Below are 71,149 nucleotides of genomic sequence, written 5' to 3' on the forward strand. Positions count from 1 at the left end.
GTGCGTAAAGCAAACCTGGCATGCTTACCTCTCACGTCCGCATCGCTCTAGCCCGGCAACCGTTTCTAAACCCCCACTAGCCTAGCTCAAGGCCGTATATAGGCCTAGCTGAGAAGGCAGGGTTTGTTTCCACGCCATGCGTGTCCACGATCTCATGTCACGACATTAACAACTCGTTGTGAGAGGAGCTCAGTCAGCCGGTCCGACCGGTGGCAACACTCGCCTCTGGCCCGCCGCTCGGGGCCGGTCCCACCCGGAGACTCTGCAACATTGCAGCGGCGTCTCGCACGCTGCGGACCTCTCTCCGGCGGTGTACAAACGCCAGTCATTGTTGCAGCCGAGGAGCGGCCGCGCCGCGCGACGGTGCCGAGGACGGGCGGTGCATGTATGATGGATCCACCGGGTTGGATCGGACTTACGGAGATGTTAGCTGTCGAGAGTCTGTGTCTGACAGTCGAAGCTGTGCTTGATGCTGCTAGGCTATCCCTCGGAACACAAAGTGCGACGTCTGCATCATGAGCTGACCGACTGACTGACATTCTCCTCAGCAGGCTCGAAATAGGTACCATTCTTCGACGTTGCGCCATTGCAGACACTAGCCTGCGATTGTCCTGCCCTGCCTGCTTCACAAGTGCTGTCATGGTGAAACTTACCAGCAAACTCGTCATGGAGGCCCTGTGTACCAATATTCAGCTAAAACGAGACACCCCGCAGTTTCCCGCCAAAATGTTGGCGGGCCGCTTCAGTGCATCAAGAAGGCCCTGCACAGTGTGCACCAGTTTTCAGCCAAATCGAGAACCCCGCAATGTGCTGCTGTGAGGCTGTCGGTCGTTGCTGAATTGACAGACATGCAAAGCACAGCGGCTCGGTCGCTCCCATCGCGCCGCGCCGCGGACATGTGGCCGCCAGCCGCGCCGCCGCGCGCTGCCGCTCTCGGCCGGCCTCGGAGGCACCGAGCGCGGGCCCAGGCCGGGGTCGGCTCCGACCGCCACCTGCGCCGGCCCTCAGCGGCAGATGGCAGGCAGCCGGCCGGCCTTTCACCGCCCCCGACCGTGACGTCACCTGCAACGAGCCGGCGCGTCGATTGGTCGCCGCCGCCGCTTGCCCAACCGGCGGCGGCGGCGGCGGCGCGTCGTTGCGCCACTATTGCCGCCTTTCCCAACGCGCGTCTCTCGCCGGCGCGGCATACCTACAGAGCGCGATGATGTCAGCGGCGCTGTTTGGAAAGGCTTCCTCGCCACGCGGCGGGGGTCGGCCGGCGGCGCCGCCCCGGGCTCCCGCCCAGCCGATAGGACATCCACCACCTGCCGTACTGATACACTCACTACTCAGGCCAGCAGCTCGGCTACTCACTAGCACGGACGGACGGAGCGAACCATCGCCAAATGTAGGCGGACTTCCTGTAGCCTGTGAAACCATGAACTGAATAGCAAGCAGAGGCGGCGGAATAGGGGGTGCAGAGCGTGCACTTCAACAGCCATCTAAAGAGACGAATACAAACATTCGGTTGCCCGGTTCTTCCCCAAATCCAAGCAAAGGGCACTTCCTTTGTGATAAAATGTATTTCTTTCAAAAGCGGATGACAGACCCCGTACCACAGCGTTGGACGATCACAGCAGCGGTGTCCCTATTTCCTATAAGGATCCATTGAGTATTGACCATTCCCAGCACCTGAGGGGCCAACCGGCCTCTTACGGTACCGTCAGTAATCAGCATCTACGAGTCTAAGGCCCGTTTCTGCAAGATCACTTTACTAATACGTTTCTGAGGGCCTTCACATATATTTTTTTCAGAACGACATGCCGGCCTCGCCCCACGCTGATTTCTGCAGGTCCCACCGGTCCCACACCACTCACACACGCCTAGAAAAGGGTACCCACTACATCAAACTATTTGACCTCCGGCTCCGGCTGCAACGGAATCAGAGGGCCAAGTCGATCTCTAAGGGTGTAAGCCCCGAGGACCCACGCCATCTTCTAATGACCCCGTTTCTGGCCTGTGACAAACTGCTGAGGACCCAATACGGATTTCGTATGTAGGGACCCTTGTTGACTACCGTCTACTGAAGGCCCGAAATCGTGTTATGAGGGTAGCCGGTAACAAATCGGCTTATGAGAAACCTTCTCAGGTCTAAGAGCCCGAGACGAAGAACTCTAAGCGGCATGTGGATTGTAGAATGTGCATCCCTGAGGTTTCATACCGGCGTAGGGCCCATGATTACATTCGAAGGCATAGAGCAGGCTCCCACTGGCCTGAGTCCTCGCGGCACTGCCGACACTGATCCTTCGACGTCTGACGGGCCTCCGTGGGCCGTGGCCCGTGGGTCTCCTCGCCCTCGCCAGACCGTAGTCTTTAGCGCGGACAGCCAGCGAGTTGGTACGACCTCCCTGGCAATTGCCTGCTAGGCACTTATCACTTTTAAAGTTCATTTAAAAATTAAAATCAAGTGACCATAAGTTCGTAAGTTCACATAAATGCAGCATATCGCACATCATTCGACTCGGCTGATCAAGACATACACAATGACAACATTCTGAATCTCTAGCTTTACCGTGTGCTAAGTGGTAAGGAAAAACGTAGTTTGACCCCATAAGACCTCAGTTGGCCCGGTCCAAACGTTCTTGGAAACAAACAACTCACAAACTTAGTCACATATTGATATAAACTGAGGTAGTGCAACATAAAAACGTTGAAATTTTGCAAATATCTCTCATATTTGCACTACTGGAGCCAGTCTCGAAAAAACCCTTCCCTTTAAGTCGTCATGACCTATAAATGACGTCAGATCAACCGAATAAGGAAAAACGGCATGCATGGCACTGGGTGAGCTTAGCACATCCTGCAAGTTTAAATCAAATCGATGCACATTACACAGCTCTAGGTTTCATAGAAAAATAAGCGTAGTTTCAGTGCTATGACGTTGCACCGGCTAGCGTGACCTGGTGACCTGACCTAGATGATCGGGTCTGGAAATTGTCGACGCGTCAAAAGAATGCTCCATAGGATTTGCCCAAATCTGACGGAGCCACGCGTCGCCGTTTTGAAGCTATCTACATTCTACAAAAACCTTACATTTTGCATCCCCCGCCCCCCGCCGGGCGAAAGTTAAGTTCTTAAGTCCCACACTGGCTAATGAGGGCAAACACAAACACTCACGCTATGCTCAGAAACAATCAACGGCCTTTGGGGTTCTACACACTTTATTCTGCATAGAAAGGAGACAGCTCGCAGACAATTTATGGCCTGCAGCTTTTGAAATTCTAGTATCCTTCCTCTTGCGTTTCGATTTGAAAGAAGGGGCGCATCGCGACCCTTTTTAGATATTGGAGAACATTTGCGTCTTGCGGTGACGTACCGATCCCTCCCGCCCGGACGCGGGAGGGATCACGCAAAAAATAAACCCCTGAGGCACCTTTGCCCTAGAGAAAATGTTGCAACTGCCACCCACAGCACACACAAAAAATCGCAATTCGCCGCCACGGCAATTGGGACTATGGAGCAGAATGCTGTCGGTGAAATTACGAAGGCACAAGTTTGTGCACTTGCTGTGTGCTTTGCATATATGGAGGTACCTAGTCCTACCTACTTACTACTTAGACATGCAACCTTGAGAGACAAGGAAACGAGCTCAGATGCCAATTTGCAAGGGATAAAGGCCTAGGTACTTACCGACATATATGTCGGTACAAATAGGCAGTATGACCCATGGCCTATAGGCCATGGGTCATACTGCCTATTTGTACCTAAATATAGCGTGATTTAGGCATGAGGCAGTTTTGGATATTTCTCGTAATCTAGCATCAAGACAGGCTGGTACATTTTTCCCGGATCCGGAGCAGCAAGGATGGGTCTTACAAATGCATTCGAAGCCGGCTACGGAGCCGGATTATTCATCCGGAGCCGGAGCCGTTCAAATTGTTAACGGCTACGTCTCCCAGTCGCCCAGCCCTTGCCCAGCCCTATGCATCCCAATTTGATCCAGACATGTGCATGGATCTGGAATCTGATCCCATGGATCTTGATCTTAGATCGAATGGAATCAAAGATCCAGCTTTCTCATTTGCCGTGAGATCAGTTCGGATTATAGCATAGACCAGAATATAATTATACACCACTATATGTATACATAGTGGTCTATGATCATAGCTATGATCACTTTTTGTCAAGAGATCCAGCAAGGTCATAGATCCTTAATTTTTTGTCGACAAGAAATGTTCCAGTGACATTTGTGACAATTCTGAATTCACAATAGTCCTGTTTTTGGGATCTAATATGATCACACATCACAGTCAAACTCAATAACACAGTTTTGGGACATGATCATTGATCAGGCCATGAAATAGCCTGTAATGAAATACGGTTGAAGTGATTACGATTGGTGATGGGATCCACTCCGATCAAAGCTCCGTAATCTGCACTCTGGGTTTGTCGTAAGATCCTATGAGCTCATGGATCCAGGATCCAGGATACCCTGGATACCTACATAATCTTCCACGTGTGATTCAATGGGATCAGAGATCCTAGCTCGTCGTATGCTTCGAGATCCACTGAGATCACAAATCCATCACTCGATCCACGCACATCCACATGTTTGATCAGCACGATTTAGCCTCACCCTGCCGTTTTAAAAAGCCCGAATTTGGTCTGATGATAACAGCGGCGCATGCTCACATCATTCGACAGTCGAAACGCTGTTCAGCCCGAGGCAAAAACCCAACAATCACAGACCACAGTCATTTCATCATTCAACATGCGTCCACCATGCGTAACTCACCTGCTAGCTGCTGAGTGCTGCGTGTGTCAGTGTCATGGTGCAATGCCACACACTCCTCTCCGAACCGCCACCAGCGCCGCGCCCCCTCCTCTCCACTTTCGGCCAAGCCACCAACGGAGTTCTATACCCTTGCCAGCAGTTCTCTATATACCGTGCTTGCCAGCATGGCCAGCGCCGGCGAGCGCCACACCGCCCCAGACGCCGCCCAAGCGCCGCCCGGCGCCCGCTTGGCGCCCGCCACGAAAACAACGGAAACCGCGCCGCCGCCGAACGCAGTCACGTGACGGCATCGCTCAAGGTCGCGCCGACTCTGACTCTGGATGCGCGCGCTCGCGCGGGAACCATGCGGGCGCCGAGTCCCGACCAAAGTAACGGAAGACGGAGCGGGAAACCTCGGAAGGCGGAAACGGTATGAGAAGCGAGATGGCCATCTCGCGAGCTAGATACGAGCATGGTGGAAGCCAGAGCCGTCCAATTTTATCACCCTCACTCTGACTCGGGCCCCGACGCTACCGCAAATATTGAATTTTCAACCCGGCATCGAACCTATTTTATTTATATACCTACACTGTGAACCCAGTATCGAACCGTTCCTAACATGTCTGCGATTACATGATAAGAGGAAATGCGTTTTACAAACGGATTACAATGTTGAGAGAATTGCAATCTCTGTTCAAGATATGCATTAATGCTTATTTTTCATTGATTTTTCAGTGTATTTGACTTTTTTAAGGAACACGGAAGATGAAAGTTTGCAACGAGTCGATTCAGTAGGTACCATGCTTTTACAGGTACCGCTATACGTATTACCATGGATTACCTACTACCTGGATCGGCAACTCCGCGGAATTCCCATTGTATTGCGCGACCGCCCGAAAGTGCTGCCACCTATCGAGCAGACTGATCCCTGCTAAGGACAGCCCGCCGCCGCCGCCCAGTCAGACAGCGGCCGATACCAGCAAAGTCCGAAAATGACCGGCAAGTTACATGGCCTGAACCAGCCGCGGCTAAGTTTGGCATAGGCCAACAGTGTCGGGTTCCGGAAGAGCGGTCCAGGGCGGTTCCATAGACTATGTATCGTTTTGGAAAGAATGGTGTGGTGGGTCGTTTACCGAGCGCGACTGGCCGATTTTACCTCAGCACGTCGTATTGTTAGCTCTCATGGCCAGGCCAGGCGCCTTCTGCCAGCTGCCTGAAAATACCTTCGATCAAACGACTTTGTCTATCACTCGGGTTGCCCCTGATCAGCTTGAGCATTCCATCTCAGTCGTCGGTAGACCGCAGAGGAAATGTGCCGTCCGCCGTGAAACATCCAAATCATTGCTACAGCCATTTTGACTGACTTATAAAGATCAAGACAAATGCTGTCATATCGATTAACGAATATCTGCACCACTGACAATTTCTATCAAGAAGCATTCCAGGATTATAAGCTTACCATACACCGTTTCGTTAAAAAACTGTTTCCATATTGAACTTGTATTTGCCGTCGCATGAGCGAATTGCCTACTGAGTACAGGCTGAAACCGATTCTTTCCGCAGTCAGAAATCATGTGCGAGACCGAGAGCCTATTCAAATAAACCCCGGTCGCACTCGCATCCATAACACGCACCTCCTTGCGTGCGATTGATGCTATTGCAACTTAATGGATTTGAATAGGTTCTCGTGTGCGATTTCCTGACTGTGGAAATAGTCTGTCTCGGCCTGAAGTTCAGAATTTAACACAGGTTCAATGACAACTAAGGTGAACGATGACACACAATGTATACAATGCATATTATTGCATAGACTGATAGGTAGGTTTCGAGAAACGACGTGCCACATGCCTACTAAACGGTGTCGTAGCACCAAGCTGGTTTCCAATTCACACCTACCACCAGAGTATATCGGGAATAAATGCAAACACGATGCACACGAACGCATTATCCGCTCAATGGGTATGCCCGTAGTGGGTATGTTAGTCAGTTACAAACGCTGTGATACCTTAAACATTTTCGGCCGAGCCAGTTCACAGTTCAAACCCCGGCTGCCTGCTGCCGTCACGTCACACGTGTCCGCAGTGGGCGTGCACCTGCGAGTGCGTGCATCATAATTCACATCACAAATCACAGGATGCCAATTCAAGTCAGCACACCGTGGAAACTGAACCCATCTCTTTGATCTGAAACGAAGAGTGAGAGAGGGAAATTAGATACCTGAGCATACCGTAATGAAATGGAGAGTGAGGGCATTCCAAGGCAAACTGTTTCCCCACAACATCACAAAAAGTATTTTACATTGCGATGATGTTGGCAAAAAATAAAATAAATAATACCTTGACAAGATACTCCCAAACAAAAGTACCCAAAAGCTTAACACCTTATCTGCTAGGCTTACATAGTTTAAAATGGCTTTATCTTACTTAAATCTATCTGCTATCTACACACAGTTTGGCTAGCACTCGTTCTAAAAAGGTGATTGTTATATATCATTCAATAGAGGGAAACTCACAAACTTCTTCGTACTACTCTGGACCTTTTGGCTTTGAGAAAAGAAGGAAGCTGATGTCAGGGACCAGGGTCGGCACTCTTTTGTCATTTGTGGTTGACAATGGCACTGGCTGCCATTAGGCTTTCTTTTTACTGTCAAATGGTTCAGTTTTTCAGGCTGAGAACATGATTTATTTAAATGAGTTTTTTTATTCAATATCACTCAACTATTTATGAAATCAGGGCATTGGCAAGCAGGTTATAAAAATTAGCTGAAATGACATGATGCCAGTCAACTGCTCCTGAAGTGTGTTGCACTCTAGTCAGCCGTTCAGAGAAATACGTAGGAAACTGATATGGGTGAGCAGTGAGTCTGAACAGTGAGCAGTTGACCAATTTATAGGTAGGTATTGGCACTACACAATATAAAACAGAAACCATTTTCAATAGTTGAACAAATATTGAGTTAAAAAATAATGGCACACTAACTGATTTTGCTAAACTAAAAACTTAACAAAAACTTAAGCAATTCGCAACTAACAATGCATCATCCACCACCTATCATGCGCTGCCAAGACCGAAATTGTATGATCACAAGCAAAACCATGGCTATATCAGCGGCATGTATAAGCTTGAGATATGATGTGTCAAACATATAACAAACATATAAAAACATAAAATTAAACATATAAATAAGTGATTAACCATTCAATTACGGAAATTATACGATTTTTAACGACATATGGCGAGAAGCAATGTGCGCCAGTATCGTCAACAGCCGCTCTTTACAGTCATATTTTAGGCCACTCAGACCCTCCAACCACAAAAAAACCTTACCAATCTTACCTTGCCATCTTCCTCCATCTTCTGAAACCTTCCAATCTGCTCCAAAGGGGCTTAACTTTTCAAAAAACAAGGCAAACGATCCTACGACGCGACGCCGACCATTGTTTTGAATAGCACCCGCTCCCCCGCGTCCTTAGCGCTCGACACCACTGCCACCTAGCGGTGGTCACAAACATCGAGGAGTTGCCGATCCCAGGTACTACTTCATCCATGGTATTACGTAGGTATACGTAGGCACCGACACTCATTAGTTATAGTAAGCCCGCTACTCCATAAAGCTTCTTGTCAACGCAAAAACAGCAAACGTTTTGAAGGGCGTCTATGCCGTCTAACCGTCTAGAGGCCGTTCAAGTTCTGTCGGGCTGGGCATGCTTAATTCTACATGTATGTATTAATGCAGAATACAAAAAGACATTTGCATGAATTCATTTTCAGAGTTGATATAGGGTGATGTTTTATTGACCTACGGCCACCTAGGAAGCCCTCAGCGGCGTATTTAGAAAATCGCGAAGGGGGGGGCCAAGGGTTTGGAGGGCGCCACCTCACCCAAGGAGGGCGCCATACGGTCGCGAGATAAAAAATCACTCAACGGGGGGGGGGGGGGGGTTGGGAGGCGTTTTTTACCATGCCACCAGTTTTTTTTTTGCGTAACCTCGTATAGGTCGTGCTGCATTGATTTTGCATCGTGTGTATTCTTTATACTCCAGGTCACAAAAGGTCAAGTGGTCTTGAAATGCTGCGCCGAAGGCGCGCGAAATTTTTGAAAACAACCTTTTCCTCCGCTTTTTAGGCACGCCTTTTATACGATCACTGTTCAAAGCTCCTCTCGCTCTTTTACCAAATTTGAAGGTATAAAAAATACCTAAGGTTTGGTCGGGCCGCTGCCACACAAACTGTATAGAAAGCTTGGCTCATGGGTGTCGATGTATAAAAGTTTATTGGCGGTGGCATATCTACGCACCAGATCACCGTATCGGATTGATACCGGAGCGCGAGATGCGTATACATCATCCAAATTACCTCAGACCAGCCTTCATAGCCTTCTCACAGGTGCATACAGTGTACCCACATAACCAGTTTCAATCACCGAAACTTCAGATGCCTGCTGTTGCGGCCGAACCTGTTGACAATACTTAATCTTAATACATATAGATGCCATGATGCACGTAAAGTAGGATCAATCCGTTAAGACCAAAGACGTGTTTTATGCATCGTAGAGCGTAGATAGTTTTGGTAGGTATAGGTACTTCATTCATTGTGCTGAATGCACGTTCATTTGTGGCCGTTTTCACAGGCAAGACATCAACTATGTGCAATAGAACGACTAAGTTGAAGAACATGCCAAAGGAGTAAATAAATGATAGGAGGGCAGCGATCAACGGATGTTGCCAATAGGTAGAAGGGCTGCGATCCACAGGAGGGCGCTAATAGGTAGAAGAGCCCCGATCAACATCCCGAGTTTCGACAGTAGGGCACCGATAGGTAGGAAGTTGGCGAGCAGCAGGAGGGCGCCAATGGATAAAAGGGCAGCGATCAACAGGAGGGCACCAATAGGTAGGAGGGCCCCGATCAACAATCAACAGGAGGGCGCCACCAGGTAAGAGGGTGGCGAGGAACAGGAGAGCACCAATAGGAGGGTGGCGATCAACAAGAGGTCGTCAATAGGTGGGAGGGCGGTCATCAACTGCAAGTCGCCAATGAGCGGAAGGGTGACGATTAAAATGGGGGTGGCAATGGTGAGGAGGGCGCCTTTGCTCAAGAGGATGACACGAACAGGACGGCGTCTGTGCGGAGGGCGCTGGTCAACAGGAAGGTGCCAGTAGATAGGAGGGCGGTGATCAACAGGAGGGTGCCAGTGGTTAGGAGGGCGGCGATCAACACGAGTGCGCCAATAGGAGAAGGGCCCCGATTAGCATTCAACAGGAAGGACTAGGGAACCAATAGGTAGGAGGGCGGCACTGAACAAGAGGGTGCCAAAAGGGAGAAAGGCGGCCTTCAAAATTTCACATGAGGGCGCAATAGGTAGAAGAGCGCCAATAATTATGAGGACGCCGATCAGCAGAAGGGCGGCAATGTGTAGCAGGGTGGCGACCTACAGGAGGGCGCCTTCGGGTGAGAGGGCGCTTATTTACAGGACAGCGGCTTACATAGGCGACCACCGTTACGCTTAGAGAGCTACAGCCTACAAATGTGGTTGGAGGGCGCCCGAGGGAGCCCTCCAACCGTATTTGGAGGGCGTATTTGGAATGGGCGTCCTCCGAGGGCGCCCTCCATCCGTATTTTCCCTGTAAACACATTCGCGATTGGAGGGCGCCCTCCAGTCGCGATTGTTTTTCGATTCGATTATATCACAATTGCATTTGCGATTGGAGGGCGCCTTCGGCGCCCTCCAATCGCAAAGGGCGCCTTCGGCGCCCAAGGGAGGGGCCATGGCCCAGTGGCCCCCCCCCTGCCTACGCCCCTGGAAGCCCTAGACATTTCGGTAAATAGCCAGCCGGCGGCCCTCTGTCAACATATTTGCAGATGATTATGTACCTATATAATACCACTTGATACAGAATTATATACCATTCGCACTTTTTATGAAACTAATTACAAGATTCTACTGGTGCTGAGAGTGTTGTGTGAACTGGAAAGCAAATACAGGAGCATAAATATAGATGCCATATATGAAATATGTGCTAAGGCTTGGTGTGTTAGCTCATTAGCACATTCAGAAAGGTAATTTGTGGGAGACGGGCAGCTTTCCCCAAAAGTCGTCAAAACTGTTCCACTGTTCCTCAAAGTTTTTGATCCCACAATTCGCTTCTTTATGCTCTGCCGAGCAGTTAACCCTCGCCGGCACAGGCCATTTTGAGTCCTTCGACGGCACAAGGGGGGGGGGGTTGGTACGACCCCCCCTCGCGTTTGGCCCCTGATCGAGCTAGAGCTTCGCGGAAAAAACGAGCGTGTTGCCCGTCACGAGAGGAAGCCGATGATACCCAATTTTAAGGTCCTAGGTCATCGGGTGACCTTCCAGGTCAGGTCAATGACCCGAAAACCGGGAAAATCGGGACCTGTTAGAAAGTCGTAAAGTGTGGCTGCTATGTGGTTTTCCGGGGTGCTGATCACGAATATCGTGTTAGTTTTGATCATAGATGATGTCTTTAAGCATTTAGACCAGGTCAGTGTTCTAAAATTGGATTTTGGATGGGTGTGCTGACGGAGAAAAAATAATCGTAGGATGAGAAAAAAGGAAATAAATAACCAAAGTGTATTTGCAAAATGGTATAATGCCAATTTGTATGCCAACTGATAAACCAGGATTTCATGTCAGAATCTTGACAGGTTGTGAAACAAAAATGTGGGTGCATCAACCTGTCAAGTGACATGTAAACTGGCTGTTGGAAATACATGAAACTTTTTTCAGAGAGGAAGCTAAGTCGGTCATTCGTATTTTAGGGATGAAAGTATTTTCCCCTAATTTGCCACCAAAAAGTCTGAAAAATGGAACACTGGACCAGGTCGGGTCAGGTCAGGTCAGGTCAGGTCAGGTCAACCGGTAGGGGTTGTGACGGGTATTCGTAATACGTGTCAACCGCCTCGGACAGCTTCGTAACATGTAACGAAGGCACCAAAACTACTTCGTAAATGTTCAAATGGTTGCTAAATTCGAATTCAGCTCCAAAAACTAGCCTAGAAACATGTAAAACTCGAAAAAGTGAACCGAGGTCACCCGAGGTCACCAAAGGTAAATGACCTGACCTGACCTTCACGTGACCTTGACACGCACCCTAATGCATGGGAGCAACATCAAATCACATGTTTGAACGTTTGAAACCACGAAAAGCTTGCAAACGCGCGGCTAATGCGAGCCGACATGCGCCGAACCGCGATTTCGGCCAAACATGGTCACAGAAAAGAGGTCACAGGTCAAAGGTCATTAGGGTCAGGGTCATGAAATTTTCAGGGTAGGTGTAAAATTGATCAATGCGAGGGTACTGAAAGTTTCGTCGCGATCGGCCGCTTTTTACGCGAGTTATTCGCGAAAAACCTTAGGGGGGGTTGCATCAACCCCCCCCCCCTGTGCCGGCGAGGGTTAAGCAGTTAAAAGGCAAACTTCTTCCGTTAAAATTTTCATGGTTTTCTTTCTATATAAGGAAAACTATAAATCAGTTAAGTCAAATTTTGGACGCACCCTATCCCTCTAATCTATCCTAAGTCCACACAAATTCTTCGCCTCCTTCCTGGTCCCAGGGTAGAAGGTCGCCTTCCGAATCGAGTAGCTGCAATCGGAGTATGCTTCTGTGCGACACGCAGTGATCGTTTACCAGGCTGTGTGAATTTATTATCCCTCCAGACAGTCTCTGCAGTCTCGGCGGTGCACCAGGGTGGGCGGTGGCCGCTTACACCAATCTCTTTCCCAATTCCTATATAAGTCATCCTTCCGACTCTCAAATGATCGACGGGAAATAATAGATCGATTCGGTCTAACCCAAACAGTTCAATATATATATATATATATATATATATATATATATATATATATATATATATATATATATATATATATATATATATATATATATATATATATATATATATATATATATATATATATATATATATATATATATATATATATATATATATATATATATATATATATATATATATATGTGTGTGTGTGTGTGGGTGTGTGGGTGTGTGGAAGCTTTCTTCATCTAAGCAGGTATACATACATATGTATGTATGTATGTATGTATTACAATCATGGACAATCCACACGGGGCGTGGCGATTACAGTCCAGAGTCTGAGACGGGTTGGAACAAAAACATGCAGGGGCAGTAGAACACAGGCATAACGATTTAATCACTGGACACTCACTCTCTATATACATACGGACAATTCAAGTCAACGCGCCACACACGGCTGCGGGTACCCCCTCCCCCTGACATGAGTCAGCGTCGGGCGGTCGCGAACGCCGGACAGACTGCAGCAGCGGCGTATTTAGAAAATCGCGAAGGGGGGGGCCAAGGGTTTGGAGGGCGCCACCTCACCCAAGGAGGGCGCCATACGGTCGCGAGATAAAAAATCACTCAACGGGGGGGGGGGGGTTGGGAGGCGTTTTTTACCATGCCACCAGTTTTTTTTTTGCGTAACCTCGTATAGGTCGTGCTGCATTGATTTTGCATCGTGTGTATTCTTTATACTCCAGGTCACAAAAGGTCAAGTGGTCTTGAAATGCTGCGCCGAAGGCGCGCGAAATTTTTGAAAACAACCTTTTCCTCCGCTTTTTAGGCACGCCTTTTATACGATCACTGTTCAAAGCTCCTCTCGCTCTTTTACCAAATTTGAAGGTATAAAAAATACCTAAGGTTTGGTCGGGCCGCTGCCACACAAACTGTATAGAAAGCTTGGCTCATGGGTGTCGATGTATAAAAGTTTATTGGCGGTGGCATATCTACGCACCAGATCACCGTATCGGATTGATACCGGAGCGCGAGATGCGTATACATCATCCAAATTACCTCAGACCAGCCTTCATAGCCTTCTCACAGGTGCATACAGTGTACCCACATAACCAGTTTCAATCACCGAAACTTCAGATGCCTGCTGTTGCGGCCGAACCTGTTGACAATACTTAATCTTAATACATATAGATGCCATGATGCACGTAAAGTAGGATCAATCCGTTAAGACCAAAGACGTGTTTTATGCATCGTAGAGCGTAGATAGTTTTGGTAGGTATAGGTACTTCATTCATTGTGCTGAATGCACGTTCATTTGTGGCCGTTTTCACAGGCAAGACATCAACTATGTGCAATAGAACGACTAAGTTGAAGAACATGCCAAAGGAGTAAATAAATGATAGGAGGGCAGCGATCAACGGATGTTGCCAATAGGTAGAAGGGCTGCGATCCACAGGAGGGCGCTAATAGGTAGAAGAGCCCCGATCAACATCCCGAGTTTCGACAGTAGGGCACCGATAGGTAGGAAGTTGGCGAGCAGCAGGAGGGCGCCAATGGATAAAAGGGCAGCGATCAACAGGAGGGCACCAATAGGTAGGAGGGCCCCGATCAACAATCAACAGGAGGGCGCCACCAGGTAAGAGGGTGGCGAGGAACAGGAGAGCACCAATAGGAGGGTGGCGATCAACAAGAGGTCGTCAATAGGTGGGAGGGCGGTCATCAACTGCAAGTCGCCAATGAGCGGAAGGGTGACGATTAAAATGGGGGTGGCAATGGTGAGGAGGGCGCCTTTGCTCAAGAGGATGACACGAACAGGACGGCGTCTGTGCGGAGGGCGCTGGTCAACAGGAAGGTGCCAGTAGATAGGAGGGCGGTGATCAACAGGAGGGTGCCAGTGGTTAGGAGGGCGGCGATCAACACGAGTGCGCCAATAGGAGAAGGGCCCCGATTAGCATTCAACAGGAAGGACTAGGGAACCAATAGGTAGGAGGGCGGCACTGAACAAGAGGGTGCCAAAAGGGAGAAAGGCGGCCTTCAAAATTTCACATGAGGGCGCAATAGGTAGAAGAGCGCCAATAATTATGAGGACGCCGATCAGCAGAAGGGCGGCAATGTGTAGCAGGGTGGCGACCTACAGGAGGGCGCCTTCGGGTGAGAGGGCGCTTATTTACAGGACAGCGGCTTACATAGGCGACCACCGTTACGCTTAGAGAGCTACAGCCTACAAATGTGGTTGGAGGGCGCCCGAGGGAGCCCTCCAACCGTATTTGGAGGGCGTATTTGGAATGGGCGTCCTCCGAGGGCGCCCTCCATCCGTATTTTCCCTGTAAACACATTCGCGATTGGAGGGCGCCCTCCAGTCGCGATTGTTTTTCGATTCGATTATATCACAATTGCATTTGCGATTGGAGGGCGCCTTCGGCGCCCTCCAATCGCAAAGGGCGCCTTCGGCGCCCAAGGGGGGGGCCATGGCCCAGTGGCCCCCCCCCCTGCCTACGCCCCTGGACTGCAGCCTTGGCCGCACGGGCGAATTGGGCGGGGCGCTGTTCGATGACACCGGGAGGCAGACTGTTGAGTAGCGCCGCGGCCCGGTAGCCGAACCGTCGCTTGCCTGTCTCGAGCCGCGAGCGTGGGAGGTGGAGAAAGTGGTCTTGCCGGGTGGACCTCTTTCGCGCGTCACTGTTATAACCCGCGCCCCGTAGGGCTACCGGCGGACCCTACCACCCGTAGGGGGGGGGGGGCCGTTTCGGCCCCCCCTAAGATCTCGGAAAGTTACCGGCCGATTTTCAAAATTCAAACGGCGTTCGATAGCCCCACCCGGGAACTACCTTGTGACCAAATTTCATTGACCTAGGTCAAACCGATGACGTCACAGGTCAGGTCAAAGGTCAGATTTTCACCGTTCACAGGCAATTCAAGAAATGTGCTGTGAAAGCGAGTAAATTGGTAATTTATTGAAAACCATCGATGGTACATTGTTCGTCAAACACATACTTTGCTATCTGAGGTCACTGATACCAGGTCAGGTCACAGCGAGGTCAGGTCACCGGGGGTCACAATATGAATGTGTCGTGTGATACATGTTTTATGGTCCATTTTACATGACAAATGCGATTATGTGGGTTAGGCAGCCTTTGGGGCCAGCCTAGGTCACGTTTTTGTGAAGGTCAGGTCAAGGTCAGGTCAAATTAGGTGAAATTTCAAAGTTGATATTTTTGCATAAAATGGGTATCGATTCGATGCAGCTCGTCACGTGGAGTCTAATGGTGGTCTTCGTTTTGCTCTACGAGTTCTAGAATTGCCAAAAATTGAGTTTGAAAATTTGACGTCATCATTTTTGAACAGTTTTTTTCGCTATAACTTGGCCAAAAAACGAGGTATCGATCTGAAATTTGGTATATAGATAGAAGACGATAGGCACTATCACATATATTCCGGTTTTTTCGAAACTCAAAAAACTTTTTGGATTTTTTGGCGAATATATCCAAAAAAATGCTTTTTTGATTTTTGGGGGTCAAAACTCAAAAATTTCAAAAATTCGAGATAGCAGTTTTGTAGCCCTGTACATTCTACACCTTTTATGTCTTGATCATTTTTCTGTATCTTCAAAGCTGTAGTCCTGACAGGTCTTCTCGCGAAGGTCTTTTTTCGGTCGAAAATGACAGAACATGACGTCACTCTGACGTCATTTGTGGCCAACCTATCATAGCCTCAGGAAAAATTTTTGGTCAAAATGTGTAAAATTGATGCCCGGAGGGGTCCTGAAAGTTTGGTGGCGATATCTCCAGCCGTTTAGGAGATATCGACCGAAAAGGACAGGGGGGGGCCGTTTCGGCCCCCCCCCCCCTACGGGGCGCGGGATAAGTGAACATGGTAGCTAGTTCCAGGGGGGTTCGCTCCCGTGCCTTCAGCATTACGAAAAATGGCAACAGCCCGTGAGCAGCATCAACGCTCACGTACATGTTCAAGGAAAACGACATGTAATGGACTGCTAACGACGGCCCTCTCCACCAATCAGCGCTCGGCATCTCGAGCGCTGATTGGCTGGTAGCAAACGCGTCATATGTGGGTCTCATTTTTTTGCGATCAGTGAACGCGTTATTTAATACACAGTGGCCAATGGAGAATGGCACGCGGAACTGAAGGCATAGACCAATGGCTACGCCTGGACTGGAAAGTCAGCTGATTAGACGTAACCGCCGCATTTCTGCGCCTTATTCGTAGGCATTTCGTCTCGGTAAGGAGACGCAGACGCGGAGAGGACGCGGAGACGCTTACTTTGACGCGATGGCTGCTGGCCGAGATAGTAGTATGTGGTGTGGCGCAATAAATTGTGCGAATTCGAAGAGCAAATGTCCGGAGCTATCTTTCCACCGTTTCCCCGAGGATCCTGTGAGGTAAATATTGCACTTTTCTCTCAAAGTGGTATGTCACTGCAGATAAATTGCGATGACCGAATAGGTAATTAGGTATATTCTAAATTTGATTGTCATATTTCTATGCTACCTAGCACATACAAATTTATCTAGCATCTAGCACCGATACAGTTTTCTGGCATTGGCCCAGGGGGCATAACTAAAAGGGAAGTTAGGAATAAATAAAATAAATTGATACTGATATTTCGGTCACCCACGATGTCGATGTTGAGCTGTCAGATTGCCAGGGCTACTGTTTTTTTTGTGGGTAGAAAATAATGTTCTTTTTTCCATTCCTCAGGTCGAAGCAGTGGGTCATCAACTCAAGACGGCAGGACCTTGAAGGGCTGAGTGTTCAGTACCTGAATAAGAACGTTCGTTTCTGCGGTCGTCATTTTGAGCAAGAGATGTTCCACGCTGGCACTAAACGACTGAAGAAGCATGCGGTACCATCCATCTTTGATGTGCCCAACCCACCTCCACCGGTGTCGACCAAAAGGCCGTTGACTCGGAGGCATGCGCAAGCACCTCCAACCAAAAAACGAGGTAATTTAGTTATGCCTTGTCATGGCTTTGTTTCAGCTCAAATTAGGTCTAAAAACTTCTAATTAACAAGTAATGGTTATCCAGTGTTAAATCTTATGTTACAATATTTGATATTCATTATCCTATGATTTACAAACTGGTTCCTAGTTTGAACTATTCCTGTTTTGAGATGCTTGAAAATAATATGAAAATGAGTTTGCATAAGTTTTAGCCATATAAAATCCTTGGTAATTTACCAAGAATGCTACATTGGCTAATGATGGTTCAAAATCTTTTGAACATCTATTTGAAACTTTCAGCATAAAGTATTGACCACCATCAGCAGGATTACTCTTACAGCTCAGTTTTTTCTTTCGCAGGCGTCCAAACTCAGCCAGCGGCAGGAGGATCTGATGCTGAGGCCGACCTCATCGCCATTGTGTCTGTAGACGACGAAGAAGCTGCTACTGATGGAGGTGAAGAGACAGAAGTAAACAAAGAAAATCAGCAAGAAGCGAGGAGCCTGGAAGCTACTCAGAAGCGCATCAATCGGCTGAAGTCCAAAAACCATCGCCAAAAGCAGCAAATCAGTAGGCTTCTGCAGGACAAGCAGAAGGCACCTGAGGATGAAATGGCTACTGGGCTCATCTCCAAGGAGGCCCACACCTTCTTCAACCTGCAGAGAAGAACAGCTGGAGTGGCCCCTCAAGGACGGCGTTACAGCGATGATGAGATGGCACAGGCACTTGCGATCTACTTCCAAGGTCCAAGGGCTTACCGCTTTCTCCAGAAGCAGTTTGTTCTCCCCAGCACTCGCATCCTGAGAAACAACATGGCAAAGATCAGGCTGAAACCTGGCTTCCACACTGCTGTACTTGCAGTGCTGCAGGAGAGGTTTCGCGGAGCAAGTGAAGCTGACAAGATGTGCGTCATCAGCTTTGATGAAATGACTGTTCGTCCAAACCTCACCTACCTGAGAGGGGATGACATGATGGAGGGCTATGAAGACCTGGGGTCCTTGGGCCGGTCCTCGGCAGTGGCAACCCATGCTCTTGTGTTCATGGTGCGCGGTGTCACTGGTCGGTGGAAGCAGAGCGTGGGCTACTTCTTATCCAATGGACCGGTGAAAGCGGTGAACTTGAAGAGCCTGCTCTTGGACTGTATCTCGAAGCTGAAGGAAGCTGGCATGAAGGTGGTGGCCAGTGTCTGTGACATGGGCGCCACCAATCAGCAAACCTACAGGATGCTGGGTATGACGGATGGGAGCCACAGCTTCCTCCACGACGGTGTGCGAGTGGTGGCGCTCTTTGATGTGCCACACCTTTTCAAGTGTGTTAGAAACACGATGATCAACTATGACATCACTGTGGACGGGAGAACGGCGAAGTGGAGTCACATCGTCGCTCTCTTTGAAGCCGACCGCAGCAGATCGCTGCGAGCTGTCCCGAAGTTAAAGTCTGTGCATCTACGTCCCGATGCCTTCAAAAAAATGTCAGTCAGCATTGCAACTCAGGTGCTGAGCCGCTCAGTTGCTGCAGGCCTGAGTCTATACGCAGATTTCGGTAAGTTGGGGAAATGCCTATATTGACTTTTTATTGCAGTTTTTTTTCAGCATTTTTGCGCCCTGAGGTGGCTCTGTTCAACCTACCATCAATATTGTTCTATCTAACTTTTACTATTTGTTTTGATACCTTTTAAAATATCTAACATTGTCATTTGTTTCAACATAAATACTTGTTTTTACTTGTTTTATACATAAATTATTGTTTTATGTGCTCTTACTACCACATTGTTTTTGTTTCATTTAAATTTGTTGTAACAAAGGCCAGCTGAAATGGATTGCAATTAACCATTGTCACATCATTTTTTTCAGATCTCCTACCCAAGGAGAGCCACGACACTGCGGCAGTCCTTCTGAGGCTGAACGACCTGTTCGATGTCCTGAACTCACGGAACCAGCTGGAGAAGTGCGCAAACAAGAGGGCCATCTCCCAAAGAAAGCTGGCAACAGAGGAGCATCATCTTCAGCTTCTGCGAGAGGCTGATGACTGGCTGGGACGCTGGATCGTCGGAGACGGGACAGTGAGAATCGACTCACTTGCTGGGCTCCGACAGACGATTCGTGGTGTGCAGACCCTGTGGGGCCACTGCAAGCAGGTGGGATGCAGCGTGCTCTGCACTCGGCGGCTGAACCAGGACGCCCTCGAGAACCTGTTCGGCACGATCCGTCAGCGGGGTGGTCAGCATGACCACCCCGACCCAGTTCCGGCACTGCTACAAGCACGCCGTGCTGAACGGGTTGATGACGGCGCCTGGCACCGCGAACTGCGAGGCGGACGGGGACAGTCTCGTCGCAGCTCTCGGCGTAATGACCCGGAGCTCAGAACGCCATGCCACCGACCCTGCGTCGGCGTCTACCAGTGGGGATGAGACTGAGGTCGGGGGCATTACAATGCTCGACGCAGTTACTGAGAACTGCATCTGCTATGTGGCGGGATACCTCCATCGTAAGGCGCATAGAGGGTGTGCGGTGTGCCAGGACGTCCTCGTGAAAGACACAAACATTGCCACTATGGCTTCAGAGACCCTGACCGCGCTCAAGTCCCACACCAGCCTGACGTGTCTGGACGTAGGCAGCTTGAACCTCCCAACACCGGCGTTCCTGGAATTCGTCAAGCTGTGCTATGTTACTTTTTCAGTGCGGGCTAGGTCACTAGTGCTATCATCTGGGATATCGAAGTCGCTGGTGGAGGTAATTCTCGCCTCCAGGCAGGCCGCGACACTGAGGGCGGACATGTGTCATCCGCTTCTGCTGCGGACCATGGCGGCCACGTACACGCGGCTCATGCTGCACTCACTGGCCCAGCGCCTTACTAGAGAGGGTGTCACACGCGGTCAGGGCAGAAAGTCTCGCAAACTCGCCAAGGTGCGCTAGGTGACGTGTGATCGCATTAGAAATGTTCAAACAAATTTGTCGACGTGTCTTTGGGATGCGTTAGAAGTGTTTGTACACATGTTTGTGATGCGAGATGTGCTTGTATATATGTCTGTGCCAAGTTGGTGGATGTCCTATTTGGATGTTGACATGTGGACGTTTTTATTAGGCGTTGGGTATGGCGCCACGCATTGCTTGAAATGCACTCGATGTATGTACGGAAAATTTGTAGACGTGTGTTTTGGATGCATTAGAAGTGTTTGTACACACGTTTGTGATGTGAGATGTGCTTGTATATATGTTTGTGCCTTGTTTGTGGATGTCCTATTTGTATTGGTATGCTGCCATGAGACTAGTGAGGACGTTTTTATCGGGCGTTGGTTGGGTACGGCGTCACGCATTGTTTGAAATGCACTCGATGTGTTTTTCTGACATCTTTATCTTTTTTTTTTGTCTGACACAATTTCTATTTAATAACTTATTAACCAAGCACCGAATTACCTCTTCAGAGTAATGAGTAAGCTCATTCAGCTCATTTAAAGTGCAACGGACGGAGACTGTTTCAGGTTCACAGTGATTGTCGGTGAGATTTGACAGAGTTCAATACGCTCTCGGCCATTGCAGGTTGCATAACTGCATTCCACACTCTCTGTAGTATCCAATGCAGAAAGACCGAGGCCGCTAGCCCTCCTACGTCCAAAGTTACACCTTGATTAGTTCGCTCATGTCCCGACGCGCCGTGCTTGTGCGTGGGCGCCCGGCCGCCCCCTCCTTACCGAGCCCGATTTCCGAATAACAACCCGCGGTTACGCGCCGAACAATGGCGCGCGCCCGAGGGGTGTTCATGGGCACCGCACACTGCTGCGTGCGGTGTGTGCGGTACGTCCAGCAGGCGTGGGGGTAGGGGATGGGTAGGCGGCTCTGACGTCACGGCTGCGTGCGGTGGACGGTCCGCTGTGGCCAGTCCCGACCGGCCACAGCGGTCGCTGTGTGCGGTGACGCAAGGCTGACGTAGGGACGCAGTGGGCGGAGCTTGGAGGCTGTGTGCGGTCCGACCGCGGTCCGTGAACAGCCCTCCGGAGTTTCCAGTCCAGGCGAAGCCTTTAGTCCATGCTGAAGGTCAGTCTTTTATTGCTTCGTACATGCGAATGGGGGTATTTGAGTGGCATTTGACACCATTTTCGAAATCTACAGTGAATTTCTGATCGACTCATGTATATATTTTTATGAATTTGACAGTATTAGTGCTACATAGTCGGTGTTTTATGTTGGTGTTGTTTCTCTCGACCTTTGTCTTGGACTCTTATCCTATCTTTTCTCGAAAATGCTTGCCATAACCAGGTCTTAACTGTATCTGTATAAAGGGAATATGTGTTGAATATGAGGAGAAGGTAGTAATGACCATTCTGCCTATCAAACTGCCAGAAGGTGTGCTTGTAAGGTGATTGAAACTGCAGTACGGGTTGCAGATGTGGGTTTGACATTAGCATTGTTGTTGTAACCCCACTTGCTGTAATAAAATGGCAACATGGGGTTATGTACCCACTATTGCACAGCCTGGTATCAAGCTGGTTGATATGTGGAGGATAATGAAAGCATAAAAACTTTTCTCTAGTGAATAGGAGCGTTGCGTCTTGTGACTTATGTCAAGTCATTTTAAATGAAATGATTGTGATTGTAACTTTTACTTCAATTATTATTATTGCTAGTTTTGACCTTTTTAATCATCAAGTTTTATGTGTACCAATTTCATATGCCAGTGTAATGTCTGTGCGGCTTTGTGCAGTGAGCGTGTCTTGAAACAAACCAATTTATTTTGTACCTTTTTTTACTTCAACAAATGTATGTCAAAGGACAAAAATGTCATGTCTATTATCATTGACACTACTACAGCTAACTTTGCCTATATTCCTATCTTTCAGAGGCATTCATCTGCTTTCCAGTGCAGTACCTAGGAGGCTGCAACTGAAACTCGCACAAAGGCAACCAAGTGTCACTTCATCAGCCTACAGTAACAGCCCATCTGTAATCAAGATATGGGTGAAGTGGCATAGAAGAACAACCAGTAAACATGAAAAGATGTATTTTGTTTTGAACTATTTCTTAGCATAACTGAACAGCAAAGTGCACACTTACTGCTTTTTATGTTTGCCCTGTGTGCACTGTGCAGTTTTGAATTATTTTAACTATGAAATGCTTTTGCTAACTACTCTCTTTACATAAGCTTCCTTTGTCATGCCTGTGTAATTTTGAGTTTACATGCATGATGTAGGCATGTTAGCATGTATTTCCCTTGGCTTCATAAAACTACTTCCAAGCATTTGTTATGGACATTGGTGCCACCTATATATGATGCTTCAGATGTGTCCAGTAGTTGATGTAGGGAGAAGAGTAGTAGGACAGCTGATAGGCTGATAGCTATTACCAAAAATATGTGCTTGTCTGCACTTCGGGCTGTTCCATCATATGCAACCTCTATTTACTTCCTTGCGTTAGAAACACCCCATCTTTTGTTTCTTTCCTGTGCGCCCATTGTTTCCGTGGTGCTATAAACGTCAAGTTTGAAGTTGGTATCCAAGTGAGCAAAATTTGCATTATTTCAGGCCGTCTTGAATCATTCGTCTTGAATTATATCCCTAACTGACATCCTGTTATTTGTCCTGCAATGTCTGTGCCTGTGTCCACTGTCCGCCCTTACCTCCGGCTCCAGCCTCCAACCAGGCCTGCTGAGCTCTGTCGCCGGCGCGGTGTGTCGCAACGTGCTGTTTCTCCACTCCACCCGACAGCTGCTAGGAATCATCCTGTGCCATGCGCCATGCGACACAGCAATTGTAAGCTGCAGGTCACATTCGGAATGATTGGCTCCGCGTATGTGCATCCGGCCGGGTGCTAGTCGATATCAGGGACGTGGGTCGGACTGTTGTGGCGGCGTGCACTGTACTGGTTGAAGTTGTTGTATTTCTGTTAGTGAAAAGCATTAATACATAACCGTGGCCGCAGTCCAATGTTATTGTGGATTTCAGAGGGAGTGGCCAGTCAGGAGGGCCCCATGTGGGTATAGATCCAGTGTCCAGTGGGATTGGCTAAGATTTCCGGCGATTGATAAACGCTTCTATGATAGTAAACCTATTGAGTTATGAGGGGAGGTCACGTGAGGGACCTGACCTTACTAAACTCTTGTGAAAACACGACACATACGAACGGTAAGAAACCGACAGCACTTCTTTCTGCCAAGTGTCATCTTTCTGTGAAGGATTTCTTGGCACTGAGTGTCCAGAAATTGCGTTGCTTTTGGACTGTGTAGAGGCTCACGAGCAATAACATAGGTCAACAACCTGACGTACCTTAAATATGCGACTTGTACCAGAAGATCCAGCTTGATCAAAAGATTGTACATGTCAAATTTCAGCTCTTTAGTTCAAAAGAATTTTGAGTTATCGTAAAAACCGTCAGTGTGGCACCGTATCGCCTCCCCGCGCGGTCGGAAGGTAAAAGTTCGCCGGCTTTAACTAAACAAATAGTCGTCGTATCGCAAATTCATTGACGGCGTTCGAAGCGTCGTTCAATTTACTTTCGAAACATATCCTAACATTAACATTTATCTGCCTAGCGCAATCTCCAACAAGCAAAAGTTCCGTGCATGCATCCTCATACAGTGTTAGCGGCCGCCGGCCGCCGGCCGCTGACCCACATTCGCGTCATCAGGGAATGCCGCAACTAATTTATTGTTTCCAACTTTTTTCCCGGAGCGTTCTACCTGGTTTATATAGCCTTGGCTAGTTCTTCGGGCTCGCCGTTCCTTATTATTTTCTGAGCAGTTACGAGGGTTTGAATATCGGCCATAGCTTTCGGAGGTATCCATCCAAGCGAGTCGCGGAGGCCAGAGACGTGGTCGAATTTACGGCGGCCGAAGATGACCCGTGCTGCGAAGTTCATAATTTTTTGGAGCCGGTCAAAGTTTTTCCGGGAGCCATTTCCGTAGACAGTGAGGCAGTACTGGACGCGCGAGATGACAAGTGCCGTCACGATCGTTTTGAGGATGCCGTCTGGGAGACAGTGTCGTGCGTGGGAGAGGCCGATCAGTACGCCCATGCAACGACGGCTCAGCTCGGCTACGTGTGCCTCCCAGGTGAGTGCGCCGTCGAATACAACACCCAGGTTTCCCACCTGAGTACACGGCTGGAGCTCAGCGTCACGGAATGAGATTTTGAAGCGAGGCAGTTTACGTAGATTTTGTCGACTACCGAATACCATGAGTTGAGTTTTAGAAGCGTTGACTTTCAGGGCGTGTGCGCAGAACCAGGCGTTAAGTGACGCGAGTGATGCCTCCATGCGCGAGATGAGGCTCCTAATGTCGTCGCGTGGGCCGCTCACCAATATCTGGGTGTCGTCGGCGTACTGATAGGCGGTGGCATCTCCAGCAAATAGGGAAAGGTCATTCGAGAATATTGTGAAAAGCAGGGGACCCAGCGCCGATCCCTGGAAAACGCCCACGGTGTTTGGGAGCGGTCGGGAGGTCATCTTACGGCCGGTTTTGTCTTTCAGGGACACGCTCTGCGTGTGACCATGGAGATAAGCAGAAAACCAGGAGGTCTCAATGCCGTACATTTCAAGTTTTTTGACAAGGAGTTCATGATTGATGACGTCGAAACATTTGCTGAGATCTATGAGGCACAGCATTGAGATCTCACCCCTATCGGTGGCGGCAAGGATGCTATCTGTGACTGACAGCAGTGCAGTCTCAGTGGAGTGCCGAGGGCGGAATCCGTGTTGGGTAGACGAAAGAAGGTGGTTTTGGGAGAGGTAGTGATAGAGCTGCCGATGGATTACACGCTCGATGATTTTCATGATAACGGGAACTAGGGAGATCGGTCTGAAATTGCTGGGGTCAGATGGGTTGCCAGACTTGAAGATGGGTTGGACGATAGAGTGTTTCCAGGAGTTAGGTATGTCGGAACGGGTGATTGAGGTGTTTATGATGTGCAAAATAATGTCGCCAATGGTTTGGAAGCAAGTTTTTAACATCCGGATACATATAGCGTCGGTGCCACGCGCGGCGGAGTTTCGCATGCTGAACACTGTGTGTCCGAGTTCCCCGAGAGTGATGGCTCTCGGCTTAAAATAGCATGCGCCGACTCGGGGGAGACGTACGTTTAGGTCAGTATTGATGTTCTGGGTGCTCAATTCGGTGGCGATCCGGGGCCCGACAGAAACGAAGAAGGAGTTCAGGTCGTCGGGAGATAGGTCGGGCTGAATATTTGGACCATCTTTCTTTCCAGCGATCACTGATTTGATGCATTGCCAAACTTTGTTGACCCCACGCTCGCTGATCTCGTTTTGGAGGTCGTGACGGCGGTCTCGGCGCAAGGCTGCACGGACCGAGCGGTTGAGCGTCTTGTACTCGGGAGACTCGCGGCCTAGCCGGCGTAACGCGGAGCGACGCCGGGACATAATCGCGCGGGTAGCGGCAGATACAATAGGTACAAGAAGCCAGAAAGAGGCCCCTCGGATGGAAATGTATCAATTCATACACGTATAAAAGTGCAAAAGTTTTCTGTTTTTCTAGTGTCAGCTATCTTTTTCGTGCTATCCCTATCCCTTCTTTGCACTAGTGCAAAGAAAGGCAACGATGTTGATTAATTCGTTGGAGGTGAGCTATGGCGTTGGATGTGAGCGTTGGATGTGGCGTTGGAGGTGAGCGTTGGATATGAGCTATTTTTGGACTTATTTTAATATCATTTCATTGTATCATGAGCATAAGGTCATTTTCTACCATCATAATATGATGTTGATTAATGGCATGAAGGATCTAACTATCATCTACATTACGAGATAGATTAAAGTCGCTGAAATTATTTTCTCTAAAATACAGAAGGCTCAGAGGAGACTTATCGATGCTATCAAATTTGTAAATGGCCAAACTACAGGATACCTACCTAAAGGACATGTTTGATATCAGTTTAGAGGGCAGAAGCAGGGGCCATCATAAGCTTGCCATAAAACGAAACAGGACAAAGCGCCGTGTTGGGTGGAGGGGGTGGGGGCGTTTTTACGCCCCCCCCCCTCAGTTTTTTTCCGCGAATATCTCCAAAACGGCGGCACGCAGCGCCGCCGTTTTTGGTACACCTGTTCAAACATCTTTCCCACACATGTGAAAATTTCAGACCCGGGTTGTTAACCCTCGCCCATGTAGGGGGGGGGGGGGGTTGGTGCAACGCCCCCTGAGGTTTTTCTTAGCTACACGCCGAACCGTTTCAGATAGCCTGCTCAAATTTTCAGTACCTTCTGGGGCATCCTTTGCGCAACTTTTGTTTTTTTTTTTGTCAAGGTCATGTCAGGTCACGGAGTTATGACGTCATAAAGGGAACAACCTCCGGCCAGATTTACGCTAAATTGGAGATTGCTTCACATTGGTATAAATGCCGACTGACCTGACACACTGATGGATTGTTTTAGAATCACAACTGGCTGATTTGACATTGGCACAATGTCTGTTGACATTTTGAAGGTCACTTAAGGTCAAGGTAAGTTCAGTGACCTCGGTTGACCTGTAATGACTTCTTGCACTTGTATGCCTTTTCGGGGTATTTTGATGCCCTGAATTCGAATTTGCTATCCATTTCAGGCATCGTCGGTTGTTTCTGCCACCTTCGCCCCCTGCATGGGCGAAGGTGGCAAAACACCGTTTACGGGCGAGGGTTAAAGGTCAGGTCACCAGGTCACGTCAGTCGTCAAGTGACCTTACCTCAGAAAAATTTCAAAGGCTCGCTTTAGCTATACCGACTGAACGATCACTCTGAAACTTTCAGCGATTGTTAAAGGAAAAGGGCCACCTTCGTGAAATATGAAGATATCGTTGTTTTTCATTTTGACATTATTATTTTTCATTTTCTTTTTAAAGCTGGTGCCAGAAGTGCACAATTCGCGAAAAAGTATTTAAAACTATTTAACATATTGGTACTATGTTGATACTCTCTACGGCACCTACTGTATGATGGCATAGCGATGACGTCACACTCAAGCCAATCAGCGTTCAGAAGACAGACTCGTCGGATTGTGTCAGATAAGCTGATTGGTTAAAGCTGAGCTGGTTGGAGCTGATTGGTAAAAAACAAAGCCTCGCCGCGGGTGGCTGTATTGTCGGATAAGAACGCATTCCTGGGATAAGGACGCATTCCTGGCGTATTTTCTTTTAAAATTGCCGATAACTACGAAGGGAGGCCGAAATCGGCCGTAAGGAGGTAGACAGATTGGTTTTCGGACACGGGCTACAAGATGGCTATCTCAGTTTCAATCCCCATGTTAAAGATGGCCCTTTTCCTTTAAGAGTAACAGTATGTTATGTTTAAAAGTTTATCTCGGATTTTTAGGTATATCTGTGATCTAAGGTCAAGTCAATTTTTCGACCTCTCCATTTTACATCTGTGACCTTAGAGGCACCTGTGACCCCTCTGTGTGCGTAAGCTCATCTCAGGTCATGAACGGTCACCAGCAGTTTTATTTTTTTTTTGCTATAACTTTTGTATTGTGCTAGAACGGTGAAAACACGTCACATGTGTCCAGCTCGACGATACGGATCAACTGATATGTAACATGACCCTTTCCGGTCGGGTTTCATATGGGAGGAAATTGAAATGCGAATGAATCTTTTGGACGAATGTCGTTCAAAACCCTCTCAAACATTGGTTCATAGGTAAACATGACACACTGAATCGGAAAAATGCACCTGTGAGTTGTGACCCCTCTGTGTGCCCGTAAGGTCATCTCAGGTCATGGACGGTCACCAGCAGTTTTTTTGGCTATAACTTTTGATAGAGACGTGCTAGAACGGTGAAAACACGTCAGATGTGTTTAGCTCGACGATTAGGATCAACTGATATGCAACATGACCCTTTCCGGTCAGGTCATGACCTTGACCTGAGGTCAAAATTTCAAAATGACCTTTCAAGGTCAACGTATAGTTCATTCGACGCGTATCGACGAGAGGAACGAACACAGTCCAATGCTACATCATGGATGAAAGAATCTGAAGGCTGAAAGGTTCTCCTTCATCCATGGCTACATAACATGACGAGATTCATGGCACCCATGTCGCTCTTAGCGGTGAGCGCCGGCGTATGTCACTGTCAGGACAGTGACATACGCCGTATAGGTCATTATACGTATAGGTCATTATTTCTTCGTCGAATATCAAAGCTTATTTTTTGTTGATGCTGTTATGGGGCGATTGATCACGAAATAAATCTTTTTCTACAAATTTTGACAGCTTTTTAAGATGCACCAGTATCAGCTGATCGATTGTTGTGACTGTGTTTTACTACAAATCTGGCGCACAACAAACCACTTGCAGCCTGCCCGCTGTATTGCTGTGTGGGATTTGCTGGATCAGGATGGAGGCCTTGGGATGGAGGATTTTGAGTAGACTTTGGACTCGTATTAGTATTTAGTTAATTTTAATTACAGGACATTTGTTGGAGAAAGAGTTATTTGCTCCAGGGATTTGAAAAGTCTTCTTATTTGTATCCTTCACTGTCACGTCTTCTTTATTTCGTATTGTTTGTTCAGTTATTGTTCAAACTCGCACGAGCTTTGTAGTTACGAAGCTGAGGAGTCAACCGCTTTTTTATAAGATACGTTTGTTTCTCAGCAAACATGGTAAGAAGAATTATTATCTCATCTATTTTGGGCCATTAATGTCTGTGACTTGCCTTCTTTCTAGCCTGCTTGTGATTTAATACAAGTCTGCGGATAACTCCCATGTCAATGTATGCTCATCTGAGGATCTCAATATTGGATGTCTTAAAGTAATTTGAATTGCCTATGTATGAGCTGTTTATCTGTGGAATTACTGCAAACTACATCATTTATTATTGTTTCAAAGTTGTATTTAATCAAATAAATTTAATTGATTTGAATCATTCAATTAAAAAAAAAATAAAGCTGTAGGTACGTACCTACTTTGACTACCATTGATGTTCCACCACTCCCTACCCATCGGTCTCCTATGGCTCAGCACTGGCTGCTGCCAGTGTCGCCTGCCCTCAGCACTGCTCAGCACTGCCTGCCAGTGCCAGTGCTGCCAGTGTTGCCATTGGCATGCGGCCAGTGCTGAGCCATGGGAGCCTGATGGGTAGGGAGTGGTGGAACATCAGTCTGCCCCCGAGTGTACCTACCTACTTTATTTCAATTTGGGTATTAGTAAGCCTGGCATCCCAGGAAGATGCCAGATTGGGATGATGGAACTATATAGACCAAAACAAACCTATCCTGACCTGACCTAACCTTTCTTACAACCTACAAACCTACAACCTACAAACCTAGAAACCTACAACCTACCGTCATTCGGGGTGACTATGATAATGCCCCGGGTGACTATGATAGCCCACAGGAAAACCACAGAACCACAGGAAAAGGGGGCAAAGGATCTCTGCTCTTGCAGGGATGGTAGTACAGGCACAGCACCTCAAGCCATCAGGGTCTGGGACACAAGAAAAGGACAAAGCAAGGGACAAAACCAAAGAAGCGAAGCTTCGCTGAGCAAGACAAAGAAAACGAGTCAGCAGAGGAGCCAGACTCAGGGGAGGAGGAAAAGTGTAGTATCTGTGAGAGGTGGAACCCCCCTGGAGCCACAGGGGACAAGAACATCAAGTGGGAAGGGTGTGAAAACTGCCAGAAATGGTACCATGTGTCATGCATTCAAAGTGAAATGAACGATGCTACCGCAGTCGTGGAAGAGTACTGTTATTGTACCTGGTGAGAAGGAAAACCACACAAGACGTGAAGATGTGACCATTTGTGACATGTTTGGCTCCTTGCCAGTTGTGCTTGCCCACAAAAGTTACAGTTTGACATTTTTAAAGTGTTATTTTTAAGTGTTTTGTGACCACATGCGTCCGAAAGTGGGTGAATTGTGATCACTTTATGTTTTGAAGAAAAAAGACATCAAGTTTGCATTGCTGCAAAATACTTTTTTTAACAAACAGACCTATCATAGACACCCCCATTGCTGTGCTTGTTTGACCAGTCAACTCATTTACAATGCAAATAATGAGGGGTATCATAGTCACCCCGACCTTGGTGTGACAATGATAATTTTTTAACCAAAAAAATAAAATATAAGGGAGTGATGTTAAATATTCAGATATACACCATCATGCACAGAATTCCCCATTTGGTATCTTAGAACAAACCCTGGTTCAAAATATCTTTTCAGATCTCCCCTGCATTGAAGAAAATAGCAAAAGTTTTACAAAGTCACCCCGAATGACGGTACCCTACAAACCTACAAACCTACAACCTACAACAGTAAATTTTTTAAAATCAAGACGATTGCACTGTGCCGAGCTCGAATGTTTGTGTGCTAAATCTTGTTTTCTCTGTGATTATGTCATGCTGATGAAGATTTAATAATCAAAACGCGTCCATGCACTATTTGTTCCGTGTTTTTCTACTTGTCTCTAAAAATATACATTAAACTACAACAGTATCTAGCATCTTCCTGGGATGCCAGGCTTACTTATACCTTTATTTGTTGGAGGTCAGAAATATTCAATTTTCTCCTTTTGCCATTATTAAAGCTGCCTGAGCAATGAGATTTGTCATTTATGGAACAAATTATTGCCTGACCATTGTTTTATTTTTCTAATTAGCAACATGTCTTATTCAGATTGTGGTTCTGCTGGACATAGTAATTTAGAGATCAATGGCCATATTGGACAGTTATACTTATGTATCTGAACATGCTCTGTTCATTGTCTGCAGTTTGGCTACCCCATGTTTCCGGATGCACTGCGACCATTCAACACCCAGTATCGCTGCTACTCTGTGTCCATGCTACCTGGCCAGGAGCGCACAGATGTTGAAAAGGGTGGCAAAAGTGAGTGTCTTCTGCTTAAATGTAAAGGCAGCAGATAGTGGTTCTGTGAGTGTGCCAGAAGAGAATTTATCCTGTTGATAAGGCTGCTTGAAAATGTGTGCAAATAGTCTTTACAATGTTCCATGTGAGTCTATACTTTTCACAAGCGTATATCTCTTTACACCATCAGGATGTTTAATTTGTATATCAGCATTGCTTTCATTTTTATCCTGTTCTCACTTCTCACCATAGTTCTCACACCCCAGGCTATCATGGAACTGTATCACAACTCACTGGTCACTGCTCACATGTTCTCATGCTCCTGCTACAGTCATTATGCCTCCGTCGGCGCTGGACCAGCTGACGCGGCTCAACGTGGTCTACCCGATGCTGTTCAAGCTGACGAACCGGCGCGCCGACCGCGTGACACACTGCGGCGTGCTCGAGTTTGTCGCCGACGAGGGCAAGGTCTATCTGCCCTACTGGGTGCGTACCGCGCGGAGGACTGTCCGCGGCGGGACGCCGGGGACCCGTTCAGACCCGTCAATGATTGGTGCGAACCAGATGAGGACCAAACAGCCGCTCTGGTCCGTTTGTGCCGGTCCGATGATGGTTTGGGTAGATTCATTTGGCTGCATGCTCTCATTACTGTGATCTATGGTTGTTTGTTATCTATGTGCTCGAACTTCATGCATTGTTATAGGTATCTGTATACAATCCGCTCAGCAATGCTGTAAACCAAATTATTGCTATTTTTAGTATGTCTTTTTCATGAGTTCGCCTAAAAAACACACACACAACAACGTGAATGATATCTACTGCTTCCCCTCCTACCGACGGTGTCTGCCCGTCTGACGGGGCGCTGCACTTGCTGCAGATGATGCGGAACCTGCTGCTGGAGGAGGGCGCGCTGCTGACGGTGGAGAGCGTCTCGCTGCCGGTGGCCACCTTCTCCAAGTTCCAGCCGCAGTCGCCCGACTTCCTGGACATCACCAACCCGAAGGCGGTGCTGGAGAACGCGCTGCGCAACTTCGCCTGTCTCACCACCGGGGACGTGATCGCCATCCCGTACAACACAAAGGTGTACGAGTTCTGCGTCCAGGAGACCAAGCCCGGCCGCGCCGTCAGCATCATCGAGTGCGACATGAACGTGAGTCGACTAGACAGCTCCCGGCGCGCCGGGCAGGTGGACGCTGTGGACTCGCAGGGGCTGAGCGGCTCGGCGGCTGCCAGCCGGCCGGCTGTCTGGATATGACGGCGGGAGCCGGTGGCGCCTGCCGGGAACGCCTCTGTTTTCCCGGAGGGGAACCCATGTGCCATCTTTGGTCAGTGGATTCCAGGGGTCGCTGTGTCGGTGATGTGTGGCACCTCTGGGCCGCCGTTTATTTGGTTGGCCGTTTACCTCTGACCGCTGTTTTGTGGTGTGTCCTGTGTACTGTATAGCGACTCTGCCGACGCCGGTCGGCTAACAGGGGGTATGTGACGCCTCTGGCCGCTGTTTCGATGGGGTGTGGCGCCTCTGTCCGCTGTGTCGATGTTGTGTGACGCCTCTGTCCGCTGTGTCGATGTTGTGTGACGCCTCTGGCCGCTGTGTCGGTGTTGTGTGACGCCTCCGGCCGCTGTGTGACGCCGAGCTGTCCGCTGTGTCGATGTTGTGTGACGCCGAGCTGTCCGCTGTGTCGATGTTGTGTGACGCCTCTGTCCGCTGCCGCCAGGTGGAGTTTGCGGCGCCGGTCGGCTACCAGGAGCCGGAGCGGCCGCCCGCCGCCGAGGAGGAGCAGCCGCCAGAGGAGCATCACTTGCCGGAGCCGACCGGATTCGTGCCGTTCCAGGGCTCCGGACTGCGGTGAGACGCAGCACGGGGCGAGCAGCTCGAACTGCGTCAATGAGCAAGGATGTCGACTGTTCATAAACAATAGCCCACAGATCTGGCACTGGCTCGTGGTTTTGAATTTTGATGTTTGATGTGAATAACGTTATTAGTTTAAAATTTGCTTTTGTGAATTCTAAGCGTTCTTTCGCTTGCCGGCTACTGTCGTTGACCTGCCGTTGTTGTCCCTGACTCACCCTGGCGGCTGCAGGTTGGACGGCAAACAGAAAAACCTGGACGCCCCTCGGGCGAGCACCTCCAACGGACCGCGCGTGCGGGGTATCCCCGACTACGACTACGAGGTCGGCTATCTGCGCTTCCTGCGAAACGCAGCGCCGAAGCCCGCAGAGGTGGGTACCCGGCGCTCGGTCTACTGAGCCAGTAGGGCGAGCGTTTTATTGCTTTACATTATGTCTTCTACTTTTGCGGCTGTAGTGTCGGCAACGTTTCTTTATAGCTCTTCTCAGCCGTGTCAGTCTCTTTATGCTCCTACTGCTTCAAACCCCCCAGTCACCTAATATGTCCACCTCAGACAGTATTAGCTCAGTTACAGTGAGATGTTTGTACCAGTCTCGCGTTCAATGCTGAAATATGTACACCCCTGTCCCTAGTTACATAACGGTCTTCCTTAGGCTTCTTACTCTAATGTTCTCTAATGTAATGTTCTACCCCGCCCAGCGTTCGCACTGCGGCCGTCCCAGTCTCGCCTTTCGTGTGTTGTTCCTTGTTCGTCTCTGCTGGCTCCCACACCGGTTCGGCCTCGGTTCTGCGACTGACGCTGTGTATGACGTGTGTTCCAGGCGGCCTCGGACGAGCCCGTGTTCAGCTCCTTCTCCGGTGAGGGCCGGAAGTTGCGGCAGCCCAAGCACCGGCGGCCGTGAGCCGTCCCCCCCCCCGCCCCCGCCGCCGCCGGTGCGCTCAGACTGTGACCCGCCCCGCCCCGCCGCACCGACGGCGCGCGCCCTGTACAGAGTCGCTCCAGTTTGTATATTTATTCCGGCACGCGTGTCGGAACCACCCTGAATAAATATATTACGCCTGTTGCGCTGTTTGCCCGGTATACAGGCGCTGCAGCACGCGGCGCCCGATAGCTGCGATCCAGGGACTAGCAGTGGGACAAAGGACTCGGCGGCGGCGCGGGAATGAAGATCGGCCCGCGGCGCACTCCACGGGCCATATCACATCGCTCAGTCATTCTCGATCTGCTGTAAAGCTCGATACAACCGGCGGAATAAGGTAAAGCCCGCCTGAACACTGACAGTTTACCCACAAACGATTAGTACATCACGATGACTATCCGAGGACCCACAGCGGTAACATATAACTAAAGCTGCTCGGTCCCCGTGAGTCACATAAATCACGTCCCACAGATCGGGCGGCACGTCCGAGACTGCGGGGAATCTCCCGGCAATAAGACAGCAGGAATATCGAGTCAATCTCACTGCGCCACGGAACACGACCTGAACAGCTGTGCTCACTCACCCAGCGATCGGGGCCGGCCGGCCCGGCCAGGGGTGCCTGCTGCACAGTTTGCCAATCGCCCCGGCCCGGCCAGGCATGTGCGAGACTGTACAGTCGTCCCGGCCCGGTCGATCTAGCCAGGAGGTGTCTACTGCAGCGGTTTGTCCCGGTTTAATCGGTTCGGCTAGCAGGTGTCTGAGAGGACACTCAGACTGTACATTTCATCCCAGACAGAAGCAGGTGTGAGACTGCACAGTCCGTCCCGGCCAGGCGGAGTCTACTGCACAATGAGTCCTGGCAGTGTGGCTGGCGAGCTCGACTGTCGTTCATTCGGCTCCGGCCGGCGCCTCGCTGCTGAAGTAGGGGGCCGAGTCTCTGTTGAGCAGCGTGTGGCACACCTCACAGACGCGCGCCATGGTGCCGCTCGGGCCGCTCGGCACGGTGCGGTTCACGCAGTCGGCGCAGTAGATCTTACCGCAGTGCCGGCAGTGGTGCTGAAGGGGACAGGGGCAGGTAGGGTCAGTCGACCACCGAGATATACCGAACTGGATGGCCTGGCTATCACAGTAGCTAACACAAGCGAAAGTTGTAAACGGGACCAGTCGGTCATGCATTCAGACATTCAAATACGAGCTTTGGATATGGTAAAAACGTTGGTCTTAACTGAATGCGCCCTCAGGGACAGTGAGCACCGAGCAGTAATGCTGGCCGTTGAGTCGTATATTCAGACACTCAGTACATCTGTACATACGATATTCCGTTACGGTCAGCCGCGTACCTTGCGTTTGCTGAGGGAGAAGGCGACGTGACAGCGACTGCAGGCATCCACGTCATCCTCATGCTGCCAGCGAACCTCCGTGTCCGACTGTCTGATCCGCTCCAGCTCCATCTGTACACACAGACACACAGACATACAGACACTGCTAGCGAACCTCCGTGTCCGACTGCCTGATCCTCTCCAGCTCCATCTGTACACACAGACACACGGACATACAGACACTGCCAGCGAACCTCCGTGTCTGACTGTCTGATCCGCTCCAGCTCCATCTGTTAACACAAACACAGACATACAGACACTGACAGCGAACCTCCGTGTCTGACTGCCTGATCCGCTCCAGCTCCATCTGTTAACACAAACACAGACATACAGACACTGCTAGCGAACCTCCGTGTCCGACTGTCTGATCGTCTGTAGCTCCATCTGTACACACTACACACAGACATACAGACACTGACAGCGAACCTCCATGTCCGACTGTCTGATCCGCTCCAGCTCCATCTGTTAACACAAAAACAGACATACAGACACTGCCAGCGAACCTTCGTGTCCGACTGTCTGATCCGCTCCAGCTCCATCTGTACACACAGACACACAGACATACAGACACTGACAGCGAACCTCCGTGTCTGACTGCCTGATCCGCTCCAGCTCCATCTGTTAACACAAACACAGACATACAGACACTGCTAGCGAACCTCCGTGTCCGACTGTCTGATCGTCTGCAGCTCCATCTGTACACACTACACACAGACATACAGACACTGCTAGCGAACCTCCGTGTCCGACTGTCTGATCCGCTCCAGCTCCATCTGTTAACACAAAAACAGACATACAGACACTGCCAGCGAACCTCCGTGTCCGACTGTCTGATCCGCTCCAGCTCCATCTGTACACACAGACACACGGACATACAGACACTGACAGCGAACCTCCGTGTCTGACTGCCTGATCCTCTCCAGCTCCACATGTACACACAGACATACAGACACTGTAAGCGAACCTCTCTGTCCGAATGTCTGCTCCTCTGCAGCTCCATCTGTACACACAGACACACACTTATCAGACCTTCAAGACTCAGTCCATCTCCATCTAAACACCCTACTTTCAGGATCCCCCACACATGCTCCCGTCCTTTCGTTCCTGACCTGAAGGGACTGGGACAGCTTGACGAAGTCGCGCTGGACAGCCTCAGAGTTGTCCAGGTCTAGCTGCAGCGTGGCCACCTTGGTCTTGAGCCGCGACACCTCCTCTTGCAGCGACGACTGCCGGGAGGCGCAGCGGTCAGACGCCGGCGCACACCGCGCGGGTAGCTCACAAGAGACAGGTATACGTGGAAGGGTTCTACGGTCTGGGGGAGATAATTGGTAGGAGTCACTATTCTGGGCGGCGTTTCACTTGACCACGCTGCTATCGCATTTCGCGAGCTGACGTCACATCTGTGACGTCATTGTGGCAGTGTTTGAGATACGAGTTTGTTGATGTCTCCATGGAAACCCAATTTGACACGTGTGATATCAGCGTACTGCTATCGGCCGTGAAACAGGACCCAGGAAAGAATACAGTGAGGCGTCGATGATATGTAGGGTGAAGTCGTATAAGAGTACGCACTTAGTGGATTTCTTGCTCTCATTTGTTTAATATTTGAAAGAAAGAAATCGCAAATAGGTAATATTAAAGTTCATTGAATTAGCTATCAACCCATGGGGCAACGATCCTTCAGCGTAAATGGAAGTGGTCTAAAACTGACATTTTCTGAACCGCTGCAGTTGCGTACTCTTACCATATGGGGTGTGTAAGAGTACGCACGCCAGGCGGGTGGAGTACGCAAGCATATGAACACACACCTATGCAGCTTGTACTGTTCAAATGCTTAACTTCAAACTCAGAAGGCACTTAAGTTAATTCTAGTATCCAAAAAGAAAAACATAAAATACATCTTTCAAGTCTATAAATCAGGAAATAATCATGTCGTGTGTTTCTTTAAAAAAATGTACAATCAAAAGGGAGAATAACTCGTATTTTGAAGAATTTCGGGTACGCATCTGCATCACAGTGCTCCATTGATGATGTACCTAGAAAACAAACGTCATTGAGCGATAGATTAGTAATTTTATATTTCTGTATATTCGATTTAATGTATAATTCTGCGTACTCTTACCCTCCTGAACAGTGCGTCCTCTTACCGTACATGCAATTCGCGCACAAAACAACCCCGAAACGTTGTGCAAAACTTCGCAAACAGAATATTGCACAGCACAGTATTTCCCCAGATAACCTCACAAGTTTCCCACAACAATCACGGAAATGTACGTTATCTCAACTGCCAAGTATCAAAATTATTGTACCATACCATAATAATATCATAACGCTCGAAAATAATATTCATCGCCTTAAACTCAACAGCGTCGCCGCTCAACGCCCACGTTCCGTTGGTGACAAGCACGCACTGGCGGCTTCATGTCACTTCATGAACTCGACAAACCCGCGTTGCTAAGCAACCGAAACAGCTGATGCGTACTCTTATCGCCCGCGTACTCTTACCCGCCCTTACCCTATAGGTTGAAATTTGAGACCCGTGACAGCTAAATGCGAGCTCACAGACCGCTCGTGTACGTGAATTCAAAACGGTGGGTCAGACAGCTAAACATTCGTCCCGCAGCTGTCGCACTAGCTGCACAGCTCCTGATTCGGTCCCACCCTGGCCGCGGCTCGTCTGGCACACCCACCGTGCGCGACCCACCTTGGCGGTGCCCTGCTCCTGGAGCTGGGTCTGCAGGGCGGCCACCATCTGTTTGTTTTTGGCCGTCTGCTGACTGAGCTGGTCGCGCAGTGCGCTCAGCTGGCCGTCGGCCTCCTGGCGGCGCGACTGTTCGGCGCGCAGCTCCGTGCTGACGCTCTCCATGAGCAGCACCTCCTCACTGGCCGACGGTCGGGAGGGTTACGGAGTCAGATGACAGTCACGGGACAGGACAGCGGTCAGATGTCTCAGTCCATCAGCAGCACCTCCTCCCCGACGGACGGTCGGGAGGTGTCACATGGCGCAGACCACAGGTCAGAGGTCAGCAGAAGTCACAGTTCAGCAGTCAGTCACCGGTCAGGCACAGCTCGGGACACAGGACCGGACGGATTCACCGCTGAGCCATCGTTCAAAGAACATATGATAGCAAGACCCATGATACCAAAGTATATCAGCATAATTCACGGAATATTACGCGGTGAAATGCAATGACATCTACAAATTAAGAGCATCCGAGACGAATCTTACCAGGCACTGTATCCAGCCATTCGCAAAGACTACCCGCTAGCCAGGCAACTACCCGCCCCCCATTTCCCCGCTTCCACCGTCTCTTTCAATTTCCACCCTTCCACCGTCTCTCCCTGCAGTTCTCTATTCTCAACTCCCCGTCCCCCTCCGCACCGTCTCCCCACCGTCGGGCTCACCGGAGTTTGTTGACCTCTGCCACCAGCTCGTCGTTGATGGCGTCCTTCTCGTGTTGTAGCGCCTCCTGCTCGTTCTTCATAAAGGCCAGCTGGTTCCGCAGCGTCTCCTCGACGTGCTCACGCGCGATCTTGGCCGAAATCAGGTCCTCCTTGTACTTGAGCAGCATCTCGTGAAGGTCCTGCGGCGGACGGGCGACGGTCAGAGGCCGACTGGCCGACTAGCATATCTGACCGATTAGAGGTCACCGCTCGGCACATACCACGGTCTACGGTCCCCACTGACCTGTTGGAGGTCGACGATGACTGGTCAAAGGTTACCGCATTGGTCACAAAAGCCCGCACTATACCGCACTGGTTCACTACTCTCACCTACTACATTGAGCCGCTACACTGATCAGCTACATCAGCCCGTCTAGCTACACTACCCACGGCTATTTTGATTTGCCCTCTGGAGTCACGGACTGACCTCGACCCGGTCGGGCAGGTTGATGAACTCGTTCTGCAACTCCCCGGAGCAGGCGCTATACTTGCCCATTAGGGTGTCGTTCTCCGATTGTAACCTGGCGACAGAGGCACAGCGGGTGGAACGGAACGAGTCACCGTCACGGAGGGATACAAGCCGCAATACCGTCACGGAAACATACCGCCATACCGTCACAGCGGACCGTCACGGAACGCTGTACCGTCACGGAAACATACCGCCATACCGTCACAGCGGACCGTCACGGAATCACAACGTTAAACTGTCACAACGGGCCATAAATGGACAACACAGCTATACCCTCACAGCCGAGAGCCGTGACGGAACCGTTTCGCCACACCCTGAACATTAAACAACGCATCGTACTAACCGGGTTCCTGGAACCCATTTAGGGCGACAGAGGGACACAAAAGGTAGCTCCGACAATGCACGCTTGTCAGTACAATGGAAGAATAGCGCACATCCATTTATGTATAGTATTCACAAAGGCACGAATGCAGACCTATTCGTGACGAAGGGAGGGGGGGGGGGGCGATTCACCGCAGAACTTTGTCCCACGCTTATTACCGGCTTTGTTGACGGACTAGGCATTCATAGCAGGCAGAACCACGGCTAAGGCAACACTGAATGACCCGTATGCTTTGAATGGCTGATGGATAACAGATCAGTCATGTACCGCCGTAGACGTGTAGCGGTCGCCAGTGGCCCAAACTGACCTGTTCAGTGTTCAGCTCCTGTTGGACGGTACATATTTCGGCCCCTGGACTCAGTGACCCGCACTGACCTGTTGAGCTCCTGCTGGACCAGGTGCCGGTCGGCGGTCAGTCTCCGCAGCTTGTCCTGTATCTCGGAGACAAAGCGCCGGTACCGCTGCTCCAGCTCGTGGTAGCGCTTCTCCCCGGCCTCCACAGTCTTGTGCAGCTCACCGATCTGACAACAGTGGCGTTCGACGGGTGATGATGATGATGAATTGGTTTTTTTTGGGCGCCCGGACTACAGTGGTCATCGGCGCCCATGCGTCCGACGGGTTAGATGAAAGATGCAAAAATGGATGTGTGAGTTGTGTCTCATGTTAGCCAATGACAATATGACACATAACACCGATGCTGATATTCAGTAAAGTGATATCAACACAATAAATTTACACACGGCCCCGCCTCGTGTTTAGGATGCCATCTGACGCGCCGCCCGGCGTCGGCCCACCTGTTTCTGGCTCTGTTCGGCCAGCGTCTGCCACTGCTGCTCGGTCTGTTTGCGGTAGCGGCCCTCTCGGCTCAGGTCCTGCTGGTGGCGCTCCAGGGCGCGGCTGAGCTCGGAGCGCCGCTTCTCGGCGGCCTTCAGCTCGGCCTGCAGCTGCTGCAGCTGCGACTCGGAGCTGGCGCAGCGCTCGCAGCCGCCGCGGCCGGCCGCCGCGTCCGCCGCCAGCCGCAGGCTGCTCACCGAGCCGGAGTCGGCGGCCAGGGCGTCCAGCGACAGCGAGCTGCCCGGCCGGCCGACCGGCTCCGGGTCCGCCTAGGGAGGGCAAAACGACACCGTCAGGGGGAACGGTGGCGATGGTCATTGTACAGCCGGCCGTCCTGCAGCTATAGGAACAGCCAGAAGTGTCATTAGCTCCGCTGTCACAGCCACACTACTACACACTGCTACATAAAAACTCCAGATACACCAGCATCCAGGTACAAAGACGAGGCATTTGATCATGAGCTGACGCTTCTCGAAACAGACAAATATAGACTTAAGGTCACCATAGAAATAACTACTGCCCTGAATACACTAGCACAGACACAGCCGAACATTCCCACGGAACATAGACCCCTCTGCTGTCCCTGCCGGCTGGGGGTTCATCTCTCCCCGTCAGCACGTCTTGTCTTTGATCGGGGTCCCGGCTGCGCTGACTGCGGCCCGTCCCTCCCGCATCCCGCTTCCCCGGGCCCATCCCCCAGTTCCCACCTGCGCCCGGTCGGGGTCCAGGCTGCGCTGGTCAGGGCACGTCCCTCCCGTATCCCGCTGCCCCGGGCCCGTCCCTCCCCGTTCCCACCTGCGCCCGGTCGGGGTCCAGGCTGCGCTGGCTGGCGCTCGGTGATACGGACGGCGCCGATCCGTCGGCACGCCGCGGCCGCTGGCGCTGCGTCTCCTCCAGCTGCTCGGCGGCCTGGCGACCGGCCTGACGCTCCCGCTCCAGCTGGGACCGCAGGTCGGACTGCACCTGTCTGAGGGATGAAGGGTCAGGTACTGAGTACGGGAGTACAGGGAGAGTTACACAGCTACGGCTCGACCTGTCTGAGAGGTGGGGTCAGGTACTGAGTACAGGAGTACAGGGAGAGTTACACAGCTACGGCTCTACCTGTCTGAGAGGTGGGGTCAGGTACTGAGTACGGGAGTACAGGGCGAGGGAGAGGGTTAGGGACAGGGTACAGGGAGAGTATACAGCTCCAGCTCTACCTGTCTGGGGAGTGGAAGGTCAGGTACAGAGTACAGGGAGCTTTAAAGCTAAGGGACGGAGCTGGGGGCTCTGGATATAGGTACCTGCGTGAGGGGTGGGGTTAGGTATAAACTCATAGTACGGGGAGAGTATACAGCCCTGGCTCTACATGTCTGAGAGGCAAGGGTCAGGTAACTACCAGTGACCACACATAGAGAGGTAGAGGCAGTTCAGCGCAGAGGTGAACATGAAACGGTGAAAAATCACAAACGGGACGCCATCCCAGCAACGGTCATTAGCACTCACTTGGCGTATTTGAGGTCCTCGCCCACGGCCAGGTTCTGCGACTCAAGAACGGAGATGTACAGCAGCATGTGCGGCACCAGCTCAGCCGGCGGCGGTCCGTCGGCCTCCTCCGGCAGCTGGGCGCGCAGCTGCTCGGCCAGCTCGGGCAGCTGGCCGGCCTGTCGCAGCTGTCCCAGCAGCTGGTCGGCGCGCAGCAGCTGCTGGCGGGCTGTCAGCTGCACCTGCAGCTGGGCGTCGGTGGCTCGCAGCTTCTGCTTCAGCGCCTGAATCTCCTCCTCCAGCGGGATCACTAGCGAGCGCATCATCTCCGTGTCCTCCTGAGCCTGCGGACGGAGCGAACAGAGCCGGTCACTGAGTGCATACAGTCGCTGCAGAGGCCGTTATAGAAACACAGAACGCCCAGAGCCGGTCATAGACTGGACACAGAGCGCCGAGAGCTGGTCATAGAGACACTGAGCGCAGGGGGCCGGTCATAGAGACACTGAGCGCAGGGGGCTGGTCATAGAGACACTGAGCGCAGGGGGCTGGTCATAGAGATACAGATCGCACAGAGAGGATCAAAGAGATATGGAGCTACTACCGCGTTTGTGTCGCCCCTCACCTCTCCCTCCCGAACTCAGCCCTTCACAGAGACACAGAGCGCACAGAGCTTGCATCTGCCAAACGGACAGATCCAGTCAGCCAGAGTGGGGGCTTCTGGGTGACGGACAATGACAGATATATCCAGATGACTATCCTAACTAAGACCAAATAAACCAGGCTATAAAATACAAGCATCTAAGCATCTGGAACTTGCTACAAAAGTAACGATAAAAGTCCAGAATTATCTAAAATCACTAGCCTAGTTATCAATCGGAACCCGGGACCTATCACACGTCTAACTCTGCTATGTAGACAGCCCAGTCGCCAGGCCGGCCCGCTCGCCCTGCCGCTCACCCGTTTCATGCTCTGGTCGAGGTTGTCCTGGCTGCCGTGCGGCGAGGCAGGCGCGCCGCCCCCGCTCGCCGACGTCACCGCGCCGCCCAGCGTGATCTTCTTGGCCAGCTGCTTGGTGACGGCCGTCAGCACGTGCGGCCCGAAGCTGGCCGGCTCCTCGGCCGACTGCTGCTGCTGCTGCTGCTGGAGGGCGCGCAGCTGGGCCCGCAGCTGGCGGATCTCGGTCTGGTAGCGCGCCGCGTGGTCCTCCAGAGACGAGCTGGCCTGCTCTGTGGGACGGCGCAGGCGCCGGGTCAGGGAACAGCGGCGGCGCGGCATCGACCAGGGCATCGCTCAGGTGTGATATCAGACAGCCCTACGGCAGCAGGAAGAAAAGAGCAGGAAAGGCAGACACGGGTGAGAGCAGCGCGTCCCAACTGAGTGCGGAGGGATGACGGACTGCCCACTGTGGACGGGAAGTGGGATCCTGCGCCGCTGTCTCAGGAGGAAAACAGAAAGGACGTGACGACAAACACGTCACAAGGTATCCGTCGGTCAACCCGGGCGGCAGTCACTGTGGAAAACCCGGCCGGCGCAGGGCGGTACGGAGGCGGTGCCGAGAAACGCAGCCATCCGCGGAAACTACCACCGAACTGGAGACATCCGGCGCGGCGGCCGGGCGGCCAGTCGACCGGACCGGGGAGCTTCCGACCGCCGCGGCCGGACGACGGCGATAGCGTGACCGCCAGGGGCCGCCGCGATTTCTATCACCGACGGTAGTGGGGACTGGACAGTGTCCGTCCGGTGGCCTGCAGTGCGTATCAGGCCGTGGGGTCGGCGGTAGATAGCTCCGTACCGGAGCACTACAGCCCGCCGCGCAGCGCCGCCAGCTGCCGGTCACGATCCGATCGGCGGCAGCACGACTGCGCGGCGCTCAGAGACCGCCGAGCCCCGCCCGCTAAGCCGTGATTCATGCATGCAGCGGCACGGCCGGGCGGAGTCGATCACATAGCCGGCAGCCCTGACAGCACGCAACGCACCGCGGCCGAGCCAACAGTCAACACAGACGGTGGGCACTCAAACACACTGCGCCGTGCACTGAAACACACTCACCGCGCACTGAAGCGCCTTGTGCCACGCAATCACACCGATCTCCGACGCGGCTCGTCCGGAGACTCTCCCGGCGTTAGCCTCACTCGCCTCTCTGCCGGCCCGTCACAGTGCACAGCCGAGCAGCTGGGGAGCGGCGCCGTGTCACCCAGGTGCCAGCGCAGCCGCCGATCGATCGCTGCGGCGGCGATAGGAGGCCGTCACACCGCCGCCGCCGGCCGCCGGCACCGCACTGCCGCCACCGGCACCACCGGCAGCGACTGACGCGGCGGCAGCAACAGGTCTCCGCCATCGACCGTGACGCCGACGCACGACAACCGCAGCAGCGCCGACCCACATCAGCCGCCGTGACGCCCCGTGGGTGGTTGGTGGTGGCGCGCGGCGCCATATGCGCCTTAGAGCTGTGCCACGTCCCCATACTGTAGTGTATACTGCATAGCGTATACGGCGCACCAAATATTTGGTATAGAGCATTTGCCGATACGTGATGTTGTATGACGTCATATGACGTGGAATGTTTTGGTTCGAGCCAGCCATGTGTGACGCAGTGAGTCTGATCCGATCGCCGCCAGCGTTTCCGGCGGCTCTGCCTGCCTGGTGGGCGGCCGGCCGCCGAGACGGAGCGGTCGGTTCCGTGAGACGGAGCGGCCGGCCGCGGAGACGGAGCGGCCGCCCCCCCCCCCTCGAGACGGAGCAGCCGGAATCACGGTCACGGTCTGGCGCATACCACGGCGACCGACCTCGAGCGACCAGTGCTGCGCCACGACCAATCGGGAACGAGCGGCGCTGTTTAGGGCCAATATGAACCAGCCGGCATCGTGTCGGAATAACATGAGCCAGCCGGGACCGTGTCGGACCAATATGAACCGGCCTGCGCTGGGTCTGAAGGATCGGACCAACCAGTGCTGTGTCGGACGGACACAGCGGCACCCTGACATTCCCGCTGGTTCTGTTTTAAAATAATTCCGAAAGCACTTCGCTTAGTATTTTGCATCGGGCCACGGCTGTGCCAGTGTCACTGATGTGTAATGTGACGGGTGACGTCAAGGCCGAGACGATCAGAAATCAGCAAACGTCATTTTGACCCATTGACCAGTATCATTGACTCGACACAATCAAATAAAGTTGATTTATGTTTGCTTGTTGAAACGTGCCACTCCGCCTGGAAACTAGCCGACAGTGCAGCGGTGTGGCATTTGACGAGTCATTGGCAGATAGGCTTCATCGGACGACACACAATAGCGCCCATAATTACAGGGCCGCGAGTGTTGGCCCGGTTCGGCCAGCGTATGCACCATGTATAGTTCCCCGCCGGCCTTCACAGCACCACTCGATGTGTTCCAAGGTCCGCCCTCCCTTCACTCTGCTCGAAGCATCTCGTGCTGGGCGGGCGGGCGCTACGTTTCACGCCGCCCCCATTGGTGATCTGAATAGTAACCAGAGCGCTGACGTAGTGGGCGAGAAATGACCCAGGACGCGGCGGACAGGACAGCGCAGCGGCGTGACGCAGGAGGGACGGGAGATTATCTCACCGAGTCCGCTTGTTATAGCCAAGGAGGAAGAGAAGGGGTAACAAGCCACATGTGTTATCCATTCTACGATGGACCGAGCCAGCCCCGCTGCGTCGTCCGTGACAGTGCTCTCCGTGGCTGGGGAGCCGTCTGCAGTCGTAGGTACCCGCCGGCGCAGGTATGAATCACGCAGGGCCTGATCTAGGTCACCGGCGGATTAGTGACGCCGTGTACAGACTCTGGCCACTCAGGTGCACCGTGCACTGCACATAATTCTTCCGTGCAGCTGGGGTCGGTACGGGCTGCCCCGCATCAGATACAAACAACAGCGCGTCGGCAACAATAACAATACCGGGAACCGACCACATTGTTGACCTGTCTATGTGTCCAAGCAGCGCATTGCTGAGCCGCTTCCACTACCTGCTCTTTTACGCAGCACGCCGTTTTCACTGAAAATGCTAATACATTTAAGCCGAAACGAGCCTCCTAGTATGTCCCACAAGAACTGGGCAATGGTGAGTCGGTGACTACCTGACCACGCCCACATCTTTTAGCAATTCTCCGTGAATGGATAAAGGAACATGTAACAGATTAGCAAACCAAATTACGTCAGACTAGAGCCTGGCTGGTTCCGAACGTGTAGAGCAGTGAACACCGCCTCAGTCAGTGCCCGCCATCGGTGTTGGTTCCGAGTGCCCACCCGGCGGAGGGAGCACGGAGTCTTCAACCGACATGGGGGGGGGGGCGTTTACTCCATCCTGCGGGTGCTCAGAGTCCCCACCCAGCGGCGGTTTCCAGCCCTCCACCCACCTTTCTCCAGGTGCTGGATGGAGGCGATCTCCTCGGCGTGCTTCCTGCGCTCCACGTCCAGCTGGTTCTCGAAGGTGACCTCGGCCACGGCCAGCTGGGTGCGCGAGTCGTCCAGCAGACTCTGCAGCTCGGTCACCCGCTGCTGCTCGCGCTTCAGCTCCTCTGCACGCCCAGCACACCCGACACACGCGTCACAGGGCGACAGAAACAGACCAACAGGAAGCAAATGAGCAACAATCACCAATAACATCGAAAAACTGCACGCAGATAGATGTTATTTATCTAAAATTCTACGGCCAAAGAAATGCCATTCCACCATGACCGTTTTACGAAGCCATACGAAACGCAAACACGGAAAGCCAATATTTGGGTTGCATGACAGTGAAATCAAGGCGGATTTTTTCCACCAGCCCTGTACTTTGGTTAGGCAAGATCAAACTTCGTCTGGTCTGGTCAGCTCAGTTCTTAACTGAGCTCTTAACGCTTTGCAAACTACAGAACACACTGCACTTGCATCATCGTTCGGTAATTTTGTCGAGCTGTCACTGTCCAGACCTCCTCGGAGCTCCTCAAATTACGGCACAATATTTTTTTTCCACTTCGTGTCTCAAAAACGACGACTTCCGAATGAGAAATTGTAAGCATCACCGCACCAAAAACGTGGGTGCAACTAACCTTCCTTTTGCAGAAACATCTCCTTGAACTTGGCCCTTCGTTTTCCGAAGTCGTCCTCCATGGCTTTGCGCTGTTTCTCCAGCTCGGCGGCAACGTCGTCACCGCCGGCCGACTCTGAGGCCAAGACGGTGTCCAGTTACACCGGGGAAACGGGGACGGCGAGGACAGGAGAGGGAGAGGGGGCTGGGGCGTGAATATCAGTTCACACTGTACCATACCTACTAGTGAAACATCAACTACACAAACAAGACAACTAGCTGTGCGCTCAGTATCGGTGAATTGAACCAAATTTGGTCTCAGGTGTAAATCCATAGAATTTAACATTAGAATAGAAAACACCATCTTTATGAGAACAAAATGGTGCTAGTGTCGTTACCCTCACGCTCAACATAGGATTTAGCCTAAAACTCAGTTGACACTCGGGCGAGTTCGACACGGGACAAGGCTTAACTTGCTCATCGAAAGCAGTTAACCTTACTTTACGTCAGATAGCATACACCAGGTACCCCAGATAAACTGCCGTCCCATACAAAGCTGATTTTAATTCTTAACCCCATAAATTCGGTTCGGACATCAAGAGCAATTCGGTTCCGGCATCAAGAAAAAACAATTGGGTTCCTAAGTGATAATACTTGGTAACAGTCTCAGCGACCCGACCTGACCACGGACCAACGTGTTACTCCCCAGGGCACACGTCTCGCCAAGGCGCTTTGCTGAAGGGCTGAGGCGTCTTATCCATTGCGCCGCGATTTGTTGACCGGCTTAGCAGCGTCCACCAAAGGCATCACCATTACCTATAACGCTGGCTGGTCACTTGGCCGCTGTGCGGGGCGGGGCGGCGGTGACGCGGTGAGTCACGTGGTGGCGGCCGGCCGGCCCGCCCGTATATGAGCCGACCGGTCGGCCGAGCGGCCAGTGGGTCCCCACAATGCTGGTGGCGGCGTTACAGTTACTGACAGTGGTGGCGCTGGGGGCGCGGACGGAGGCGGCGCCGGCGCGCTGCTACTGCGTGCCGGCCGGCCAGTGCGGCGGCCTCATCACCGGCTGGGAGACGAAGGCGCCGCACCAGTGCGCGGCCGGCGGCGGCCAGTGCTGCGACCTGGACCGGCTGCCGGAGGCCGCACTCCTGGGACCGCCAAGCGAGCGGAGACCGCCTCCGACGACCGCCGCTGAGCCCGAGCTGGGCCTCATCGAGTTCGACGGGTTCGAGCTGCCCTCGGTACCGCTCCACGAGCCGGACCCGTTCCCGCGGCCCGAGCCCGACCCCCAGTTCGACATCCAGCTGCCCGACTCGTTCGACTTCTGACCGAGTCGTCCCGAGCGCTGATCGTCGAGAGTTCAAAGGACTTCAGATCGCCGAGCATAGCCACCGTGGCAGGTGGTCAGACGTCTTCAGCTCCAGTGCCCAGGATAAAAAAAACACAAACAAGAGACAGAGCTGTACCTCCCACAATCATTATTACCAAGTGTCATCAATTGTATTAGTGTATGCGGTACCTAACCACTGCGTAGGTATATGCATTTTAAATGTTCTAACCACATACTGTGTCGTGATGTGAACATAATGTTAAACAAGAAACTTACTCATCAGTCACCTTCCTGTGTTTTCAAACTTTACAAAAATGTTACCTGAACAGACTCCTCACTGCACCACATATCAATCAGTCTTCTTACTGCCACTGAGGACTCATTAACATCACCTAGTCCCAGTGCCAATGTCCAGCATCCAATCATCCCAGTTGCACAGACATAAGCCACAGGTGAGCAGGTAATGGCAACACAGGTTCATAACAGACACTCATGAAATGATGATAGAAACACTTGACATCTCTATTCTGAATATTGACAGCATCAGTCCATGTAAGCAATATACCCATTTCATCAACTAATGAGCACTTTCAGGGCACTTTAAACTTCTCACAACCGCAAACTTTTAATCACAAATTTCAAATCAAGTGTTATGCCTAGGTGCTATAAAGTGCTGCTTCCTAGCGTGATCGGTGCAGATTTGCTTCAACTGGTAATTTTCATTGACTTTGCTCCCTCGCTTGGATGCCTGTCAAGCATCATGAGAGTATAGATGACAACAAAAAGTTATTCAATTCAAGTAGTGCTACATAATAAATTCATGCTCTTATCTCCCACCTAAATATGCACATACCTGCTTGTTCAGCATCCATTTATGGACAGACTTTTGTTCTTGCCTTGCCCTGTGTGTGCCTTCTTTCAAAGTTAATATAACTTGAATTCAAATTGAATAGGCACCTCCAGTGATGTTAATATTTGAGTTGAAGTGCTCTGAAAATCTCTCTCTGCTCCTGTGAAACAATTTCATATAGAGATGTCAATTGTCTTGGACTTTGCACATTAAAGGACTTTGATAATTCATCAACTCATGTCTCCGGACTCCAACCAACCACCAGCACAATTCACAATTTATCTTTATCATCATCTGAATCATCATGTGGTAAAAGCTCAAACTGCTGACAGCTTCAAGAACCAGAACAGGCTAGACCAGCACTGGGCCACAAACATTCCTGAGTAATTTGTCTTTAAACCACAGCCAATGACCTATGAGCGATGTGGACACCTAATTGATCAATTATGACATCACCTTAGCCAACAGTGAAGACCGAAACAATCTTCATTACCCGAGGCATAGCCAAGGCCAATGTTTGTTGAGGTCTTCTTCTGAGGGCTACAATGGCATCAGCATCACAGAGGGCATTATTTATATTACTGTCCCTTCTTATTCTTTGTGGCGTGTAGCCGTCAGGCTCAAGCGTCCAACTTCACAGTTGTGATTTAAGTGGTCCCTGTGTGTACCCAGTTGTTGCCTCAAGTGTTTAGTTACGTCTAGGGGATTTGTAGATACCGACTCTGCTGCACACCGTGTTGTACGCATGCCCCGCTGGTCTCCGCCCGACCCCTCCGAAGCCCTGTCTCCCTTCGTCACATCATATCCCTCCATTCCCTTCATCACACCATCACACAAAGACACGTACAGTGGGATAAAATATATTCAAACAGGCCGAAAGGGTAAACGTCAATGATTGAACAATGCCTGGAGTCCGTAGAAGCCAAAAAGTAAACATTGCCAAAAAGGGCGGATTCAGGCTTGAGAATACACGGTATATGTTACCGTGGTAGTAAATAAAGGTGGCCGAAATAGAGTGCTAAAAACACATAACCGAACAATATGCCGAAGCACAAGGTTACCGAAAACAGAATGACCGAAACAGTGTCAAGACAGTGCCGAACAAGTATTCGGAACGGAATGGGCCGAAACAGTGCCGAACAAGTTGCCAAAACAGTGCCAAAAGTAATCGAAACAGAATGCCGAAACAGTGCCAAACCAAAATGGCAGAATCACCAAAGTGTAGAGCGCTTATTGGTCGCTCGATTATGTACCGAGCTTTTCGGTGGTTTGGGGCGGGTAAAGCTGAGCCTTGGCATCGGGGGAGTGTTTGTTGGTGGCTCCATCCGTAGGCCGTAGTCTTGCGCTCTGTAAAAGGAAGAAGTTAAACGGACACGATAACGCCGTGTAGTTCATCGGCCCGGTTCACCTCGTACGTACTATGGACCTGTGGAAAGTGCTAGGGGAAACTGTAAAACCTGTAAAGAATACTAGGGTAGCTCGGTGAATAGCCTGGGCCTGTTGTCGCCGGAATCAGTATCTGTAAATAGAGAACGTTAGTGGGGATGAGGTATTACCTCACCTTTGGTCGGCACGGCCGACCAAAGGTAATGCAATTCACGACTTACATTGTGGGGTTGCTGGTGGAGCGTACCGCCGAGTCGGAGCACTGCACAGTGTTTCGGACTGCAGAGAGAGTGTCCCCGGTTTGAAGGAGAGCTCTTTTATATCCCACCAACAGTCGTTAGTAGCTCTTGCACGCCCGTTTTTATAATGACATTCTATACATTATCGATTGTTCTCCAGTCCCCCGCTGTTTACGAGCCCACGCGTATCTCGGTCTAACCTTCACCCGTCTATCCCTACGCTATTGTTCCACCACCACACTACGTTATTTTGTGCTATTGTCTGCTTCTAATCTCCTTTACGCATATCCACCACCACACAAACAGGTTTCACATTGTCATTCGTCTTCCTTTGATCCTCTGCCAGGGACGGGTTCCTCGCTCCGGCGTGGCGCACGGCTGAAGGTAACGAGTGGTCGGTGCATCTAATCTGCAAGGCTGATCAGTACACACAATTCCACACAGTTCCGCCGCTCAGCTAGGAGACCGAAGCGATATTTTCTCACATCCCTCCCTATTTTATAAAGTTTATCTGACTTCCTCCTTTGGGGTGTAATAGTCGTCGATGCGTCTGCTCTGCTGTCTAGGGTCTCCCTGGGTTGTCTAGTCATGTCTTGTTTGTGGATAGGAAGTAAGGACAGTTACAGAGGATGCCTGGTAGGAAGTAAGGACAGCTACAAAGGATGCCTGGAGATATCCGGAAGAGAGCACTATTTGCCAAGACCCTGACCGGTGCTGTGCATCTTGCCCTTAGAATCGTTTTAGTGTCAATTTTAACTGCGCCTTCAACTCGATCGAAATAGGTATACCAACATAATGAAGCTGGGTAGTTCTGTGGCCAATTACCTGCAGTCAGTTAATTACCGATAATGAATATATCCTCCGTTGCAAAAATAAAACATGCTAATCTGAATCATCTGGGAACCATATTCCTCTTGTGTTGACCGATTTTTAGGATTTGTGGGACCGTCTAGGGAGGACAAGTTTTGGATACCCGTTGGAGCCAGATGTTAAGCGATTTACAGTTGTACCGACCGACCATCTGCTTGGATTGCCACTTACTTCGGGGTGGTTGAGTCGAGGGGTGCTGTGATCGTTTGCCTTGGTTGTAACAGAGGCGCTGTTTCTCGTCGTCGGGTGGTACTCGGAATCCAACCGAGAGCAAAAGGGCTACTAAGAGACTGCTGGGGATGAAGTCAACCTGTCAGCCAAGAGGTCGGGGGTTCGGTGTGGACCCTTTTGGTATCCTAGATACCGTTGTTGAGCCGACTGCCACCGGTGCCAATGCGAGTACCTGAGGGCATCGAGAGGGGCCGGTTGATGGTGAACATCATGGCTATGTCGTAGCTCAAGATTCGAGACGGTTCTGGACCGAAGCGATCTGGTCTGCACACTCTACGTTCATCAATTGGTGATGACGTTTCGGATCCTCATGGATCTCGTCTCAAGACTAGTCAAGTCGATACTCCAAGCCCTCTGCAGCTTTAGAGCGCCAACGAGCTCCCAATTGATCGTTGCACTCACCTCGACTCAGAATATAGCCGACCATCTGCTAGACCTTGGCAAATGAGCACTTCCCGTCGTCGTCTCAAGGGGGTCTTACACGGTAACGTCCATGGCTCGGCGTCGCCGACGTCGAGACCTCACAAGGCGGTGACTTTCTGGAGCATCGGTCGGCGGACCCATCAGGTCCTTTACTCGGCGATGTAGCTTCCATATCGCTATGGACAGCAGCAGAACGGTCACTAGATTCAATGTAAGTAGACCAGTGTATCCGGTGATCTGGCTCTGCGGGCTCGATATCCATCTGTAGGGATGATAGGGAGACAATTGATTCTGGAGCGCCTCATACTGCTGAATGGTTTTGTTAAAGGTTCGGAGTCTCATCGCATCTTTACTGATGTCTGTGGTTTCAGTGAGATGGCTCAAGAAGGACGAGATATTTACGGGAGGAGTCAACATTGAGGTTATATTACTCCAGAGACTCATGGAAAAATTGAGTGAAAATAGATCCACTATCGGTGCATCCGGCAGACTGATCTTGAATTGCCCCTTACCGTTGACGTAACTGGGAACCCTAATTGACCCAAGGGATGCCTCGCATCCCGGCTGTAAGCGGAACATACCGGTACCGGTCAGCTCGTATTGCCCGGCGGGGTGGTGAGGAGCACTCGTCCTGCTCTGGTTAGAGCAGCGGACCAGTAGCGTTCCTTTTGCTGCTCCATATAACCACACTCCCATACCAACGTGGTGAAACACCGGCCCATCGTGGTATTGCACCTGTGCCGGGCAGCTGGTTCCGGTCGGCTGGTCTGAAAACAGATCATACAAACAACGGCTTTCTTGAGATCGAGGCGACTGTACTGCTTCCTTGAGCGCACAAACCCTAGGGCTTTTTCCTTTACACTGTGCCTCGCGACGGTTTGTCATGGTGAAGAAGTTGCCTGGACTGCCGGGCTGAGTCGTGAAAAAATCGGATCCTGATTTCTGAATGGCCAAATAAGGGGAGTCAAATCGGTAAGAAAAGAAGAGCTTCTCCGGGAACTTCGGGTGAACCACAGGCATTGCGATGGCTTCGTAGAGCTGATACCTACCAGACTCCTTGATGATTGGGATCGCCATGCAAAAATTGACCCCGCCCTCCGTTTGGTGGGTTTCTGTGGTTATGTAACGAAGGTAGGAATAATGGTCGTCTGTTTCATACAAAAGTTTCCATCCGACTGGAAGATGTTGTCCTAAGTTTAACAGGATATCTCTGAAGACCTTATCCTCCAGTAGTTCCCAGGCTAGAGCTCCTTCACCTGCTTGGGCAACAATGCGCTGTATGGTATAAAGACCCTTTTGTGACTGGGCCAAACCCTCGCGAATTAAGTCGGTCGCTATCACAAGTTCTAATCCTGCGGTAGCATGTGCCACTCCTATATTGAGCCGACTGTCCACAGTCTGAATTTGGCTTAGAGCGGCTGTCACCCCGTTAATTGAAGCTTTGATTCGAATGACTTCTTCTCCGTTGTGGAGAGTTTGTGAAGCTACAGTTTTAACATAACTGAACTGTTGGTCAACACGGTGAGATATGTTTTCAGTTTGGTTGGCCAGTGAAGCGATTTGTGCCGACTGACTTTCAATGTCTCTCTCGGTACTAAATCCAAACAAATATTTTCCAACGTCACTTACGATGTTAACTAAGCCGCGACGTTGCCGGGCGTCATTCTCCCGGATAGTTCGTTTAACAGAATTGAGAGTTTGTTGGTAGGCGCTAAGGTCCTCTTTGAAGGCGGTGGAGAATTTCTTCCACGTGGCCGTCAATGCGTCTATCACCGGAACTTTGTCGGACTCGACCTGGCCCCTCACGGCTTGTAGATGCTGCTCTACCCGAGATATCTGTTCCAGGAGGGAGGTATGGGCTTGCTCATACGTCACCAAGCTGATGGTGGTGCAGATTGTCCAGTCAGAACCCGTGATTATTACTTCACCCAGGGGCTGGAAGTACACCCCGTGATGAAGTTGCATCTTCGCCTGGTTTTGGTCCCCTCCGACGTCTCGGGACAACAGCAGTAGCCAGACCAAATACACCAGCCGCCTAAAACAAAACGGGTAGGATCAATCGCTAGTGGATGAGTAGGGTTACTGGTCAGCATGGGTTAAGGGGAAAAACGTTGAGGTGCTTGACGCCTTCTGCTCGACCTTCGAGGAACGACAGGCGGTGAGGGAATCGTCATATAGTAGCCGTCATCATCAGGGGTTTCCGAATCAGCTGTCTCTAATGGCTCGGAGCTATCTGAGCTCAGTCTATTGGTTCCTAAGGTCTCCAATACATTAGTCACTCCGCTGTCTGATCCTGTCCTGTCTGACCTTGTCAGAGGTCTGGCCCTTTCTGGTCTGGGCAGAGCTAGTCCAACCAAGTCTGTGTCCTGTTCGTCGTCCGGTCCTGAATCACTAACATCGCTACTATCGACTGAGGGAGCCTGATCCCTCCTGAAGGTATGGACTTTCCTCAAGGCGTCCCGATACACAGATGAGACATTCTGGGGTTTGAGACGGTCACAATGCACTTTCTCTGGGGGATGCTTCGAGCCTGGTTTCCTTACCTCGTACGTGAGGCCATTGTCGTGAAGTCCCACTACCACGTATCCAGGCTCCCATTTCTTTGTCAGTTTTGAAGCATCTCCTGGTTTGACGGCAGGACGATATAGGTAGACCAGATCTCCGAGCTCGTACTTCTTGTCTCGTGCTCGTCGGTTGTAGTAGTCTCGTTGGTATCGTCTCGCGGTCTTCTGGTTCTCGATCGTTTTGCTGATAGCGTCGTACTGCCGTTCCTTTAACTGGGTCACCAGGTCAGAAAGTTCTGCGGAATAGTCGGATGGTTTTGATGCCAGCGCTTGTTCTATCGGCAACCTAAACTGTCTGCCGTACATCAGGAACGCTGGGCTCCAGCGGTTGCTGGTTTGGAACGTGGAGTTCACTGCGTACTGGGATGCACCCAGGAATACGTGCCATTCCCGCTGCGTTCGATCTAGCGCCGTAGCTAGCATGGTTTTCACTACTCCACACATCCGTTCTACGTTGGAGTTAGCTTGGCTGTGATAGGCAGAAATGAAAACATGTCGGACATCAAGTAACCGGTTGATTTCAGCAAGGAGCGACGCACGGTATTGGGGACCGTTGTCTGACACCAGGTAGTAGGGGATGCCGTATCGGAAAAAAGTTGCAACCAAGGCTTGGGCAACCGTTTCGGCTGTGGTGTCCTGTAGAGGAACGAGCTCCACGAACTTGGTGAAGGCGCACACGATCAAAAGGATCCAACGGTATCCTTGAGGGGTTTCGGGGAGAGGACCCATGATGTCGGTGTGAACCGTTTCCCATGGTCCATATGTGACTGGGGTCTTACCCAGAGGGGCATGGAGTGCCCGCCGGTTGCGTTTCGTGCTGTGGCATTTGACACAACTGTCACAGTAGGCTTTCACATCTGACGTCATCGAAGGCCAATAGAATTGTCTGCTCAGGTGTTCCTGTACAGCCTTTGCATGGTAATGGCCTGCCAAAGGATGGCTATGATGCTCTGCAATTAGCTGAGGGGTCATCTCACGGGGTACCACCACTCGTACTGGGTCAGCCTCCGTGGGTTGATAACATAGGATTCCCTCGCTATTCAAGTGATACGACGGTAGGTCACGCCAGAGGCGACGGTTGCCTCGGACCCGTTTCCCTTCCAACGTTTCAATCAATGGTATCCACAATGGGTCTGACCTTTGCAGTCTGGCGATCTCCGACAGATGGTTGTCCAGAGTTGACTCCGCCTCGGGAGAGGCTGCGCGCTGTGGAGTGATTCTGGAAGTTGTCGGAGGCGCTGCTACGCGTGAGGTCTCCGAGAGGACGGATCCAGTCCTCCTGCGGGCTCCAGTGGGTCGACCAGAGGTTTTCGTTGTGGTTCGAGGTCCTGTTGCGGCAGCGGTCTGTTCGACACCGTCTGCCGTGACCTGGTCCCCGTCTTTCGAGGTCTGGCCCTCTGTTTCTGAAGTTGTCGAGAACAGGGCGGCTATACCAATGCCGATGTCGGGGTCATCGAAGGTTAGCTCGCGTTGGAGATCTTTCCAGTCGTCCTGTACCGCTCCGCGAGAAAGAGAGTCAGCTACGACATTCTTTGGACCAGGAACATATCGTACTGTCATGTTCAGACCTTGTAAGGCTAATTTCCATCGCTCCAGGCGAGTGTTCTGGACTCTTCCCTTTTGGGCATGACTAAGCACATATTTTAGAGGGGCATGGTCACTCTCCAGAACAAAAGATCGTCCATGTATGTAATAATGGAATGCCTGAATACAAGAAACGATGGCCAATGCTTCTTTCTCAATAGTACTGTAATTTTTCTCTGCCTTGTTCAACGTACGTGAATAGAAGGCAATGGGACGCCTCTCACCTGTTTCTGTTTCCTGGCTGATCCATCCTCCCACACCTTTGTCACTTGCATCTGAAGCGACGATGAAGGGACGGTTAGGGGAGAAATCGGGATATGCCAGTACATCGGAGTTGACCAGGGCATCTTTGAGAGCTTCAAATGCCGCGTTACACTCAGGGGTCCAGTTGAAGTGGATCCCTTTTCTCGTGAGAGCGTTAAGGGGTGTGGCAATTGTCGCGAAATTGGGGACATGTTTCCTGAAGTAAGAACACAATGCCACAAAGGATCTCACATCCTTCGCGTTCTGTGGGGTGGGATACTCCTTGATTGATCGAATCTTGGCAGGATTTGGAGCAACTCCACTTGGTCCGATATGTCGACCTAAGAACTTGAGACCCTCCGTTGAGAACAGATGCGTTTTTGAAGGTTTGAGTTTCAGGTTGTTCTCCCGTAACCGCTGAAGAACTCGTCGCCACGTTCCCAGATGATGCTCGAACGTTGGGCTGTACATGCACAGGTCGTCAATGAACAGAACCAGTCCTTCGTCGGCCAGGATATCGTCAAAGATTTCCATGCCAAGTCGTGCAAATGTGTATGGGCTCTCGGAGAGCCCCATGCTCAATACTCGAAATTCGAGCTTGTCCCATGGTAGGACAAAGGCGGTCTTGTGACGATCGCTTTCCTTGATGGGCACCTGATGGAAGGCGGCGGCCAAGTCAGACGAACTGAACCACTTCGGGTGGTTTTCACCTACCTTGGCCAGGAGTTCGTCTGGATTGGGAAGAGGAAACGTCCGCTTCTTGCTGATGGCGTTCAACTTTTGATAGTTGACACATAGTCGGAGGCTTTTGTCTGGTTTCTCCACCAGCACCACTGGTGAGCTGTATTCTGAATGACTTTTTTGAATCAATTTCTTGTCCAACATTTCCTGAATGATCTTCCTGACCTCAGGTTCTTGAGATTTCGGAATCCTGTAGGGTTGAGAAACGACTGGTTCGTCCGTCAGGGTCTTGATGTCATGCGTGATCCTGGTGCACAACCCCAAGGGATCGTGATCGAGGGCGAAGCAGTCTCGAAATTCCACCAGGAGGTTCTGGACTTGGGCTAGGTGGTTATCGTCCAGGTCTCCGTACTTGAATGCTGCTAGAAATTCTTTGTGATCCGATGGTTCCAAAGACGACCGTGTCTTCGTATCGCCTGAAGGGCTGGCTCTAGAGGGACACTCTTGTCTCTGTCTCACCTGTTGCATGGGAGGTCCTAGATGCGCTGTCACGACGGCGTGGTCCTGTGAAGCTGTGCCTGTCTCTTCACCAGGCGCTTCATCCGTGCTGGGGCTCAGCAGCTCAGAGAATGGTATGACTTGAGCCTGTGTGAGGAATCCCAGCGGCTCGTCATTCCGGAACTTGTAACTCCGGGAGGTGTAGTTGGCGATTCCGATCATGAGTCCTTCGCCGATTCGGTCGGCTTCAATGATGCAGCGCAGGGGCTTGACTGGCTCGTCCGCATTCTGGTTGTGCGGATGGAACTCCCAGGAGTCCTGAGGAGACGATTCGATGCGTTGAATCGTGTCGGGGTTAACCTGTGCTCGGATAAAAGTAACCGAGTGGGGGCTGACATGCTGATGTCTGCCTACCGCTGCCACAGGTATGATGGGCGAGCACGGTTGTTGTTGCTGTGAATCGAACAGACGGACGGGGTGCCCTCTGACATGGAGCAAGAAGTTGGAAAGATCATGATGAATCTGGTGTCTGGGCTCGGCCAAGAAGTCTAGCCCTAAGATGGCTTCATATGGGCTGAGGTTTCTGACTATATGAAACAAGTGGGTCACCGTTAGCCCAGGAGCGAGAGAGAAGGTTACTTCTCCACATCCGATCAGCTCTAGTGCTTGACCGGTGACGGATTTCAATGACAGATCTGAGGTCACGATGGGGTTGTCACTGAGGGTTTTGTACGCATCGAAGTCGAGAAGCGAGTGAGACGCTCCGCTGTCTATGAGCGCATATACCTCCTGGCTACGGGCGGATAAAACTGTTAACTGGTGGGTGGCTGAGGACTCCGGCCCTGCGAGTTTTTTGAGCAGCGGTTAGCCGTGTGTCCAGGTAGCTTGCAGCACGCACACACGATGTTCGTGCACTCTTCAGCTCTGTGGTTCTCGTTACAGAAGGGACATTGCGGCTGAGGGCAGTGGCGAATCAGGTGATTCGGACTATTGCATCGATAACATCTCGGTTTTGACTCGTACCTGGGCTGGTTTCCAGCTGCTTGTCCATGAAAATCGGTTCGGAAGGGCCCATTCTGCTGGTTCTCTTCCTGGTTCCGACGAGTCTGGTAGGCTGGTCGCCGTCCTCGGCCTCCTCGTGTTAGGTTTCGAGCGCCTCCTCGACCACGGCCGGACTGGAATCGGGGCTGGTGGTTGTCGCTCCGGTCGCTGCTGTCATAAGATGCCTGACCTGCGTTGTCACAATGGTCTCCTAAGTCATTGAACATGGCGTTGATGGTTGACTTCCGGAAATACCTGGCGTTCACCTCTTCCATGTGAGCGGCGACACGGACAGCTTCCTCGAAGTCGCTGATCTGACGTTCCACGACAGGGCGACTCAGCATGGGTGGTAGGCCTGATATAAATTGTTCCAAGGCGATGCGGTTCAGAATGTTTTTCTGGGTGTCTCGCTGTTCAGGGGAACCGACATCGCTGGCTAACTCGGGGTATGCCAGCCGAGTCAAACGTTCAATTTCGTATGCAAACTTCCTAACCGGAGTGTCTCGTCCCATTCGTGCAGAGTGTAGTCTGTTCACCTGGGTGGTTGGGTTGGTCACTCCCCCATATTGTTCTAGGAGCGCCTGCTTCACCCTGTTCCAGGTGTACTGTGACGGACTTAGTCTATCACGCAAGCCTTCTAGGAACGGGATGACGTTGGTGTCTACTCGTAGAAATAGTAACGGCAGCAGTTCCTCGTCCTGGATGTTGGTGATTTTTCTGAGGAGGTCCACTTTTTGAAGCCAATCACTGATCGCTTTGCCGTTATATTCCCCTTTGAATGAGAACAGGTGACGCAGAATAAAAGCGTCGGAATGACCGGTTCCCCGATCATCGGGATCTCTAAGTGCATGAAATTGGTGACCTCTAGTCTCATTCCCCGTCTCCCACTGTGATCGGGACTGACCTTGACCTGGAGCAGATGGCTCTAGCGGCGGAAGAGGAGGAGGTGGTCGTCCTCCGATGCCGCCCATTGCGTTCTTTCCAGCTGCACTCGCAACCGGATGTCCTGTACCCGCCGTCTCGTACTCGTAGTATTCTTCCTCCGGTGCTGGCGGTGCGGTTGCGGAGGGGTTTCCCGCTGCACCCGCCTTTGCGTGTCCTTCATCATCCGATTTGACCATGCTAGAAAGAAACATCATTAGCATTGGTACTTTGTCGCTGGTACAAGTGACCTATTGTCCCTGCCACTGTACGCCTGGCCCTTAAACCTAAGACGTGAGCTGACCGAGAATACCACCCATACCCGGCCGGTGTATGTTCGGTGGGCATAGTTCCCCCAGAGGACCACCCTCTGCTATGCGAGTATGTCCGGTAGAACGGTGGGGCAATACCCGAACTACCGGTTCCCCCCAGCTCCCACGCGTCCAGGCTGCGACGACCATCCTGTTCCTCGTGAACAGACGGTGTGGTTTCTGTGGGCTACCTATTCCTTGCCCTACTCTTCAACGTATACGGTCGGACAACGCACACACGGCAGGTTACATAGTGTATACTTGAGTAGATGGCTACACGTCAGTCAGTCAGTCCGTTTCCTGAGTTACGTTATTAGGTACTCTTTGTTCATCGTCGTGTCAGGTCGGGTTTGATTAGTCGCCCCTGTTAGCCCGCTTTAGAACACAAAGAAAAATATTTTTAATTAGTTTTATTTTCCATTTCAGTTTTACTAACAGCGGCTAATAGGGTCGCCATCCACTCCGCCGCCTCCTGGTCCCAGTCCTCATCATCTGGTGACGGAGGTGGCGGAGTGACTCGGACGAATTTATATGACTCGGGGTCTGAGTCATAGCCGTCCCCGTCGGTCTTGTCGTAGTCGTTGCAGATTTCGGTCGAGTTGCGTCGGATCTCGTCGGACCTTTAAACAAAATATTGCGCATTAGTATCATGTCGGGGAGGAAGTGCCGGAATCATAACATGTAACAGCACTCCACAAAAACTAATTGTCTCCATCACCCACCAAAAATTGACTGATTGTAGAATAAATTAAACAAGCGTTAGGAATATTACACACGACAGTATACTGTTAGCACATGGGATGGTGATGTTGCAGGCACTTTAGAAAATCAGTCATTTTGTAAAATGCCTAGGCATTTTACAAAAAGACGGCTGTTTGAAAAATGACTGAACGCAACCAGGCTTTTTTCAAAATGGCTAGCCATTTTACAAAATGACTAGGCATTTTGCAAAATGTCTGACCAGCATGGAACGTAGATCCCACTACAGATACTAGGTATGGCCAACAGTTTTTGGACGTTTTCCTACATATACCCTATAGGTACGTGTTCAGCCTGTAGCTGATCGATTTGAAGCTCTGTGATGACGACAATGCTGAGTAGCGACCAGGTTGAGTTGCAGACTCGGCTGTAGCATAAAGCATTGTTTAGTTAACGCTGTAAAAACTCCCAAGTACATCAACGCCGTTCATGTTCTGCCTGAAACTAGACCTAACAAAACCAGCCGGAGACCGGCCCCAGTTAATAGGCAGACCCGGTTGATGTGCAATTACATGTAAACGAATGAGTGTAGTCTTTGTTTGATTGTGTCTTTGTTTAACAGCTTTGAGGGTCTCGCGAGATTAAGCGGTAGGTTTTGCACTTTTACATTTCCGGTTATATCTCAGAAACTAATCGATCTACGATGAAGCCATTTTACACGATCATGGCCGGTTTGTTACCCAACCAGTCGATCGCATATTCAACATTTAAAAGCTTAAGACGACGAAGATATAGCCTGAAGTACACTAAATTTTTTAGGTGCAAAACCTACCGCTAAAACCCGCGAGACCTGTACCTACCTACTTGCATGGTCCCAGTTAAAAATATCAAGCTCCACATCGGGAGAATCATCAGGTCGCTTGGCGTAGGACGAGAGCGTTGGTTTCAGAAGACACTAACGCCTATGTAAGTGTGTGGGATCCAATCCTCGCGACCTCTAATGGTTTTACACTCAGATACAGGCCGGCATAGGGCCAGTCGTTTGTTGACGCTCCAGATCGATCATTTTAAATCCAGCAGCGTCGCTGACGTGGGGGTTGGAAATGTCGCGGGCCTGCACTTCTCAAAATAGAGAGAGGTAGGTATGGACTTCCCACTGCTGGACTCCTCTGGTCATAATGCTGGACTCCTCGGCCCACCTACACGCTACCAAAACGTATATAATTAGGTACTCGTATCTACAACACGCTGCTCAGTCATTTTGTAAAATGGCTAGGTATTTTGTAAAATGCCTAGGCATTTTGCAAAATGACTGGAGAGTCAGTCATTTTGTAAAATGCCTAGGCTTTTTGCAAAAAGCCTGGAAAATCAGGCATTTTGCAAAATGCCTAGGCATTTTACAAAATGACTGATTTTCTAAAGTGCCTGCAACAGTGACAAACCCTGTTAAAATACAGGTATCGGTTGAAGATGATATATGTATGTCGGACAAACATACAAACATGCAAACATAAGCGGGGAATCATCAGCGTGTCGCGGGGTTGGGCGTACTTCGGATAGCAACATCACTTCACTGGCTCAAATAGTCACGTCACAACATCACAAGGTGGGTACACAGCACAAGGTTCTGTTCGATCAGAACAGATTTTAAAATACCGCAAGAGCCCCCAGTGTGATTTAAGTGGTCCCTGTGTGTACCCAGTTGTTGCCTCAAGTGTTTAGTTACGTCTAGGGGATTTGTAGATACCGACTCTGCTGCACACCGTGTTGTACGCATGCCCCGCTGGTCTCCGCCCGACCCCTCCGAAGCCCTGTCTCCCTTCGTCACATCATATCCCTCCATTCCCTTCATCACACCATCACACAAAGACACGTACAGTGGGATAAAATATATTCAAACAGGCCGAAAGGGTAAACGTCAATGATTGAACAATGCCTGGAGTCCGTAGAAGCCAAAAAGTAAACATTGCCAAAAAGGGCGGATTCAGGCTTGAGAATACACGGTATATGTTACCGTGGTAGTAAATAAAGGTGGCCGAAATAGAGTGCTAAAAACAGATAACCGAACAATATGCCGAAGCACAAGGTTACCGAAAACAGAATGACCGAAACAGTGTCAAGACAGTGCCGAACAAGTATTCGGAACGGAATGGGCCGAAACAGTGCCGAACAAGTTGCCAAAACAGTGCCAAAAGTAATCGAAACAGAATGCCGAAACAGTGCCAAACCAAAATGGCAGAATCACCAAAGTGTAGAGCGCTTATTGGTCGCTCGATTATGTACCGAGCTTTTCGGTGGTTTGGGGCGGGTAAAGCTGAGCCTTGGCATCGGGGGAGTGTTTGTTGGTGGCTCCATCCGTAGGCCGTAGTCTTGCGCTCTGTAAAAGGAAGAAGTTAAACGGACACGATAACGCCGTGTAGTTCATCGGCCCGGTTCACCTCGTACGTACTATGGACCTGTGGAAAGTGCTAGGGGAAACTGTAAAACCTGTAAAGAATACTAGGGTAGCTCGGTGAATAGCCTGGGCCTGTTGTCGCCGGAATCAGTATCTGTAAATAGAGAACGTTAGTGGGGATGAGGTATTACCTCACCTTTGGTCGGCACGGCCGACCAAAGGTAATGCAATTCACGACTTACATTGTGGGGTTGCTGGTGGAGCGTACCGCCGAGTCGGAGCACTGCACAGTGTTTCGGACTGCAGAGAGAGTGTCCCCGGTTTGAAGGAGAGCTCTTTTATATCCCACCAACAGTCGTTAGTAGCTCTTGCACGCCCGTTTTTATAATGACATTCTATACATTATCGATTGTTCTCCAGTCCCCCGCTGTTTACGAGCCCACGCGTATCTCGGTCTAACCTTCACCCGTCTATCCCTACGCTATTGTTCCACCACCACACTACGTTATTTTGTGCTATTGTCTGCTTCTAATCTCCTTTACGCATATCCACCACCACACAAACAGGTTTCACATTGTCATTCGTCTTCCTTTGATCCTCTGCCAGGGACGGGTTCCTCGCTCCGGCGTGGCGCACGGCTGAAGGTAACGAGTGGTCGGTGCATCTAATCTGCAAGGCTGATCAGTACACACAATTCCACACAGTTCCGCCGCTCAGCTAGGAGACCGAAGCGATATTTTCTCACACTCCCGATCATCTGAGCGCCCCCTGATTGCCTTGGTCTTGGCGTTGGCGTACAGTTTAAAGTCGTCGGCACACTGCGGCCTCCTCTTTCTCAACAAGTCCCTCTATTTCTTCTGCAGCGAGGGCGATTTCGTCAAAATACTCCTCCATCGCGAAGCCTCGTGCGCAGACGCAGTCTTCGGGGCGCTCGCTGCGCCAACTCTCGACGACAACTGACGGGCTCCAAATGGAACAGATGGACTCCGAAACGAACCCGGGAATGCCAACACATGATCCCTCCAAATTTACAGAGGAGGAGATGTCCCTGACAGCCCCTTTGCAATAGGGGTCACTTTTACACTATAGACGTATGGGGAATTCGACCTTATCGACATGGTACTACGAGGTCAGCTGATCTGCTTGGCATTTAAATCGTAGTAAAACTGGCATTTAAACGCTGCGAAACAACTTACGTACAACGTAGCTCCGATTTGCCCCTTGTGAGAAATTGCAATTCCACAATATCTCATATATGCAATCATTCATTATCCCAACGCCATTGCCGACCTCCCCTCCCTTCCTATCGCCACTTGTGGGGGGCCGGGCGGGTAGGGGAGGAGCGGCCGGCCCAGTGGAGCGGCGGCCACGTCAGACGCAGGGCTGCCAGCTGATTGGCCGGCTCAGAGGACTGCCGCCCGGGGCGACCGGGTCAGCGGTCGCTGACCTCGCCCGAGCCAGACGTTCAGTCTGCTCTGGTCTCGAATGGGTCGCGCGCGTGCAGTGATAAACGGCAGTGCAGTGCGCTCAAATACTTTCAAACTTGAACTACGACTACCTCAATGCCACTACTCGTGGTGTCCTGTCATACGCAAGAGAGGATACTGCAGTGACACAAATAATCACAGAGGCCAAACCGACAGACAACTACCCAGGTAAGCCCGGCCTCGCAGTGGCATCAATTTTTTCCTTTCCATCATTTTCCGTGTTCGAGTTATTCATTAATTCCTACATAGAAAAGCTGTGATTATTTCTGTCAGGTCCCTCGCTCCTCGGGACTTGCCCTATACTGCTCACAGTTTTCCTTCACAAAACATCGCTATATTTTCTCACACTGACCTCTCGTGCGATTTGCAATTGATCTTCAAGACAGCAATTGTGCGAGACAGCTCAACTATTCAATCTAAGCGAATCGCTCGATTAATCGCCTGCTGTGGATTAATGATAAGACGCGCGTCTCTGAGCACATTATCGCTCAATATAATACTAACACAGATACGGCTGTGACCCGTCTGCTGATCGCCTCATCGAGACGTCAGCAACCTCACCTGCTTCGGCGCTCAAGCGGGTCATCAACCTCGCCTGCTTCGGCGCTCAAGCGGGTCATCAACTTCGCCTGCTGCTTCGGCGTTCTAGCGGGTCATCAACCTCGCCTGCCTCGGCGCCTCAGCGGGTCATCAGACTCGCCTGCTTCGGCGCTTCAGCGGGTCATCAGCCTCGCCTGCTTCGGCGCTTCAGCGGGTCTTCAGCCTCACCTGCTTCGGCGCTTCAGCGGGTCACCAATCTCGCCTGCTTCGGCGCTTCAGCGGGTCATCAGCCTCGCCTGCTTCGGCGCTCAAGCGGGCCATCAACTTCGCCTGCTGCTTCGGCGCTCTAGCGGGTCATCAACCTCGCCTGCCTCGGCGCCTCAGCGGGTCATCAGACTCGCCTGCTTCGGCGCTTCAGCGGGTCATCAGCCTCGCCTGCTTCGGCGCTTCAGCGGGTCACCAACCTCGCCTGCTTCGGCGCTTCAGCGGGTCATCAGCCTCGCCTGCTTCGGTGCTTCAGTGGGTCAATACCTCGCCTGCTTCAGCGCTTCCACGAGCCATCTGCTTCGATTCATCTTCAGCGAGGTTATAGGCACTTGTCTGTCGTAAGAAGCTTCCACCAAGATGGAGAAATTGAAGACAGCACGTTCAAACAGCAAACGATCTTTCACGAGAATCAACAGAAACCTATTGAAGGTCATAGCTGAAGGAGCAGAACCTAGCCTGGTCGGAGACTGCTGGGTCGAGCTTCAAACTGCGTGGTCCGACATTGAAGCCAAGCATAACGACTACGTCTCGTCAATGACGAGTGAGGCCGAAATGGAATATGAAGATGCCTGGATGGATGAAGTCTACGAAGTATACTCAACCACCAAGAAGGCGTACTTTGCTTTTACCTCTGGTTCGGCGAAGAACGTCAAAGAAGAAGCTGCAGTCAACAAAACCTACATCACACAGCCAGACATTCAGAAGTTGAAAATGCCACTATTTTCTGGATCACAAGATGATGTGATGTCATTCAATGATTTCCTGCACATGTACGATGACCTCGTGGGAAACAACGCAGCGTACAGCAACTCCGCCAAGCTGATGTATCTGAAGAGCTACCTTCGTGGAAACGCCTTAGATACAATCAAACATCTGTCAAACGATGAACAGAACTACGCACTTGCCAGGAAGTTCTTGACCGAAGAATACCTGGACACAGACATCATTGTAGAGGAACACATCAGGAAACTTCACAACCTCAAGTCGCCATCAGCAAAAGACTTCCCGGCGATACGAGCATTCTTCAACACGGCCCGCGCTTCAGTGTACGAGCTGAAAGCGTTCGGCTACAACGCTCTTGAGGATGACACTCTGGGCAGCAAGATCGTCAGCTTCATGATCTGCGAGAAGCTCCCCACGAACTTCAAGCTGAAGTTGAGCAGCATTCTGCAGACTGACTTCCCCTCAACAAAGCAACTAATGGACAACTACAACACGGTTATCAAGTCACTGATGAAGACGTCTGCACCAGCAAAACATCAAGAAACAAAGGAGACTCCGGGAGCCAGACCAAAGACAGAGAAATCTCGTCTCTCTCGTGGTCATGAACAACCAGGAGCTACGTCTGTGAAGTCAACTTTACAGAGATTTCAAACTGGAACAGAAACTGTGAAAAAGTCCGCAGGTGCAAACACTACATCCGGACCACAGCAACAACCAACAGCAAACAAGTTTAAACCATGCAAGCTATGCGAAGGAGCTCATTCCATGTTGAAGTGTGCCAAGTACACGACACCACAATCGAGAGTTCGACGGCTGAAAGAGCTGAAGCTCTGCACTAAGTGCAGTGGTGCTCACCAGCTCTCGGACTGCAAAAGTCAGGCTGCTGGACTGCGATACCCGTGCACCATGTGTGGCAGCAAGCAACACATTTCGGCAGTGTGTGTGAACACCGATGAACAGCACACTATGCTTCAGAGCGGCTTGACACTCATGTGCAACAACATAAACAAGGGGCAGACTGTCATACTACCATCGATGTCGGTCATCATGCACGTCAACGACCAGAAGACATGCGAACTCGTCAGATGCATGATTGACTACGGCTCTCAGGCTTCCTACATCAGCGAAGATCTGGCAAGGAAGCTGGGCTTCGACTTAAGCACTCCAAAGACGTGCTTCAACGTGAAGACGTGCATTGGCGTCAAGGAACTGAGTTACAGCTCGGTCACCTGTGATGTCATCTTCACGCCTGATTCCACCGCCAGACACACCTTCTTGGTGGATCCAGCTATGAATCTGGAGTACGAAGTTCCCGGAATCAAGTCTCTGGTTGAGCATCTCCAGGCCAATGGGGCTCGTCTCGCGGACTCGTTCTTCAACGACATCACTTCAGACACCGTTGGCGACTTCGATTGTCTGCTCGGATCGGACATCATTGGAGCGCTCAAGCCACTGAAGACTGTAGACCTCGCGCTCGGAACGGCCTTGGAGGTGCGAGATGGCTACATTCTCTTCGGGAGAGTCGACAGCTACTTTGAAGATGAGCTTCAAGAGACTGCGGCAGGAGACAAAGACAAAAGTGATCGACAGGATCATGAACCCAACAGGGGCGCACCGGGGTCATCCAGGAAACCGGACAGAGATGACAAGTTTGGTGGAAGCGGTGTGAACTCGCCACCATCACATACAAGCGGAAGCGAGCAGACATCTAGCACCAGCCACGGACAGCAAGACGTTCAGACCGCGCTGCAATCGGTCGCGACGGACAGAAACGAGTCTTCAAAAGAAGTTCAACAGATGCAAGATGGGAAGCATCTGGCAGCAGACTACTCACATCTACAAACTAAACAAACACAAACACACTGCAGTCTGGCTCATGAGAAACAGGCGGAGGATGACGACGCTGTCAGTCAGACCAGTGAACAACAAACTCAAACTCCAGCACAAACACAAACACAAACACAAACCCAACAAACACAAACAAACGAACACTACGATTGTGTTTTGCACACATCGACAGACACACAACAAAATGATCAAACACTGGCCTCGACCGTAGAATCGCAAACAGATGAAACGTCGAAACAGTCATCTGCATCCTGCAACCAGTCGTCGCTCATTGACGGCGCTGCTGATGTAGCTGACCAGTCGCCTCGCATTGAACTGATGGTGAATGCAACGCTGCATCCGAAGACTTCATACTTCCACCCACTGGCTCACATGTCCACTGATAGTGACGTGGATCTCCAGATCGAACACTTGTTCAGCGTTGAGAGCTTGGGCATCAAAGAAAGTGATGAAAGTATATCAGCTCAAGAAAAGCGGCTGGTGGACAGCTTTACTGAAGAAGTAGAGTTCAAGGATGGGAAATACTTTGTCAAAGTGCCGTTCTACGACATTGTTTCACAAGTGCCAACCAACTACGATGTAGCATTTGCAACTATGAAGAAAGTTCGCCAAAAGCTAATCAAGCGACAGCTCGCTGACTCATACACGGCAGTTTTCGAGCAACAGCTTCGAGACGGCATAATTGAAGAAATCAATCCCAAAGAACCAACATCAAACCAGAGAGTCTTCATTCCACACCATCCTGTGGTGAAGACTGACGAGCAAACCACGACGAAAATACGTCCAGTATTCAACTGCAGTCTGAAGACGGGCAACCAGCCCTCTCTCAACGAGGCATGCTTCGGAGGGATCGATCTGTTGAACGACCTCGTACAACTTCTCATGCGATTCCGAACAAACAATCACGTTCTTCTTGCTGATATTGAGAAGGCCTTTCTCCAAATCTACTTGAAGTACGAAGAGGACAAGGACAGGTTTTGTTTCCTCTGGGAGTCTGACGACGGGATGAAGATGTACCGTTTTCGAACCATCCTCTTCGGACTGAACTGCTCTCCATTCATTCTCAACCACATCATACAGCTTCATCTGCAGAAGTATGAACACGCGTTGGCTGCGAACGCACTGAAGGAGTCGTTGTATGTTGACAACTTTATCTTCACAACTTCAAATCAACAGAAACTTGTTGACATCTACGAAGATGCCAGACAGATCATGAACGAAGGAGGCTTCAACCTCCGCAGCTGGATGTCTAACCATCCTTCACTGGTTGACATCATGACATCAGAAGGAACCCTTCACCAGCATGACGCCCCAGCGGAGAAGGTGCTGGGGTACATGTACGACACCAAGCAAGATGAAATGATGCTTGCTGACTTCATCTTCGAAGAAAAGGATCACAGCATCACCAAGAGACAACTGCTGAGTAACATCAGCAAGATCTTTGACCCTCTTTCTCTTGTGCTTCCTGTGACCATCAGAGGAAGACTCCTCATGAAGCAGGTCTGGAAAGATGGCACAGCATGGGACGAAGACGTGTCACTCGAAGTGTACAGAGAATGGATGAAACTGAAGGAAGATCTCAATACACTGCGCGATCTCAAGTTTCCAAGAAGGACGATCAGCACAGAAAACAACCAACCAACTGAACTCCATCTCTTATGTGACGGAAGCAAGGCTTGCTACGGATTCGCTTGCTACATGAAGCAAGAAAACTCTGAACCTCAGCTGATCTTTGCGAAAAGCAAGCTCGCACCAGACAACAAGAGCATTCCCCAGCTGGAACTGCTTGCAGTCTTTCTTGCCCTGAAGTGTGTGCCAGTCATACTGGACTCTCTGGCCACATCCACAGAACACGTCTACGTCTGGAGCGATGCTCAGGTGGTGCTCGAGTGGTTGACCTCAGGCTGCAAGTCAAAGAGCAAGTTTACATCAAACCGACTGGAAGACATCGCATCTATGAGGGCGAAACTTCAGAAGAAACACAACTGCAACATCACTCATCATTATGTCACTACAACATCGAATGTAGCCGACATGCTGACGCGCGGCCTGACCACTAGAGAGTTCAACAAGAAACTGCCCCTCTGGCTTCACGGACCTGACTGGCTCTGTGAAGAACCAGAACTGTGGCCAACAAGTCCACTCTTCTGTCTATCGGACGAAGCAAGAAGTGCTGTTGAACTACAGCATCAGCAAGTCAGGATTGAGGAAAGTGAACGGCAACCAGCGCTGCAGCCGATTCTGAACATCGAAGACTTTTCATCGCTGCGCAAGTTACATGGTGTGACAGCACGAGTGTTTCACTTCGTCAACAAGTTGAGACACAAGAAAGCTGATGCCAGAGAACAATCAGAGAGATACTGGCTCAAGATCATGCAAGAACAGTCCTTCGCTCAAGAGCTCGGTTACTTGAGAGCCTCAAAAGACAACACCTCCAGAACATCAGTCCCCAAGCTGCTGAATGACCTGAATGGGTTCATTGATGGAACAGGAATCCTGAGATGCAGAGGGAGACTATCGAAACTCAACATGTACTCCTATGCAGTCCACAATCCCATTCTTCTCTCCAAGAAACATCGGTTGACTGATCTCATGATTGAAGAGCAGCACCGGCGCTGCAAACATCTGGGAGTCGGCACAACTCTGACCGAGCTGCGGGAGAGAGGATTCTGGATCCCAAGTGGACGGCAAGTTGTGAAGCGTGTGCTCAAAGATTGCGTCACGTGCAAGAAACTGAACGCTCTTGCCTTTGACTACCCGAAGATGACAAACCTCCCAAGAGAGCGAGTCTCTTTCATCAAGCCATACAGCAACACTGCGATTGACTACACAGGACACATTTTTGTCGCAGACGAAGATGGGAACATGAAAAAGATGTACATTGTATTGTACACTTGCCTTGCAATTCGGTCTGTGCACCTAGACCTGGTCCCCGACCTCACATTGAACTCGTTTTTACAGTCATTCAGACGGTTTTGTAGCATGT

The 71,149-nt window shown here is 50.8% G+C and overlaps 2 protein-coding genes and 1 long non-coding RNA gene across 9 annotated transcripts; 1 reads left to right on the top strand and 2 right to left on the bottom strand.

The window, feature by feature from the left end:
• Positions 1 to 6,447: 6,447 nt before the first annotated feature.
• LOC122385293 lies at positions 6,448 to 8,265 on the bottom strand. The gene is made up of 2 exons (XR_006257185.1): positions 8,090 to 8,265; positions 6,448 to 6,936 (listed from the first exon to the last, which is right to left on the bottom strand). It is a non-coding gene; the product is annotated as an uncharacterized LOC122385293 (long non-coding RNA).
• Positions 8,266 to 24,184: 15,919 nt separating this feature from the next.
• On the top strand, positions 24,185 to 34,183 carry LOC122385296 (ubiquitin recognition factor in ER-associated degradation protein 1-like). 5 transcript variants are annotated; one of them, XM_043373446.1, is made up of 7 exons: positions 24,185 to 24,545; positions 31,178 to 31,292; positions 31,603 to 31,757; positions 32,149 to 32,421; positions 32,987 to 33,117; positions 33,353 to 33,491; positions 33,942 to 34,183. In XM_043373446.1, exons 1-7 carry the CDS (start codon positions 24,426 to 24,428, stop codon positions 34,020 to 34,022), a joined length of 1,014 nt encoding a protein of 337 aa, XP_043229381.1. In that variant the 5' UTR covers positions 24,185 to 24,425; the 3' UTR covers positions 34,023 to 34,183. The 5 variants fall into 5 exon arrangements, with proteins under 5 accessions (XP_043229381.1, XP_043229383.1, XP_043229384.1 ...); XM_043373448.1 differs by lacking the exon at positions 24,185 to 24,545 and adding an exon at positions 28,736 to 29,071; XM_043373449.1 differs by lacking the exon at positions 24,185 to 24,545 and adding an exon at positions 28,756 to 28,786.
• LOC122385295 (rab GTPase-binding effector protein 2-like) lies at positions 34,119 to 49,854 on the bottom strand. 3 transcript variants are annotated; one of them, XM_043373443.1, is made up of 15 exons: positions 49,669 to 49,854; positions 49,216 to 49,372; positions 47,055 to 47,168; positions 46,380 to 46,541; positions 42,970 to 43,238; positions 42,034 to 42,356; positions 41,344 to 41,515; positions 40,509 to 40,817; positions 40,090 to 40,235; positions 39,291 to 39,384; positions 38,825 to 39,003; positions 38,124 to 38,301; positions 36,529 to 36,645; positions 35,381 to 35,491; positions 34,119 to 35,096 (listed from the first exon to the last, which is right to left on the bottom strand). In XM_043373443.1, the coding sequence occupies exons 2-15, from the start codon at positions 49,232 to 49,234 to the stop codon at positions 34,929 to 34,931; spliced, it is 2,361 nt and encodes a 786-aa protein (XP_043229378.1). In that variant the 5' UTR covers positions 49,235 to 49,372; positions 49,669 to 49,854; the 3' UTR covers positions 34,119 to 34,928. The 3 variants fall into 3 exon arrangements, with proteins under 3 accessions (XP_043229378.1, XP_043229379.1, XP_043229377.1); XM_043373444.1 differs by lacking the exon at positions 49,669 to 49,854 and adding an exon at positions 36,002 to 36,037 and having other exon boundaries at positions 35,381 to 35,455; positions 49,216 to 49,414; XM_043373442.1 differs by lacking the exon at positions 49,669 to 49,854 and having other exon boundaries at positions 49,216 to 49,550.
• Between the last annotated feature and the right edge of the window lie 21,295 nt (positions 49,855 to 71,149).

Source organism: Amphibalanus amphitrite, unplaced genomic scaffold (genome assembly GCF_019059575.1).
Source record: "Amphibalanus amphitrite isolate SeventyFive unplaced genomic scaffold, NRLGWU_Aamphi_draft 000214F_arrow, whole genome shotgun sequence".
Lineage (NCBI taxonomy): Eukaryota > Metazoa > Arthropoda > Thecostraca > Balanomorpha > Balanidae > Amphibalanus > Amphibalanus amphitrite.

What these genes read in the sequence shown, in the direction of transcription:
- LOC122385296 (XM_043373446.1), top strand. Translation starts at nt 24,426, where the DNA reads ATGACAAGTGCCGTCACGATCGTTTTGAGGATGCCGTCTGGGAGACAG. An exon ending in CGGCTACGTGTGCCTCCCAG is followed by an intron (nt 24,546 to 31,177) that starts GTGAGTGCGCCG and finishes CATTGTCTGCAG; the next exon opens with TTTGGCTACCCCATGTTTCC. An exon ending in CAGCGCCGAAGCCCGCAGAG is followed by an intron (nt 33,492 to 33,941) that starts GTGGGTACCCGG and finishes CGTGTGTTCCAG; the next exon opens with GCGGCCTCGGACGAGCCCGT.
- LOC122385295 (XM_043373443.1), bottom strand. An exon ending in TGGACCCCGACCGGGCGCAG is followed by an intron (nt 40,818 to 41,343) that starts GTGGGAACGGGG and finishes TGCCCTCCCTAG; the next exon opens with GCGGACCCGGAGCCGGTCGG. An exon ending in GTCCAGCAGGAGCTCAACAG is followed by an intron (nt 39,385 to 40,089) that starts GTCAGTGCGGGT and finishes CTCTGTCGCCAG; the next exon opens with GTTACAATCGGAGAACGACA.